General features: G+C 48.1%; 4 protein-coding genes, 1 long non-coding RNA gene and 1 pseudogene across 6 annotated transcripts in view; 4 read left to right on the top strand and 2 right to left on the bottom strand.

The window, feature by feature from the left end:
- The window catches only part of LOC121142875, a 13459-nt gene extending 11671 nt beyond the window's left edge, over positions 1-1788 (bottom strand). Inside the window, exon 1 of the long non-coding RNA XR_005879989.1 lies at positions 1660-1788. This is a non-coding gene — a long non-coding RNA (uncharacterized LOC121142875). The remainder of the gene's footprint in view (positions 1-1659) is intronic.
- The window catches only part of Aqp2 (aquaporin 2), a 4949-nt gene extending 2627 nt beyond the window's left edge, over positions 1-2322 (top strand). Inside the window, exons 2-4 of the mRNA XM_005067226.4 lie at positions 241-405; positions 863-943; positions 1603-2322. Coding sequence (XP_005067283.1) covers positions 241-405; positions 863-943; positions 1603-1812 — 456 coding nt within the window. The 3' untranslated portion in view covers positions 1813-2322. The remainder of the gene's footprint in view (positions 1-240; positions 406-862; positions 944-1602) is intronic.
- A 6747-nt stretch (positions 2323-9069) lies between these two features.
- Positions 9070-12572, top strand: Aqp5 (aquaporin 5). Its single transcript, XM_005067227.4, has 4 exons — positions 9070-9553; positions 10554-10718; positions 11140-11223; positions 11911-12572. The coding sequence occupies exons 1-4, from the start codon at positions 9191-9193 to the stop codon at positions 12094-12096; spliced, it is 798 nt and encodes a 265-aa protein (XP_005067284.1). The 5' UTR covers positions 9070-9190; the 3' UTR covers positions 12097-12572.
- A 6290-nt stretch (positions 12573-18862) lies between these two features.
- On the top strand, positions 18863-21208 carry Aqp6 (aquaporin 6). Its single transcript, XM_005067228.3, has 4 exons — positions 18863-19255; positions 19935-20093; positions 20329-20409; positions 21011-21208. The coding sequence occupies exons 1-4, from the start codon at positions 18863-18865 to the stop codon at positions 21206-21208; spliced, it is 831 nt and encodes a 276-aa protein (XP_005067285.1).
- A 15249-nt stretch (positions 21209-36457) lies between these two features.
- On the bottom strand, positions 36458-68523 carry Racgap1 (Rac GTPase activating protein 1). Of its 2 annotated transcripts, none has more exons than XM_040753833.1 (17): positions 68371-68523; positions 58449-58536; positions 56515-56720; positions 55006-55142; positions 53469-53538; positions 51199-51252; positions 48736-48816; positions 48105-48222; positions 47202-47332; positions 46296-46460; positions 42743-42838; positions 42463-42661; positions 40149-40254; positions 39855-39987; positions 39463-39586; positions 38470-38575; positions 36458-37438 (listed from the first exon to the last, which is right to left on the bottom strand). In XM_040753833.1, exons 2-17 carry the CDS (start codon positions 58531-58533, stop codon positions 37363-37365), a joined length of 1887 nt encoding a protein of 628 aa, XP_040609767.1. In that variant the 5' UTR covers positions 58534-58536; positions 68371-68523; the 3' UTR covers positions 36458-37362. The 2 variants fall into 2 exon arrangements, with proteins under 2 accessions (XP_040609767.1, XP_040609768.1); XM_040753834.1 differs by having other exon boundaries at positions 58449-58533; positions 68371-68493.
- On the top strand, positions 52047-52413 carry LOC106020868 (annotated as a pseudogene).
- Positions 68524-69527: the final 1004 nt, after the last annotated feature.

Raw genomic sequence — 69527 nt, 5'->3', positions numbered from 1 at the left:
CTGTGTGACCGAGATAAAGTTCTGTTCCCAGTCCTAACACTTCCTGCTGCAATCAGAGACCTCAGCCTACTCACCTGTTAGGTTCTGGGATCCACTCCCACCCTCAGGCTGCCGGGGCCCATGCCCTGCCTTGGGGAAAGGGCAGTTTTCTGGCTCTCAGCCTAGATGCCCCCCGAGGAGCCCTAAGCAAGGGGACAGGCAATGTGACCGACCTCCACTCACCCCCTCTCTTCCCCCCAGCTCCACAACAACGCAACAGCGGGCCAGGCTGTGACTGTGGAGCTCTTCCTGACCCTGCAGCTGGTGCTCTGCATCTTTGCCTCCACTGATGAACGCCGCAGTGACAACCTGGGCAGCCCTGCTCTCTCCATCGGTTTCTCTGTTACCCTAGGCCACCTCCTTGGGGTAAGTCATGGCCACAGGTTCCAGCCACCCAAAGGAAACAAAACACACATGTCCCCGGAAGAAACATCCACATGGGACACTGTAGGGATAGACACATACAACTCCCCAAGGACGGTCACACAGTATGCCCAAGGAAGACACAATATGAAACTCACACACACCCCTAGAGGGCAGATAGCCACCCGTAGGTTTCTTGGTTTTTGTTTGATTGATTTTGGTTTTTGGGATTTGTTTTTGTTTGTTTGTTTTTGAGATTGGGTCTCACTATGTAGCCTTGGCTGACCTGAAACTTGGTATCCTTATATTCATGAAGATCTTGTCTGCCTCTGCCTCCCAAGTGCTGGGACAAAAGGTTCACTTTCAGCTGAGTCCAAGCTTCTCAACCACTGGGAGTGTGGTGAGGATGCCCCAGCCCTGCTCTCACTCCCTGCCTCTCCACCCCCACTTCCTACTACAGATCTACTTCACCGGCTGCTCCATGAATCCCGCACGTTCCCTGGCTCCAGCAGTCATCACTGGCAAGTTTGATGACCATTGGGTAATGGCCAAACCTGTCTTCCCCATTCCTAGACATCATCCCAGAGAGACATTAGGGAGCTACAATGTATCTGTGTGTAGTGTGTGGGGGGATCGAGGGGTGAACTTCTCAACCCCTCTCCACTTGTCCTGAGGTTCTGGGAAACCTTTGTTCCACCCTCCAGAGCCTCCAACGATTCTGTCTTCCTCTGTCCCTTGCTATAAATCAAGGTAACAGTCAGTGTTTTACAGGCTTTCTTGGGGAAATTAAGCGAGCATATCTCCATAACACAGTGTGTGGCATTCAGAACTCAATAAATGATATTCAGGCTTAATAGTTAGTAGTGCTCGGTATGTGCTAGGCTCCATTTTCAGAGCTTTGCAAACCGTGCCGCCCATTTAATCGCCCCATGTCTAGGAAGTGAGCATTTTTGTAAGAAAAAGAAACAGGCTCTGTGCAAGTGAGTTGCCCAAGTTCACACAAGTGGTGGAGTCCGGACTCACAGACAGGCAGGCAGCCCTCTCCCCGTCCCCCCCCACGCTAACAAGCCGCCCTTGGCAGCTCATGCTGACCATGGCACCTGAGGGTCGGTTCCTACACAGCCGAGACAGCAGCATGTCCAGGGGGTTCCGCGGGCTGGGTGAGCCAGTGCCAGAACCTCTCCTCCCCCCACCCTCCAGGTCTTCTGGATCGGACCCCTGGTGGGCGCTATCATCGGCTCCCTCCTCTACAACTACCTGCTGTTCCCTTCAGCAAAGAGCCTGCAGGAGCGTCTGGCGGTGCTCAAGGGCCTGGAGCCCGACACCGACTGGGAGGAGCGCGAGGTCCGGCGGCGGCAGTCGGTGGAGCTCCACTCCCCGCAGAGCCTGCCGCGCGGGAGCAAGGCCTGAGAGCCCCGCACCGCCCCGCCCCGCCCCTCAGCTCTCCACCACAGCGCAGCCCGCCGACGGCTCGCCCTCTCCCTCCCCTTGGCCCGTTGTCCGCCCCCAGCGCAGAGTGGCTGCTCCAGCGCCCGCGAGCTCCGTGAACCTCAAGAAGGGCCTCGCCCGGGAGCCTGGCAGCACCCCAGGCCACAGCAACCATCCGGTTCGCCCTTTGCGGGGAACCAGGAACTTGGGGACCAAGCCGGTGGAGAGGGAAAGCAGGCCGGCGGCGGGAGGATGGAGAGCTCTGGAGAGCCCGCACCTGGTGCAGGGGGTGACGCATAGAGACCACCTTGGGGATGGGGTGGGTCTGTGGTTGGTATCTGGTTTTGTTTGGGTGTAAATCGTCCATTTCTGCATGCTTCTCTCCTCACGTGCAGGGTCTGCGTGTGCCTGAGTGTGACCCTGAATGTCCATGATGATACAGGGCCCAGGGACGCCTCCTCCTACACCTGCAATAAATCTACTTCCTCTGCTGTGAATGAATCCTCCTAGCAAGCCAGGCCGGGGAAGGGGGGGGGCTGGTTTCCAACCTCTTCCTCGACTCTCTGGGAAGTCCTGGACCAAAGACTTGCCAGGACTCATTGCTTGAAGGAACGTGTCAGCTAGAGAACAAGTCCCCTAGACATGACCTCTGAAGAAGGGAGGACTGTGTATCCAAGGACTTTTTTTTCTGCCCCGAGGGAGGGCTCTTCAGCGGGGAGAGGGGAGGCAAGCATATGAGTTTGTGCATGACTCCCTTCCCCAGGGAGCTCACATACACCCAAAGATTAGTCTTCCACTTGGGCAAAGAAAACAAAAGCTCTCTGTAGGGCCCCAGCTTTTGTCCTGGGAGAGGGGGGATTTGCAATTAGACACTGTTTGAAAGGAGATACTCGGTTTCGCAAGTGAGCCCCAGAGCCCAGCACACGGCACATGCCTATGGCTGGCAAGGTGCTCAGGCATGCAACCACAGGCTCCAAGCAACACCCCTCCATCACTTGCTGCCCCTCCTCCCCAGGAATCTCTGTTTCCTCTTTCCTTCCTCCCTGCCCTGGGATCCACCCTCTTCCAGCTCCCACTGCCTGACTGTGTGGGGACCTTGCAGTCTGCTGTTGCTCAGAATCAGAGAAAGGAAGTGACTTGACCACGCAGGAGGCGAGGCAGAATCTGTAAATGCTCAGTGCAGGGCAACGGTTCTCAAGTGAGATTAAACTGGGATTAAGTGAGACCATGACTATAAAGACTCTGTGGGAACTGTGGTTCTTTTCACCATCACACACATTTCCATTATTGCTGCCTTCTCCAGTAGGGGAAGGCAGACTTGCAACTGGTAGTTAAAGCAAACGAGAACCCTGGGGCCCCAAGGTCCAGGCAGAAGGAGCTGGGTTTGGCGCTGCCCCCTCCTGGTCCAGGCTCTAAACCTTTCCTTATTGGCTGCTAGCTGGCAGCCCTCCCTCAGCACCTTCTCTGTCTCTGCAGCCACTAACTAGTCTGAGGCTCACACCTTGAGCCCCTTCTCCAGCTTTCTGTCACCCCCGCACTCTCTAGGCTTCTGACTGCATCTGTCCCCCAACACCAGCCTCCCACTCTGTGACCAGATCTCTGTAACTGTGACCTTCCTGTCTCCCTGACCAAATTTCTCATTGGAGGCAAGAAGAGGCACGTTGGACATACCCACTGTGGAGAGGACCTCCCGTACTCCATCAGCTGGTGACAGTGGCTTGACCTTATGGCATCAGTGACCTCTGGGGCTGCCCCTCCGTCACTTCTCTGAAAGTTCAAAGCATCAAGGCATTACATCCCCACTCGACTTTACCCCCCCCAACAAACCCCTCTTGAAGGTCAAGAATGTCTCTGAACCACTTCCTGAGTCACAACCTCCCCAACACTGTGGCCAGAGGTCCAAGCAGGACTCTAAATGATGGGAGAATGGAGGAATAGGGGTGATGAGTTTCTCTGTGCCCCAGCACCAGGGCTGGCCACTTCCTATGTATTAACTCATCTGATGGAAACCTCCGGTCGGGTTCAGGAAAGGTCATAGCCCCCAGCCATGTAAGGCTTTACTATTTCCAAACAAATTCCTTAACGTTCCAACTTTATGAGATAGGCAGAACAGAAGCTTCTTTTCCCATTTGATCCTGAAACTGAGGCCCGAAGACACACAGCTAAAACACAGCAGAGTCAAGACTTGAACCCAGGCTGTCTTACACAAAGTCACATATCTTTCCACTGACACAAGCACTAGGTCCTTCCTGAGAGCCCCTAACAGAAACCAGAACACTCAGCTGGGCTGGTTCAGCCCAGTCCAAGTCCCTGTCATGTAGTGGACAGAGAGCCTTGAAGAGGGTGGTGACGGGTCAAGAGGAAATGGCACAAGGACTCATGGGTGGTTCCTGCCCTTGAAGATCACCCAGTGAAGACGGTGGAGATCAGACACACCCAAACTAGACAGACACGGGGCAGCATGGAGGCAGGTGGACAGACTTCCGGGTCCCCAAGCTAGGGACACACACAGCTCTGGGCTGGCAGGAGGAAGTGGCTGACTGCCTGTCCCGGTGGCATCCTTCCCCGTTCCCCACTTGTGCAGAATGACTTCATCCCTCCCAAAGTTGCTTTGATGCTTGTGTCTTTAAGCTGTGGCCCTGTATGTATCCCATGCCTCTCAGACACATTGTAACCAGTTCAGAGGGATTCTCTTACCATCTTTCCCTGTTGGTCTTATCTAACACAGTGTTCTGCATAGTAAACACTCAATAAATGCTCGTTTGTCAATGAATGCTTTCTCTATTCTACAGTTTAAAAGTGGTCAGTATAACCCTCTCCGGGGAGTAGATGAGAGGTGGGGGGGAAAGTGGGAGGAGCGGAGGAAGGGGCAACTGGGACTGGAATGTAAAAATGAAGTTAAAAAGAAAAGAAAGTGGTCAGTAGAGTCCCCATGCCAGAGACAGTGCTAACGCCAGCCCTCTCCTTCCAGAGGTCCCTGTACTGGGAGAGATGGGAGAAGAGCCTTTCTCTGAGATGCTAGCTAGCTCCTTTGCCACAGTGGGGAGACAACCCGAAAGTTCCCGGGGAACTTCCTTTGGAGCAGGAAGATCAGGACCTTCAGTGCATAGGACAAAGACAATTCCTTTTTTTTTTTTTTTGAGACAGGGTTTCTTTGTGTAACACGCTGGCTGTCCTGGAACTCACTCTATAGACCAGGCTGACCTCGAACTCACAAAGATCCACCAGCCTCTGCCACCCGAGTGCTGGGATTAAAGGTATGCACCACCACAGCCAGGCACAAAGACAATTATTATCATTATTACTTTTATTTTCTCTTTTGTGTCATGAATTTGCCTGCATATATGTCTGTGCACCATGTGTGTGCCTGGTGCCCATGAATGCTAGAATAGGACAGCCCTCAGACTGGGTTACAGATCATTGAAAGCCACCGTGTGAGCGCTGGGAATGGAACCCAGGTCCTCTGGAAGAGCAGCCAGTGCTCTTAACCATGGAGCCATCGCTCCAGCCCCCAATTCTAAAATCTAGGGCCTATGACAGAAGTGGCAGGGACAGGATCACAGTCCCATTGTCACCCATAAGTGCCTAAGTTCCCTTAATCTTTAGTTCAAACCAGATCTTTGGCACTGACACAGAAAAGAACACCAGGAGAAGTCAGTATGAAGCAGAGATGGAGTTCATTAAAAGATGCTTTTATTAAAAGAAAAATAAGAACTACCTGAGTGTATGGGTATTGGCTTCTCGGAGAGTCCCAATGAAATGTCTAAGTCTTAGCCATATATAATATATTGGCGGCTCTCAAAGGGTTGCTAACTATTTTTCTTCAATAAATGAGATTTCAGGGTAGCTCTGGAAGTGCTCTAGAAGAGCCTTGGATAGGATTGCAATCCAATAAAACAAAACCAGAAGCCACTAGGGTTGCACAACGGGGTTAGAATGTATGATTTTACTGTAAAGGGGGTGTCTGGTAAGATTTCTAGAAAATTACAGGTTTACCACTGGGGAAGAAGAAGCCTTAAGCAAATGTTAATTGCGTTGGAATTATTGACTCTGAGCTAGTCTGAGTCTCCTGTCTGTAACAGATTATAAAGTAGCTCCAGAGGTGTCTTGGGTGGGATTACAACGAGATAAGGAAACACGGAGAGATGACGATTTCACAAGTTGGTTAGAATGTCTTTTTATTGTACACTGGGGCCTTTCCTGGGTGACTGGAAAACTGAGGGTCTATGGTTGGGAAAGGAGAAAGGCCTTAAACAAATGTTGCCAATTGTTTTGGAATTCTTGGTTCTCAGTTAGTAAGAGTCTCCACCCAGACTCTGGGGTGACAGGCTCCTTTCTCTTCCCACATTCCCATATTTTTGCCAGTGAGTCTCTCCCATCATTTCTCCAGTAAGAGACCTGGTGACCCTGATGGGTAGAGAAAGGCCTTAGACATAAGCCTTGGAAACAGAACCAGCTGCCCCCTGGGAGGAGCTTGACAGACGGGGGGCCTCCTTTGGTCACACCAATGCCATTCCTTGTGACCAAGTCTGTGTAGCAAGCTGTGGTCTCCATCCTAGGCCACTGTGGCAGCCTGAGCAAGTGATTTCTGAGATCTGGTCCCCTCATCAGGTTGCTTGGAATAAAATCACATTTTAATCCATAAAATGGCAAGAACTATTCTTTTGTTTGTTTTTGAGATATGGTCTCACTATGTAGTCTCTGACTGACCTAGAACTCACTCCATAGACCAGGCTGGACTTGAACTCATAGAAATCTTCCTGCCTCTGCCTCCCAAAGACTGGAATGAAAGGAGTGAGCTACCTACCATGCCTGACCCAAACTAGCCTGTTTCCTTTCCAGCACTGGGAATTGAACATATACTGGGCAAGGGCTCTACCACTGAGCTGTATTCCCAGAAAGAACAAGTTCTTGGCCTTTCCAATTTCCTTTGTTAGCTGGGAAAGAGAAGGCTCAAATTCTCAGGCAGGAACTTCCTGTGATGGGTCAATCTCCCGGGAGCACTTGAGTCCTGCTCACTCTGGGAAGACAGATTGTCAGACCTATGGATTCAGGAAGACGGTGGGTGCCTGGGCAGAGAAGATGAAGGGCAGGGGGAAGGGTGTGTGTGTGCCAAGGGAAGGCAAAATAAGTGCTGCAAAAAGGAAGGTGGGTGTCTGGCCTCAAGGTCTCTGAGGTGATCATAACCATTCTCCAGTCTGAACGTCAAACCCTGAAGAAAATGCTGATTGTAGCTGCCGCGCCATGCCCTGCTGGGGACATAGCCTCACAGCCCCACAGAGAAAAGAACAGTCCACCTGACAGCAGCCGATGGGGAGGAGTCACTCAGCAGGAAATGCCAGGCAGAAAGGGGAACAATAGTGGGGTTTCTTTGGACCCTGTTTTCTTTGGCCTCTTAGCTGCCACCTGGCCTGGAGTCCCTCCTCCAGGTTCTTGCGTTTCTGTAGGCGCCTCCTCTCATGCCCTGCTGGACACACTGTCTTATCCTCTGTGGCACCTAGCACTGAATTGCCCTAGGAGGCTTTTAAAATGGATCACAGTATGAGAAGAGCCTTGCTCCATGGCTGGCACAGTGCAAAGTGCTCAGGCTTGAATGTGGGGGGCAGAGGGGGGCAGCTTCTCTACCGGGACCCTGTGCCCTGCCCCCAAGTCCTGGGAAAGCCCTCCAGCTTCTCTCCACACATATGAAACCTGGGGATGGCTGAGAACAGCAGCGGAGGTCTGGAAGCAGAGGGAGGAGACAAGGACAAGGGGAGTCGGGAACTAGAAAAATGCGTTGCCCACTCTGAGAGTGGAAGTGAGAGCCAGAAAGACAAACTGTATGAGAGTCAGGTAGACAAATGGGATAGAGACAGGCAGAAACAAAGACCCACGGACTAAAAGAGACTGAAAAACGGTGACATAGAGAATAGCTAGAAATAGCAATAGGCAGGTTGACTGTAAAAGAAAAAAGCAGAAACCGAGAGTCAGAGAGACGACAGCAGAAGGATGAAGACTTAGAAGACAAAAAGTGTTAGAGAAAAAGAAACAACAGTCAAGAGTCTAGTGGAGAGGGGGACAGAGACGAACGAACGAACACACACACAGAGAGAGAGAGAGAGAGAGAGAGAGAGAGAGAGAGAGAGAGAGAGAGAGAGCAAGAGAGAGAGAGAGCAAGAGAGACACAGAGAGAGAGAGCAAGAGAGACACAGAGAGAGAGAGAGAGAGAGAGAGAGAGAGAGAGAGAGAGAGAGAGAGAGAGAGAGAGAGAGAGAGAGAGAGAGAGAGAGAGAAACTGAGCCGGCCACCGTGGATGAAAGACCTACAGGGATAAGAAACAAACAGCCACTTGGAGAGCAACCAAAACTAAATGAGGGTTTAAATGTGCCTTCAGAGGCGTCAGAAGCTGGTTGAGGAGGAAGAGAGAAGTAAGCGGAGGTCTAAAGTGAGGGACTTCTGGGTCGGTAACAGGAGAGGCCAAGACCTTCACTCTAATCCCAGTCTCAGGGCGTCTTTCCTAAACCCAAATCAGTCACCACCCCAGGGCCCCCAAGGGCTACACGGAGAATGTCTCCTAAAACCGACACTGCCTCACGTGGCGTCGAGGATTGCCAAGCGCAGGGCAGGCTGGCACTGCGTTCCCTATCCAACGCCCCCGCTCATGCCGGGCTGGACCGGGGAGAGGCCCACGATCGCCGGACCGCCCCCGCCACGGGCGGATAGGGAGCTAAGAGGCGCTGTCCTCAGAGAATCGCATCACTCTGGCCCGGCCGTGGGTGAAGCCGGGTCAGGATGCTCCGGTCGTGCGAGGAAAAGCAGCAGCTGGACCAAAAGCCCGAGGAGCAGGAGCAGAAAAGGAGAAGACTGTCAGCCGTCCCGGGACTCAGGTGAAGGCCGGCCAGAGGGACTTGCAGAGCTCTGAGCGACCGGAGGCAGCAGCCCAGCCAGGGAGCCCGGGAACGCACGTCGGCCAGGAGGGCGCGGGAGCCGCGCGGAGCGTACGATGCGCGCCACCCAGACCTCGGGGCCGGTCTACACGGCCGCGTGGGTCACGTGGCCCGGGCGGGTCCGCCGCTGTGCGGGTGGGGGGTCGGGGGCGCGCGGGGCCGGGGGCGGCGAGCGCGTGCCCGCCAGGCTCGCTCCCTGCGCGCTGCGCTGGCCCCTGGGCACGGGAGCCGCCCCCGGCCCCCCCGCGCTCTGCCCGCCGCGGGGTGCGCGCCCTCTATATAGCGCACCCCTGCCGGGACCGCGCCAGGCCGCCTGCCACGGAGTGGGCGCCGCACCGCGCGCAGAGCCCCGCAGCCAGCCGCCCGCAGCTGCCAGCGCCGCCCCGACGGCCTCCGTGCGTCGCTGCGGTTGCCACCGGGGCCCCAAGGCCACCATGAAGAAGGAAGTGTGCTCAGTGGCCTTCTTCAAGGCTGTGTTCGCGGAGTTCCTGGCCACCCTCATCTTCGTCTTCTTTGGCCTGGGCTCGGCACTCAAGTGGCCCTCGGCGCTGCCCTCCATTCTGCAGATCTCCATCGCCTTTGGCCTGGCCATAGGTACCCTGGCTCAAGCTCTGGGACCTGTGAGCGGTGGCCACATCAATCCAGCCATAACTCTGGCCCTCTTAGTAGGCAACCAGATTTCCCTGCTCCGGGCTGTCTTCTACGTGGCAGCCCAGCTGGTGGGCGCCATTGCTGGGGCAGGCCTTCTCTACTGGTTGGCGCCAACCAATGCTCGGGGCAACCTGGCCGTCAATGCGGTGAGTGCCCAGCAGACTGTGAGGGGGTGGACAGAGACCCTGGGAACAGTTAAGACCAGACGCCCCATGCTCCTCCTCCTTCTTCAGAATGGGTACAACCAAAAAGCAGGTGGACAACTTTTCCAGGAAAAGCAGGCCCCCCAACCTCGCGGCCAACCCGTGTGCTCCTGTCCCAGCTTCTCCTCACTCTACTTCACCTGCCCCCTCCTCTTGTACTGCTCCACCTGGCCTTGCTCGCCGTGGGTGCCGAAACAGCCTTGGGCTTCTAGGCTCACCTATGAGTTCTTTCTTGCCATCCCCTTGTTCGTGTACTTCTAAGTAGCCTATCAAAGAGCCATGGATCATAACCATGGTCTGTGGTAACCCTGATCTCCCTGAGCTTCCGATTTATTAGCCGGTCATAGCACAGCAAGTGTCGTAGGGGTTGCACTTAGAAGCTATGATGTGACACCCCCCAAGTACCAGCTCCCGCTTTGTAAGCCCTGCTTCTGTCCCCTGCTGCCTCCCCATTTTTTCAGCCCTAGATTCAGCCCCCTGTCCCATGTGAACTGGGTTCACTAATCAAACACAGAGGAGGATTTTCGCGGCCATTGTCAAGCCGTGAGTCAGCCACACTGGAGAGACGGGTTTGAGGTTGGCACCAGCCGCGGGTCAGGCACGGATAGGAGGCCAGGGGCTGTTTGCAGTAGGCAAACTGGGCAGCTGCCCACAGGAGGGAGGGTAAATGCCAGCTTGTGGGGGCTGGGGATTGGGCAGAGCCGTTGACACGATGGCACCCAGGAAAAGCTGACACCCTACCCTCTGGCTACAGGCCTGAGCTTCAAGCCTGTGCACTCTGAAGTACATACAGTTTCTCCCACGAATGGCTGCCGGGTTCATGCACAGGGCTTGGCTTCCAGGAGCTCAGGCTGTAGGTGTCCTTGAAGGCCAGACCCTTACTCCTCTAGCCCAGTCACAGAACCTGCAGGCAGCGGGGTCCTAATCCAGCTTTCCCTTGTAGCTCAGCAACAGCACAACACCGGGCAAGGCCACGGTGGTGGAGATAATCTTGACCTTCCAGCTGGCGCTCTGCATCTTCTCCTCCACTGACTCCCGCCGCACCAGCCCCGTGGGCTCCCCAGCTCTGTCCATCGGCCTGTCCGTCACACTGGGCCATCTGGTGGGGGTGAGTGGTGCTGACACAAGCTGGGTGTCCTGGAGAGAAGTCGCTCAGGATAAATAGTAGAGCCTTAGAACAGCGTCTCCCGAGAAGGCTAAGGCCTGGCAGAGGATACGGCCTGGTCTTGGGGTTTCTGGGCCCCCTTCCCCCAGAGAAGCCTCTCCGGGCTGAGAAACAATGTGAATAAGTAGGAGGGAGGGTGAGCTGAGAGAACCAAGCCCAAGTCGAGATGAGGAGGCAGAGGGCATGGTTGGGAGTGCGTGGTTTGATGGACAGCTGGGCTGCGTGGACAGAGTTGCAGCCTAGGAACTGGGAAGCCTGACTTCGAGATGTGGGTGGTCCCTGCACTGTGTGCCCCTGAGAGCATCAGGATTCTGTGGCAGGGGAAGGGAAGGTGCCCTCCTCACTGTGACCCCCATCTACCCAGATCTACTTCACCGGCTGCTCCATGAACCCAGCCCGCTCTTTCGGCCCAGCGGTGGTCATGGATCGGTTCAGCCCCTCTCACTGGGTGAGTATGGACCTCCCCTGGCTGCCTAAGTCCAGTCACTCCTGGACTTCTGGATGTTGTGGGCCCAGAACTTGGGGGTTGGAAGGGGCAGGGAACACAGAAGGGACTGAAGTGCGGCCAGGAGGGAGGGGTGAATCAACACTCCTCTACAAGTGAGCGGCGGGCATGTGTGTTGATCTCCTCTGAGGGTTTGGTCTGTCCCTCTGAGCATCTGTCCTCTGATGCTGAGTTTATCATCCCAGTGGGGATGTTGGAAGTGTGTCCTTCTGGGACTGTCCCTCTGGACAGTGTGTTGTGTCGACATGTCAGCCAGGCTTGGAGTGCCAAAAAGGGCGGCAGAGCCTTGCTGGGGCTTCAGCAGGGCAGCGCTGGCTCAGCTCTCTCAGCTCTACACTGTGGGAGACCTGGGGGTGGCTCTGTTCGTCTCCTCAGAAGGTTCCCTTGCCTCTCTTTAGAGTGGGATGAGGAAGCTGTCTGTTCTGGGCTCTGCCGACCTCCGTGAAGGGTCTGTGTGTCTGTGATCCATGACTTTGTTATTAAGAACTGACGGACAGTGTCGGTCCCCAAGATGGGAGGACACCTTTCCCTCTGGAGACCTACAAGTCTTCAGGTCCACTTCCTTTGAGGGTCCATGCATCTGTGTTCTGGTGAGGGGCCCAGCTTCTGACTTTAACCCTGTCTCCACAGGTCTTCTGGGTGGGGCCGATTGTGGGGGCCATCTTGGCTGCCCTGCTCTACTTCTACCTGCTCTTCCCCTCCTCCCTGAGCCTGAGCGACCGAGTGGCTGTGGTCAAAGGCACATATGAGCCGGAGGAGGACTGGGAAGAGCATCGGGAGGAGCGGAAGAAGTCCATAGAGCTGACGGCGCACTGAGCAGCACCAGGCAGGGGCCGGTCCCTCAGTCCCCGAAAACCAAGCCTCAGGGCATCTTTCCCAACAGCCCTCTTGGTGGGGAAGAGTCGCTGGACCCATGCTGAAGATAGAGATGGAAGCAGAAGCCCACAATGGACACTCGGGTGGGGGCCAGGGGCTGGAGTGTGACGGGGACAGGGTCTCTTCTGGAACAGGCAGACCTCAGAGATTGTGAGGGCAGTGCCAAGCTCTCAGGCTGCCCAGGACCACACCAGAAAAGGGGGGCAGCAGCCTGCTTATCTCATCCAACCCAACCTCTCGCATGCGCAAGCCAGCCCTCAAGTGGGCATGGGCAGAGCGGACACTGCCCCAGAGCAGAGGGACAGATGGCTCGTTGAATGTCATCTTATTTATTTTTGGTCAAGGATGGGGGTGGGGGCTGCTGGTATTTGGGTTGGGCGCTTTTGTTTCCCAATAAACCATCAATCTTCACACTCTGCCGTCGTCCAGAAACTCTTGGGACAACACCCAGTCATGTCTCCCCTTTGTGATGCCACACCCTCACACATGTCATTCCGAGGGTACAAAACCACGAGACAAGTCCTCCAGAAAGAAAAGGAAACTGAGGCAAAGGGAGGCGGAGAGGACCAGGGACCTGGAGGGTGGCGAAACCAAATGGAGAAACAGAAAAATACAGAAACAGCACAAGAGACCAAGAGAGGGCCAAGAAGAAGGTTCCTAGCCAAGTCACATGTCCCTTCCACCGTCCCTTAGCTATGTTAAGTCCCTGCTACTTGAGGAGGGCCTGGGTGTGCCAGGCAGGGTGGGGGAGTGAACCGCCAACAGCCCCTTGAGATTCCAAAGGGGTGAGCGGCTCTCAGCCCTTCCTTCTCTGGACTCTGGTGTTCCTGAAGGGCGGTGTGCCGGGAGCCCGTGCTCAGAGGCCAGCAGCCCCTCACACACAGCAGCCTCTCTCCACCAGGCTGCTTCTCGGGTCTCCTCTCTCTGCCTTTGCCCTTTGCAGTGTGGGGAAGGGGTCCTGTCACACCTTCCTCCCCTCCTTTCCTTGCCTGCCTGTCCACTGGCACTGACACTTGGGAAACTCCTGAGCCTCCATTGTTAACCTGTAAACCGTATCAAAACACTTCCTCACAGTGCAGCGAGGAACCAGATGAGGTGAGGGTGAGGAGTGTTTGGTGCAGACCGATCACCTCTCTGTGAGGAGTGGGGTAAAGTGTGAGCAGCCAGGGGTGGTGGTGCACACCTTTAATCCCAGCACCCAAGAGGCAGAGATAGGTGGATGTCTGTGAGTTCAAGGCCAGCCTGGTCTACAAAGCTACACAGAGAAACACCATCTAGAAAGATTAAAAAAAGACACATGAGCACCCAACACAAAGTCATAGTTATTCTGGTTGCCTACAATCAAATCTTTTTTTTTTTTTGTTTTTGTTTTGTTTTTTTTTTCGAGACAGTCTCTTGTGTAACCCTGGGCTATCCTGGAACTCACTCTGTAGATCAGGCTAGCCTTGAACTCAGGGACCCACCCACCCGCTTCTGCCCACCAGGTACTGGGCTTGGGCCCCCATTCAAATCTTGCTGTAACTGGAATGATGAACCCGTAAGATGGGATATATTTACTGGCCCAATGTATTGCCGTGAGGAGAAAATGAGACCATGACTGGCGACTAGACACTAGTCAGGATGGGAGAGCAGGGACTTCTGCTCTCCCAACACTGCCTGGGTCAGCTGCTCCTCAGCAGAGCCTCTCCCCTGCCCTCACCTTTGCTTCAGCAGGGCGGCGGGGGGGGGGGGGCTTGCAGGAACGGGAAGGAGAAGCTGCAGACCCAGACTGAGAGGCCAGCCCACCCAGCCCACCCCGAAAACAGCCTAGGGTCTGAAAAGCAGTGAAGACCGCTGGACCCAAACTTGCCTGACCACAGGCTTCCATGGAACTCCAAGCAAGGGGGGCAGAACTACCCCCCAAACACCCCATTTTGCCTTCCCTTTCCCACTTCCTGCAAGAGAGGGTACTGACTGCAAGTGCCAGCTTCGGCCAGCAGGGGGCAAACTCGTCCACCAAATGGATACTCACCACTTCTTTTCTGGGCTGGACTCTGGAGCCTGCTCAAGAGCACAGGCTTAGGTTCCTGAGGTCACCAGGGAGCAGTCCCTCAGCAGCCCACTCACCTCACTAACCAGGAGGAGGTGCAGAGGGCAACAGAGCCTCAGTTCAGCTTTCAGACAACTGATTTGCATCCCCCTCTCTAATGGACCCAAAGGGGCATGTGACAGGGTGAACAGGGAGCCTACAAGAGACAGGCCCTCAGCATGGGTGGGGCATGTAGTCAAAGGGAGTTACCACTCTGCAGAGTCCTGCGTTGGGCTTTGGGCCGGCAGGTTGCTGTGGTCAGGCTGTTTGACCAGCAGGGGGCACTGTGTGCCTGCGTGTGGTGATCTTCCATGAACTGACAAAGAGCCATGTTCAGCTCGAGCACACACACACACACATACACACACACACACACCCTGCACATCTCTGGGGCTCCTAGCTGTGGCACTGACCTTCAGCTCGGCTTAGGGAGGCTATGTCTTCCCTGTGTGTTTCCTTCTCTCGGCATGGGCACGCTCACTCCAGGGGTACAGAGCCAGTCATGGTGCCCCCCACCCCCACCCTGGCCACGACTCAATCTCAAAACGCCAGGCCTTCTCCTCGTACTGTGCAGCACCCCTGCGTGAGGCACGCGCAGGCCCCGTCAGCTCTCTGACACCCTTCCGTGACTGAGGAGCCCATGTTCTCTGGTTGAAGGCTCTGCCTCCTCGGCAGTCCATTCCTCCCACCGGAAGCTGCCGGTTTCCATCAGGGGTGTGCAGACAAGGTGCTGTGACAGCTGGACGAGGACCAGAGCTGAAAGCGGACAGTGCAGGGGTGCAGGGCAGAAGGTGGTGTTCAGGTGGATGGGCGGGGGACGGGGAGAGGGATCAGATCGCAGCTCCTCTCAGATCAGCCCCCTGCTCTGACAGAAATGAGCTAGAACATCTATGCGACCTGGCAGCCTGCCAGTGTTTCATCAGAGTCAGGGAGGGGACACGGACGCTGTCTTGAACCCCTTCTTTTGGGGGCTTTAGTTCTCTCTTGCTGGCCTTGCCTCTCCGGGCCTCAGAAGGCCTCAGTGGGACCACGTGTCCAGGCATCCAGGTATGGGCCTTCGACAAAAGGCTTCTGAGCATGAGTGAGCTCAGAGATTGGCACTAGAATCCTGGACTGTCTGGGCCCAGGAAGGTGCTGGCTGGGGCAGGAAAAACAGGAACTGGGCAATGCCTGCCTGCCTGTCTACCCGCAGGGGATGAACGACCTTGTCCCAGGCCAACGAGGACTCAAGGAGTCTGTCCTGTGTGATCCTGGGAAAGAAGCTGCCACTGCACTTACTGCCCTTTTACCTTCCGCAACCAGAGCAGGGCTGCAGGTGGCCCTTGGCCCCGACCTTCTCTGTGTGGCTAATCTGCACTGCTGTGCTCCAGTGAGTGAGCACCTTCCCAGGGGTCTGTGGAAACCTTTCCCAGCACATGGGGTCGTAAGAACAACACCCATTTCAAAGCAAGGCTCTGAGATCACAGAAGTCAAGCAGTTGGTCAGGGCACAGTCCACGAGGCAATATTCAACACGCTTCTTTTTGTCTTTAAAAGCTTTCCATACGGGCATCACTGCTGTTAGTACACATCCAAACCCAGCCTAGGTCAGAAATGGGCACCGGTGAATGGCCATCCTTCCACCTAGGAAAGGCCTTTGAGGTACGCGGAGGTAGCCCTTAGTTGCTCAGGCCCACCTTCTCTGTGTAGCTCGCTCTGATTATGCTGGGGCAGAACACCAGGAAAGGCCTCACAGGGGAAATGCATTTGAGAACTGTCTTGAAGGAGAGACAGGAGAAATGCCTCTACGATGTGGAGAGGGCTCAGAGGGGACATTGGGAGTGTTTGGCCCAGCTGCAGTACAGAGGGCAGGCGGGGGCGGGGAAGCAATCTCCCCCTGCATGTCGGACGCTGAGGTAAAAGGGAGCTATGGAAGGTTTGAAGGACAGTGGGGTGGTGTGACCAGCGCAGCGTTTCGTGAGATCTCTGGCGTAAGTGAAAGGCCACCTCTTGTTTAGCGCATGAGCGACTAGACAGGTTGTGGGCCACTGTTGAGCTCTCGGCCGGGAGGAAAGGGATGGGGGTCGGGAGAAGGCTGGCTGGTGGCCCGGCTTTCTAGGTAGGATGGAAGGTACAATTGCAGGAAGTCAGAGGGAACAAGGAGTCTGTGCAGATTGGGGAGGTTTGAAGAATGGAGGAGATGGACAGGAGGGGGGCCTCAGTGAATAGAGAGACCATCCCTAGGACCCACAGGAGAGACCTGGCTCCTGGAAGTCGTCCTCTGAACACTGTGTGTGCATATACTCAGAGACACATAATAAAATGAAAATGTAAAAAATAATTTTTGAGAACAGGAGAGAGCATTAATCCCAGCCCTCAAAAGGCAGAGGCAGGAGGATCTCTGTGAGTTCGAGGCCAGCCTGGTCTGCAGAGTGAGTTCCAGGACAGCCTCCAAAACAATACAGAGAAACCCTGTTCTTGAAAAAAGGACCAGGTTCAGCATGGGGGTCAAGGGCGTCCAACACAAGTGAGGTTGAACTGACTCCAAGCTGTCCTATCCCACCACTCCTGATTACCAGGCATCATGTCAACAAGAAGCTGGGGAGGGGGCATGGGAGTCGCAGACACCAGACGGAGACCTGCCATTACAGCTGTGCCAGCACGGCGTCCAGCCCACCAGCCGGGCCTGGCTGCTCAGGCAGGCAGAAGGGTGGGTGAGGATGAGAACAGAGCCGTGGAGAGAGAGCTTGGGGACTAGGAGTGGGGCACTGGCAAGAGCACGCTGTGCCCAGGGAGAAACCGAGGGTTCCTGAGGAGAGGAGGGGAGAGCCAGGACAGCTGAAGGAACAGAAGGGGGGGCAGGGGTTTGCCTGGGACTGAGATGGGGGAGGGTAGCGCCTGTGGCCCAGAACTGGATGTCTCCTTTGAGGACGTCAGAGGATGCAGTCCTATGAGGGGGCAGGAGGGCAGCCATGGGAACAGCAGACCACAATGAAGCCGTCATGACAGTCACCTGCTCTCTTTACGGAGTGTCTAGGGTAGCCAGTCTCTGTGCAAGACACTATATGTAGGGACAAACAAAATGCGATCCCTTCCCTAAGGGCTATCACCTTGTTGGGGAGACGCTTTAGCACCGTAGCAATACAGTGTGCTGGCTTGTGTATGAAAATGCCTGGGTATGATGACAACACACAAAGGTGGCCTTACCCAGGACAGAAGCAGGGGACACTGGAAGTTGACCTCGGGGATGGGTTAGGGTTACCCAGGCGAAGACAGTGATGAGGGGACAGTCTTGGAGATGGGCAGGATGCTCCCCCCCAGGATGTCAGAGGCCAAGGAAGAAGGATGAGGGAGGCTGGAAGAGTGGGGTCCCAAGGGACCTTGTCACTTGGGCTTGGAGCTCCAAAGAAGGCGACAGAGGCCCATGAGAGACTTCAGCAGGGCGGCAGGCGGCTGATGGCTGCACTTTGGAAACACCATTTGGACTGCAGTGTGGAGAACTGACTGGGACATGGACCGACTAAGGGCTTCAGGGCGGCAGCAGGAGGGCACAGGCCAGACGCAGGCAGGTTCAGTGTCAGCAGGCTACACACTTTATAGGGAAAGGTCAAGGACACTTCCTAGGTGCCACCAAGCCGACTGCAGCAAAGCAAAGCAAAGTGGGAGGAGGGAAGGATGCATTTTGAGACAGACCGTTTGCAGAGCCAGGGTGTCTGTGGGCGGCCGTGGGTCAGAGCAGGGCAGGGCAAGGTATTGTCTGGACAGTTCCACAGAGGGAGCCTTTGCTTGAGAAAATGCCTTTTTATGCTGCTGAGGAACAAAATCTAGGTATGGGTGACACTTCAGGACCAGCATAGTCACAAAAGTAGGCATCATCTGACCTGATAAATCACAGGGTTCTGGGGGCTCTAAGAGGTAGACAGGCAGACGTAAGCTGTGAAGGTGGTGACAAGACAGAGCGGTAAGGAAGTGAGGGAAAGGCGGAGGAAATTCCCACCAGTAGACGGTAGACGGTTCAGGGCCACAGGCCGCATTTGCACAGTTTGAGTGACTCCATATTCCCTTTGGTACACCCAGGGCCGTATCCTCAGAAAAACTGACTGCATCTGTAACAGGGGAGTGGCGTTTTGGGTGGGGATGGTGGAAAGAACTTAATTTCACACCTATGTTTATGGGGTACAGAATACACCCCACCTCTTCAGAGGAAAGAGACTGGATAATTAGGACACAGGAAACCCTGAAGCAGGCCTTGGACTTGGGGTTCTCAGTGACCCTGCTGTCTCTGAGCTGATTCTGGGGACCCCATGTCCATCCCGAGTCTCCATGTCTCAAGCTGGACTTCTCTTGGCAGCCAGTGTTTGGCTGTCCGGGAGGTTCCAGCTCAGCGCCCAGAGTCACTCCCTTACTGGCCAGCCCCTCCCCCGGTCAGGTGAACCCCAGGGGGAGCAAGCATGTGGGCACTACCCTGGTACCTCCCGCCCCCAGACACGCGTAATGTCGTCAGCAGGCCCCCATCAGCCCGGGCAGCTCGCTCCTGAGGACAGCAGTGTGCTGGAGGCAGAGTGTAGCTGGGCTGGGGAGGCCACCACAGAAAGGCAGGGGATAAGAGGGAGTCAGGGAAGAGCAGGGGCAGCAGACCTGAAGGACAAGGTGACCAGACATGGAGCCAGGGCTGTGTTGTAGAGCTTACCTACTGGCTGGCAGGCTCTGGACCGCCGTCAGCAAGGCGCTGTTTGCGGAGTTCCTGGCCACAGGGCTATACGTGTTTTTTGGGGTGGGCTCCGTCCTGCCCTGGCCTGTGGCACTCCCTTCTGTGCTGCAGATTGCCATCACCTTCAACCTGGCCACGGCCACAGCTGTGCAGATCTCCTGGAAGACCAGCGGGGCCCATGCCAACCCTGCTGTGACACTGGCCTACCTCGTGGGATCCCATATCTCTCTGCCTCGGGCTATGGCCTATATAGCCGCCCAGCTGGCAGGGGCCACCGTGGGGGCCGCTCTTCTTTATGGGGTAACTCCTGGAGGTGTCCGAGAAACCCTTGGCGTCAACGTGGTAGGTGCAAAACGGCCCGGGCTTGTGGCAGTGATGGGGCATGGGAGAAAATCAAGTGGTCAGGGTGGGAGGCCAGACAGGCGCAGAGGCGGGCAGGGGAAATAATGCAACCGTGCACTCCTTAGCTGCTCCGCGCAGGTCCCTGGGTTCCAGAGGAACGGACTTGGCATTCATCCAGCAGGACAGGAACAGAAATGGGGTGCGATCGCACACAGGGGAGGGGAGGGGGCCGGAAGGACCAGGCAGCTAAGGTCCAGCACAGCTGGCGGGGCCGGGATTGAGGGAGAGGGAGAGACCCTGCCCACGCTTCTTTAGCTTCTTTAACTCGCAGTGCTTGGCTTGTGTCCTCTGCCCTGCCATTCCCCCAGCTCCCTGAGGCCTGCTTGCTTCCCCTCCCAGCCTTCATTCCATCTGCTTCTGCCACAGGCCTCCTCCATTCTATCCTCGAGCCTTCTCGCTGCTTACCTCCCTGTCACCCCTGACCCACAGGCCTCTCTCTATGGCAGTGGGAGAGGTGCCTTCCACAGCAAGCAGGCATCCAGACATGATGTGAGCCAGTCGCACAGACCTCAGGTTCTGATACTGTGTCACCCTCACAGTTGAGAAGACTAGGCCTAGGGGATCTCACTGCCCCACGGTCAGAGCCCGTGCCCACTCTGGCGTACTCCTCTCTGCCAAGGTCCACAACAGCACTTCCACCGGCCAGGCAGTGGCCGTGGAGTTGATCCTGACGCTGCAGCTGGTGCTCTGTGTCTTCGCTTCCACGGACAGTCGGCAGACGTTGGGCTCCCCAGCTGCCATGATTGGGACCTCTGTGGCGCTGGGCCACCTCATTGGGGTAAGGGACAAAGAAGGACACAGTGCTTGTGCACATACTGGAACCCTCCCTGGAGAAGCCAAAGGACCCTGGAGGCCAGGAAGTGTCTCTCCCTGAGCCCCTCCTGTCTTGTGGCCTGAGATAAGTGCCCTGTAATATGGAGCTAGTGGGGGTGGGGGCTGAGCCAGGGCAGATGGGAATGTCCTCCCTCAGGCTGCCTCAAACCTCCTCATATTTGGCCCTGTGTCCTCCCCAGATTTACTTCACTGGCTGTTCCATGAACCCAGCTCGCTCCTTCGGTCCTGCCGTCATTGTTGGGAAGTTCGCGGTCCACTGGGTGAGCCCCTACACTGGTAGGCTTGGGGGTGTGGGACACTAAGCAGGAGGAAGAGCTAGTAGGTTTTACCATTAGGAAACCCACATGGAATGTAATCAATGAGCTCTCGTCACCAGGTCATTTAGACCACCCAGAAGTGCAGACTCCCTGCCTTCAGGGAGCCGAGGTGAGCGTCCTGGCTTGTCTTTCAGCTCTGAAAGCCTGTGGTATCCAGGGACTCACAAGAAATGGGCCAGGGCAGAAGCTGCAGCCTTGGCCCAGGCTTTATGTTCTGGCTGTTTCCTTCTTCACTTTCTCCAGCTGGACCAATTTTCAAACTTGAATAAAGAAAAAGACAAACAGAAATAGACCACACAGAAGCAGAGACAGAAACAGCAATAGTCAGGGCTAAAACAGGAGAGGTGAGAGGAAGAGGCAGCCATGGGCGAGGACGGAAGCCCCAGCTTTAGCTTTGGCTGCACCCCCCAGGGGAGGCAGAGCCCCTCACCCCTGGGCTCCCAGTTCTCAGGTTACTGCCCTGTAGGCCCTGGAGAGTCCCTGGGGCTGGGGTTGGCAGCAAGGGAAGCAGACTGAGAGCTCACGCCCACTTCTGTCTCCTCAGATCTTCTGGGTGGGGCCCCTCACAGGGGCTGTCCTGGCTTCCCTGATCTACAACTTTATCCTGTTCCCCGACACCAAGACTGTAGCCCAGCGTCTGGCCATCCTCGTGGGCACCACAAAGGTGGAGAAAGTGGTACATGTGGAGCCCCAGACGAAGGAACCCCACATGAACTCAGAGGACACGGAAGTTAGCGTGTGACCCTGCGTGGCCCCACACCCCTCTCTTCCGGGGCAGCCTGCAGGTGGGCAGCTTGCCTTGTGTGACCTGTCTTGAGGTGTCCCCGGTGTTGGGTACCAATCCTATCCCTGAGGAACAGTTGCTTCTTTTCCTTTCCTTATTTTCTCTCCTGAGAGCCACCACCCAGGCTGACGTCACATTCAACCTTCCCGCTTCTGCCTATGGAACAGCTGTGACTTAGGTGCACCGCCATGACTGCCTTCTACATTGACAGACAGACAGAATCTGGGAGTGAATCCATCCAGTTAATTCTCCAAGGCCTTCCTTGCTTTCCCTTTTTCTCTCTTTGCAGAGATTTTACAGACAGAGTAATGTTTTCATGCGCACTCTGCTTTTGTTGATCCTCTTCCTGGACCCCTCCCCCAGCCTCTTGGACAGTTGCTGTTCCCTTCCCCCCCCCAAGCCCTCCACTTCCCATTTCACGTCACCTGTACTCTTCCCCTGCTCCCCGGACCCCTACTCACCCCCGGACACCTTCTCTCCCTCTCATGATCCTGTTTCTAGTTTCATGACCCTTTTCCATTTCTTTATGACAAGAGTAAAGGGGGCAGAAGCCATGCAGCAGGACCCCACTGGGTGTCCTGGGCCTCTGGATCTGTCTTTGGGAGAGGGGAATTGGGACCTAGATAGCCATTCTGCTTGGACTCTGATGAGGGAGCTTCAGGAAGCCCCAAACTTTTCCACTGAGCATAGCCTGAACTCCTCCCCGGGTTTCTTTGCTCTAGGTGTGGTTTGGGGATCCATCAGATTGGGGTTTTCTGAAGACAGAAATCGCTCTCCCAAAAAGACTTCATTCCTACTTCCCAAATGCTCAGGAAGGTCCCTAACCTGGTACAAGCTGACACAGAGGAGCCTTCTCCTGGGTTAGCAAAGGAGCAGCATTAGGGAGCTCTGGACCAGATGGTCTCCCCCAGGGTCCCTCAGTTTAACATAGGAAAACCAAACCTCTCCTTGCTGCACTCTGTCTATAACCTGGGCCAGAAGCCTCTCCAGCCTGACTGTCAGCATTACAGGCCCCAAAGAAGCTGTTAAGTAAGTCCTTTTAAATGAGACCACAGGATGACCCAGAAAATCGAGATTAGAGGTTTAGTGCCTCTAGAAGACCCTGGGAATTGAATTGATTTTGCTAGATGTTAAAGGCTACTGTACATCTACTCTGCCTGTAATAGGAGGCTGTGGGGTGGTGGGACCCTGTCTGGATTTCAGCTTATCTACTGTAAAATGGGCACACTCCTCCCACGGAGAGTACTGTGTCAACAATGAGTTAGAAGATGCTTGGGGGAGTTAAACGCTGGTAGAACAACTCCAATAAATGATGATTATTGTTGCAGTTGCTGTAATTATTGGGTTTGAATACAATTGCTGTTGGTAATGGGAAGGAAGAGGGAAGGGGGATGATGGAGAGGGAGGGAGGGAGAGAAAGCAGGTTCTGCTGTCCTTCACTGGGTCAGCTTACAGGGCCCTGTCTTCTTCTCTCTGAGGTCTACTGACCTGGGAACTTTGTGGGAGGGGGGCTAGGGAGGGACCCTGGAATGAAGAGTCAGCCAATTCAAGTCGGTTCTCATCTCTATGGCACCCATCACCATGGTACCCTGAGATGCAGCAGCCAAATCCACTTGAGAGAGAGAGAGAGAGAGAGAGAGAGAGAGAGAGAGAGAGAGAGAGAGAGAGAGAGAGAGAGAACGAGATAAGTGATAAGCACTTGTCTCCCAATGGGCCAGGTGAACGAGGGGCTGCCAAAGCCTTTCAAGGGCAGGGCGCTGGACAGACCTGACTGCTGCAGTGCTGGCGTCCATGGCCCTGCATCTGCCTTCTGCATTGTATGGTATCATCGGTGCATCGTGCGGTATCCACAGCTCTCCAAGCTGAGCCCTCCTCAGCCATCTTCACAATCTCAAAGTCCCAGGACTTCCTGCACCCTTTTACAAGCAGGGACAGCCGTGTGTGTGTGTGTGTGTGTGTGTGTGTGTGTGTGTGTGTGTGTGTGTGTGTGTGATCATGTGTATACAAGTGTGTGAACAGGACATGACTGACTTGTCAAAGGCCACTTGACTCTACTGTAAAGATCCCTAAGGTCTCTCTAGCTCCCAGCTTAGAATTTTCTAAAGTAGAGCTCCCTGGGGTCTCCAACAAGCTACAGCCAGCAGAGGAAAGGAGAGGGGCTCAGAGAGGCTGTGGCAGGGAGCCCCTGCACTAGGCTTTTAAGCCTCTTGACAAATTATCTCTTTGCCCCCAGAGCCAAGCACACACTGGGTGCTCAATAAAAGTTTGATGACTGACTGACTGACTGAGGCTGGGCAGCTGAGGAAGGAGAGGAGGCAGCAATTGATCAAGAAGAGGAAAATTCAGAACTTGAAGCCCCAAATGAGCCAAGATGACAACAGCTGAGAAGCCTTTGCTTCCACGCAGGGGCTGGGAAGAGGGGTGGTAGCCAGGGTTCGTGTCTCCACCCACCACTCTGGAGCAGCATTGGCAATCCTAGAATTTAGGCGTGGGAGGCACGGAGGTCCGTGTCCTCACAGATAAGCACTAGGGGAACCAGGAATGTTAAACACAGGCTTGTTCCTTCAAAGGGATGCATAACCTGCTATCCATCCAGAAGGACAGGAGTGGACGTAACCTTAGCACTGTCTGTGTGGCCTGCTAGACCACACCAGATCTGCTCCCCTCTAAGACTCTTATCGTGAACCTGTCAACCTATAGAACCCATCTTTATAGAAAGTGTCACATGTCCTTTACAAAGAGTTTCAGTGTAGTCATGTCTTAAACTTCATTGTGCACTTGGGATTGAGTTAATTATCACCAGGAGAGTTTTCACCAAAGTGTGCTATGCTTAAATATGCCTAAAATAAACTAGTTGGCGTCAGACTCCCAAAGTTCGAACCAACACTGACTACTTTGTCATGTTTACCCAAACTGCCTTCTTGCCTCCCTCAGATCATTTCTCTGCTGGTCATGGTGGTCCAAGAGATTCCCAAATGTAGCAAGGAGTGGCTAGACAGAAAGTTGGGAACCATTTTCACTGATAGTCCTTTAGCGGCCTTTCTGTAGAGAAGGACTAGAGCGAGAGATAGCCTTCCGCAGAAATGAGGAATCAGTAATTAGGTTAAAGCTGAAGAGCATCGAAGGTTGGACTGAATAAATAAGCAAAGGTTAGCCTCTCCTCTGGAGACAGTACTGGGACAGCAGGCCATCTGTTTAGATGAGGAAAGAGTTGGCCTTGGGCGCTCCAGTTCCCAGCAGTTCCAGTTGGAGAAGCAGGCTTCACCGTCACAGTCCTTGGGGCTGCTTGGGGACAAGGGGTCTGGGGAGGACAGAGACCCACCAGGCAGGCCCTCAGTATGCACCCCCTGGCTCTCATTTGCCAGGGGAAGTTTTTAATTAATGGTGTGTAATCTGATCTGGCCCTTCTTCCTGCTGAGTACTGCTTTCAATCAGTAGAGCCATCTGCAGTGGCAATTCATAATTCTCTCCAAGGGGAGGGGGGCTCAGGATGGGTGCCTTGGTGATTAATACAATTAGCCTTTTATGTTGATGATTGTCTTAGCGGGAGCAGATGATGTGAGCCCAGAGCCTAGGCAGTTATTTCCGATTGGCTGGCAGGAAGCCCCTTGCCTCCCCCACCTCCACCCCCACCCCCACCCCAACTGTTGGTCTTTAACTTGCCACCTCCAGGTATAAAGAGGGCGGGACTCATCTGACACCATACTGTGCAACCAGCAAAGCCCAGGTCTAAGGGAGAGTGGGGAACAAACCAGAGACTTACTTTTTACAAAACTCACTTTGGCTTAAGGGGTTCTTGTACCAAGGCTGGAAAAAAAAAAGGGCTGGAGGGTAGCCCAGCCAGCTGGGTGCTTGCCTAGCGTGCACAGGGCCCTGGGTTTGACCTCCAGCAACACATAAATGTGTCAGGGTGGCAGATATCTGCATCCTAGCACTCAGGAGGTGGCACAGGAGGCTAAGAAGGTTGATTTAAGATGGTCTTGCCCTGTAACCCAAGCGACCTTGAACTTGAAACGAGAGTGCTGCCTCAGTTTCCCAAGGGACTGTAGGCTTTTGAGCTCTGGCTTGTGAACTCATTTCTTCATCTGGAAAACTCAGCAGTGGAGAGGCCGTCGGGATGGTATATGAGACGTGGTTGGGCTTCCACATCTGACACAGCCAGAAGCCATTTCACCCATGTAAGCAAGGCTGCTTCCTGTGTGGTTCCTGGCGAAGCCAGGGCTGTGACTAAGGAAGGTCTTGCCTCCTTTCCATATCCTGAGCCTGGTTTCTCTCTCTCTCTCTCTCTCTCTCTCTCTCTCTCTCTCTCTCTCTCTCTCTCTCTCTCTCTCTCTCTCTCTCTGTGTTTCTAGAAGTGGACTCCAAAGGAATGGTGAAAAGTCACACACACAAGAAGAGAAAATACTAACGGACTTCTCAGAGCAGGAAGGTAGAACACTGGAGTGATCACAGCTGGGAAAAGCGGGCTTGGAGGAGCTTTGAGACTGAAGGAGGCTGAAGGGAATAAGTGAAAAGGAGTGTGTTGAGGATTTGGAACTTCCTATGAAAGTAAACAGCAGGAGTCAAATGTGGTCGTGCATACCTGTAGTGCCCGTACTCCAGAGGCAGGAAGATATGCATGAGCTCAGGGCCAGCCTGAGCTACTCTAGCTGTGTCTCAGCTACACACACACACACTCTCTCTCTCTCTCTCTCTCTCTCTCTCTCTCTCTCTCTCTCTCTCTCTCTCTCTCTCTCTCTCTCTCTCTCTCTCTCTCTCTCTCTCTCTCTCTCTCTCTCTCTCTCTCTCTCTCATAGAAGAGAGCTGGACGCACTGCTCCTGGACTGCGTGGTGACCCAGAGAAACCGGAGGTAAACCGGGAAGCACTGAGCACTAGGGACAAGGCTGGCTCTCCCTTGTGAAGGCTAGCTAGTCATGGATGCCAAGTCAGCACAGCCCTGCTGACTCCTGCACGTGAACCAGCAAGGCCCGGGACAGACTTAAACACTGAGAGCGCCTAGAGCTGACATCTAGACTCCAGGGGAAGTGAGGACTGTGACACACTGAGAGCACCCCTACCCCCAAGACCCCAGGGCCTAATCCTCTGCACCCACAGGGTTCCTTGAGCTGGTTTGCAATCCTAGTTCCTCATAGCCTGTGGTAGCCTGAGCCAGCTTCTAAATAGCCTACATCTGGCTGCAGATACAACCCAACCTCTGGACCCACATCAACTAGGGTTCCACTCAACTTGAGGCCTCAGAAGAGAGTCAAGTCCCTCAATCCTGGGATTTCTGCCCTGCATCCCCAAGGGCAACTAAACACAGTCCTTTTGGACGTGACTGTTTCTTCTAGCTCTAAGCGCTGTCAGTGTTTAAATCTGTCCCGGGCCTTGCTGGTTCTCGTGCAGGCCTGGGATTCCAAATGGCAGGTAGTAATGAGACAGAGAGAGGCAGAGGGAGAGAGGCAGAGGCACAGCACAGAACCACAGCCTAGCCATCTATAATGATGCCAAATGACTACAAGTTGACCAGTGTGCTTGCCAGTGACCTTGAACTCCTGATGGGAGACTTGATAGATTTTTTTGTTTTAACCCACAGCATAGGGCCGGGCTGCAGCAGTGTCAGAGAGAAAGGCAGGAGGAAGTTAAGAGCTAATCAAGACAGAGCATCTAGCCACGCTGTGGCCACTCTGGGCAGCTATGGCAGGGGGTCGGCACAGCCAAGATTTGCAATCACTTCTCAGGGAGAGCCACGCACGGCAAAGTCACGTTCAGCAACGCTGAGGGGGTCAGCACTATTAGTGAAGGTGGTTTACAGGAGTCTGATGGCACTAATTAATAGACTGCAGTGGACAGAAAAAAAAGAGATATGAAAAATGGGATTTCAGAGCTCTGATTAAGGCCGATGAAGATGAAGCAATGAAGCAATTTTTTTTTTTTGGTTTTTACGAGACAGGGTTTCTCTGTATTGTTTTGGAGGCTATCGGTCCAGCCCAGCCTCGAACTCACAGAGATCCGCCTGCCTCTGTCTCCCGAGTGCTAGGATTAAAGGCGTGCGCCACCACTGCCCAGCTGAAGCAATTCTTAAAAGAAGGAGGTGGCCAGAGTCCCCTGACTTCTACCCTAATCCGCAGACATGGACTAGGCCCCAGACAGGCCAGAGCTCAGACCAGGGCAATGATCCTCATGTCTCAGTCGAGAGCCACAGGCTGAATGTGCTTCTCCACCTGGGAACCTGGACAGCCTCCCAATGTCTCCCCGATGACTGCAGAGGCTGTCTGTCAGCTTCTGGCTCTCCTCCTCCGCTCCCACACACTCCACCCCTAATACCCGGCCACTGAACACCACCTTTCTTCAAGATTATTTGAGCACCCATCACAGGAAGGCCCTTTAAAACAAAATTATATTTTTAGACTACTAATTTCAGGACAAGTTGCCCTGACTTTAGTGTCTTGTCCCCTGCTAGAGGCTTCTTTTTTTTCTTCATTGGTTTCCCAAGTCACAGCTTTCCCTCTTCCTCTCGGTCTCATTTTGTGATGGTATGTAACTATGTAGCCCAAGGCAGTTCTCAAACTTGTAAAAACATCCTCCTGTCTGGGCCTCCAAAGTGATGACATTATAGGCACTGAGTCATCATGGTCTAGTTCAGTGGGAGATCTTCCTTGGGTATTCTGGACTTGGTGAGCAAACTGGACAGAGACCGTAAAACCCTCATGCCCTGCTCCCCTTACTCCCTATAGACTACCTGTATTAACATAACTGACCTCCATCACTGATCTCTGTCCTACAGTGTTTCTCCCTGGAGTCTTCACTCAGGGGTGATAACTGGGACAGATGTTGACCCTGTGTTACAGTTGCCTGTCTGCTTTTATTGTGCTGGGTGATTGTGTAGAATCTTATGTCTCAGCTTTCCTGGAGCAGCTACGCTCAGACGAGGGGTACCCTGGAGCATTGCTTGTTAGTTGGTGTTAAGGATTAAACCCCTGGTTCAATCTCCAATGTCTCCATCCTTAGCATGCACTGTCTTACTGTGGGTTTTTTGTTTGTTTGTTTGTTTGTTTTTTTGGTTTTTTCGAGACAGGGTTTCTCTGTGGCTTTGGAGGCTGTCCTGGAACTCTCTTGGTAGTCCAGGCTGGTCTCGAATTTACAGAGACCTGCCTGCCTCTGCCTCCCGAGTGCTGGGATTAAAGGCATGCGCCACCAATGCCCAGCCCCGTTTTACTGTCTTAGTTACTTTCCTATTGCTATGAAGATACACCAAGACCAAAACAACTTACAAAAGAAAGCATTTAATTTGTGGGTTCATAGTCCAGAGGGTTAGAGTCCCTGACCATCATGAAGGGGAGCATGGCAGCAAGTAGGCAGACACAGTGCTGGAGTGGGAGCTGAGAGCTGCCACGATGAGACACAGCCAGGAGGCAAAGGGAGAGGGAGGTCACTGGGATGCAGCCCCTCACACGCCATCCCTACTCTCCACACCCATGGCACACCTCCTCCAACAAGGCCACGCTCCTAACCCTTTGCAAACAGTCCCACAACTGGGAACCAAACATTTAAACACACAAGCCTATGGGGGCCATCGTCATCCAAGCCACCACACACTGGAACTGTTTCAGTGTGTCTCTGACCATGGCCAGGTGGTGGGTTACCAACTAACAGAGCACCTTACACTTCCAATCAAAATAAACAGGGAATGTAGGAGTATGTGCCATTATCTGATGAGCCAACAAGAAGAAAAAAAAAAAAAAACAAGTATACATTGTAAAAGTCCATTGATTATAAGATGCCCAGAGTCTCCCAAGGTATATTTTTGAAGCACATTTTATAACCAATGAAATGATCATTTCTCCTTCAAATCTTGACTGTTTAAATCAGGATTTAATACGAGGGAAAGGCCAGAGTAGGAAGCATACTGACAGGCCTCGAGTCTTCCTCTCAGAGGGATGGCTACCTACCACTGCCTCCTATTCCCTCACTGCCCGTCTATTGCTATGCCAGTGTGGAGGTTTGAAAGAGAATGGCCTCCAAAGACAGTGGCACTATTAGGAAGTGTGGCCTTGCTGGAGAAAGTGTGTCACTGTGGGGGCAGGCTGTGAGGTCCTCTATGCTCAAGCTGCTCCCAGTGAGACAGACCACTTCCTGTTGCCTGTAAGCTATAGGACTCTCAGCTACTTTTCCAGCACCACATCCGCCTACTTGCTGCCACGTCACACCATGATGAGAATGGACTGAACCTCTGAACTGTAAGTGAGCCACCCCAAGTAAATGCTTCCTTTATAGGGTTGCCGTGGTCATCGTGTCTCTTCACAGCAATAGAAACCCTAAGACAGTCGGCTTTCAGGTTATCCAGCCACGCCTCGGAATCCTTTTCACAGTGTCAAGACAAAACAAACCACGGCAAGCCGGACCCACAATTCTTTTTCATAGCAGCATATTTCCATTTTATTGTCTGTAAACTTTTCTTCCATGAGCAAGAATCCAGGGCACCCAAGTAGGCAGACAAGGATAGGGAGAGGTGCCTTCCACACCTGAACTCTGAGCAGACAGTCACATCATTGCCACTGTGGTAGACAGGACCTGAAGTCTGGGGGGGGATGTCCTAGGGGAAAGGCAGAGGACAGTAAAAGAGAGGAGGCACCCCTGGATGGAGCAGCCCAAGCCGTGCAGTAAATCAGCCGATACACGGCAGCCAAAAGAGCCAGGGAAGTTCCACCCATGTCCTCCCTGTCCTCCCATTCCATTGATGGCCCATGGCGGTGGAGCTGTGGATCTATCCAGGGCTGTGTTGGAGCAAGCTCAGTGGCAGCCCATCAGTCACCCACCCACCTAACTCCTGTCTTGCTCTGTAGGCGGCTGTGTGCAGTCTTGGGGATGAAGGAAGGGAGATCTTGCTCTCTAGGTCTGGGGAGGAGAGTGAGGACAGAAGAGCAAGATTTGAGGGAGGTGGTAAAGCAGTCCCTGCTTCCCCCATCTTACATGGGGGCTTGTCTAGAGCAGTCTCCAAGTCCTTTCCATTAGTGCTCTGCACCTCTGCCAGGGAGCTGCCGATGTCCTTTCTCAAGGCATTCAGTGTGTTCTCATCACCAGAGCCACCCCTTGTCTGAAACAGCAAGAGGTGAACTCTTCCAAGAGGCCCAATTTGCCATGGCTGTTCAAACCCAACATCAGCCGAACGGTGTGCGTGTATACTTCTTGTGCATGTGACAGGAACCTCTTGAACACATTGGCTTCATTGTAGCCACTCTGTCCATGTCACCCTTCTGTCAACACTCCATAAGGTCAGTGCTGGAGCCCACTGGAGCTCTCTGGAGCCAACACGCTGCCTGAAGCACAGCAGGCCATGACCAGATTCACACCAGCTCCACCATCTCAATTGTCCCATTCAAGTTCTAGACACGTATCCGCGTGACCTTCCTCATCTTCTGCCAGTTTTCACTCTTTGGCATGTGCCAGGCCTCGTCCTTCCTCCTCCGCTCCTGCAGACACTTCCTAGCCCTTTTCCTTCCACATACCCATTGGTGCCTGTGCCAGAGTGCTTTAGATTTTCCCCAGAACTGGGAGGCGGTGCAGGTAAGGGGTCTGCAGCTGCTGCGGGCCAGAGAGCTCAGGCAGTTCAGTCTACTGCATGGCACAGCTCAGCTCCGGCACTTCCAGGACCACGATTTTGAGACGATAATAGCCTAGCACTCTAACGCCATTATCCAGCCACTTCCCACCCCGCCAGGTTATCTTTCCCAGAGCCTCCAAGCAGTATCATGAGAAGATGCAGAGATTAGTCATTTCCTCTAACCCAGCTAAGACAGCTCTCTTAAGCTGCCTGACCGCGGGAGGTTCCTGTTAAAGCACAGCAGCTGGAGAGGACTTAGCCCTTTAATGCCAGCAGCTGTATCTCCAATGTGGCTGCTCTGCTGAGGGGCTGGATGCCATCCAGGAGCATCAGGCGTTTAGCCCTAGTCGGCTCACATTAGCCCAGGAGGGGAGAGCAGCCAGCTCCCTAGGAGGAAAGGGGGCGCTCCACTTAAGCGCCTCCACCCCAGGCTTCGTTTTCCAAAGAGGGAGAGAAATCCCAGCCCCTTTACATCTCTCGGAGCTACTGTAGCCTGGGCAGAGTGTGTCATCTCACAGGCAGGGTGTGTCCTCTGTGGTAGGAACAAACCCACCTGAGGACAAAGTCACTTGTTAGTTTTGACAACAGAAAGACCTTGGACCATTAACCACCAGACTCCTTGAGCTTGAAGCTCATTTCCCCCTCTAAGGTCTAAGGAATTCTTCTGAAGCCAGGCAGGCACACATGTGGGCACAACAGACTGATGACTTTGTGGAGAGCACTGGGCCTCAGGGTTGATGAGAGGAACGCTGAGCAACCCTCAGAAAGTCCTGGCACAGCACAGGCTGCTGAAGAGAGCACTCCAAGACGTTTTACTCAAAGCCAGATGGTAAACATGAGTTGGAGTGAGAGCTAATGCCACTCAGAGGGAAAGCCAAAGAGCTAATCCACTGGCTGATAGCCTGGCTCAGACTTGTCTGTCTTTGGCTTTCAGCTTCATAGCAGAGGCCGCACATGGGTGGTCTGAGAACAGACCACCACCAGGACTAACCCCATGTGCTCACATCTGTTCATTCTCCCCGTCCCATACAGAAAACAGCCAGGACCACCAAGATCAAGTCCTCCAATCTGCTGTGCAATACCCCAACCAGTAGGAAATCTGTCCCAATCCTCTGTCCCTGCAGGGTGGGCTGCCCTCAAACTTACTGAGCTATATCCACATACAGCTTTCACTGTATCCTGACTCTAGGCTGGGTGTGACTTACAAAGCTGAGCATGGCAGCATCACTTTGGCTCAGAGGTGAGACCTCGTCTCAAATAAGTTCTTATAATGATGGGAAGGGAAAATTCTGAAATATAAATGGTCACTGACCACTTCTTACTACAGCTTTTTGTCTGTTTAATGTACGTGGGTGCTTTGTCTGAAAGTATGTCTGTGTACACATGTCCCTGTTGCCCTCAGAGGCCCCCGAAACTGGAGTTAACGATAGCTCTAAGTCATTGTGTAGATCCTGGGAATGGAAGCCAAGTCCCTTGGAAGACCGGCCAGTTCTGTTAACCCTGAGCCACGTCCCTAGCCCTTCACTAAATTCTGTTAACCCTGAGCCACCTCCCTAGCCTTCACTACAGCTCTATTTGCTCGGATTTTTTTTTTTTGGTTTGGTTTTGTTTTTGGCAATTTTGAGGATTGAACCACTGAGTCTTCACACAGGCTGGTCAAGCCCTCTTTTTTTTTTTTTTTCTTTTCTTTTTTTTTTTTCGAGACAGGGTTTCTTGGAAGCTGTCCTGGAACTTGCTTTGTAGACCAGGCTGGCCTCAAACTCAGAGATCCACCTGTCTCTGTCTCCCGAGTGCTGGGATTAAAGGCGTGCGCCACCAACGCCCGGGCAAGCCCTGTTTCTTAATTTTAAATTTCGAGACATGGTCTCATTAAGTTGCCCAGGCTGGCCCAGAACTCACAATCTCAGGCAAGCCTTGAAATGGCCAAAAAATGTGCACTAAGCCCAAAGCTTTATTTGACCATGTGGGGATACAGATAATATTGGGCCTAAGCAAAGGCAATTTAAACTATTATGTATTAAATACCATTAGCAGGACTCTACTAATAAGAAGTTAGCAATAGCATCTACAATTGCTGACACTAGGCTAAGAGCTGGAATCCCTAAATTCTAATCCCAGATAAACTACAGTTTGTAGACATTTGAGCCAAATCATCTTACTGGATTTACCAACTGGGACATACCACCCATCCTTCTGCTCTCACGGGGTGTGGTGAGGTCAAGTAAGTAATAGTACAGGAATGGGATTAATCACTATATTAAGTGTCCTAGAGGCTTGGAGAGATGGCTCAGCAGTTAAGAGCATTTGCTGCTATTGCAGAAGATAAGGTAGCATTCCCAGTTTCCACAAGTGACGAACAACCACCTGCAGTCCCATTTGCAGGGAATCTGACATCCTCTCCTGGCCTCAGGAGGCAGCTGCATGCACACAGTGTGTACCTAGTGTGTGCACATACATGCTGGCCAACATTCAAAACACAAAATAAATAAATCTTTAATAAGTATTTTTAAGTCCTAGAGATTTTATGGAGAATATGTTCATAATTTCAGTGATGAGCAGGAATATCTGACAACTGCCTTATCCAAAGCCTACACACCCATTTGTGTCTGAGCCAGGGTGGTCAACTGTGTGGGGTATGGCAGTGTATGATGAAAACAAAATGAGGGCTAGGGATTTGGTTCAGTCGGGAGAGTGGCTGCCTACAGCACGTGCGCACAGGAAAGCCCAGGTTTGCGCCCTAGCACCACATAACCTGCTGTGGTAGAAAGTGCATAGCTGCAATCCCAGCACTCTGGATGTGGAAGCAGGACTACTGCAAGGTCAAGGTCATCCTTCTACACTGCAAGTTTTGAAACCAGTGTGAGCTACCCGAGACCCCATCTCACAACCAAAAATGAACAAAAGACAAACAAACAGGTCCCCACTTCCAACTATGAGTCCCCAAAGTGGCCTTCTTTCCCATCCTATGTGACCACAGAGGACAAAGCTCTCACACACTACAAGGTTATTCCTGGTGATGTTGGCTGTCTTCCACCTGACTTCATGAATAGAAACCATCAACAAATATGGTTCTGAGAGTCAAGGTCTAATGGACTACATAAGCTAGGTAGCTCCTGGCTTGGTGCCTTCCACTGTTTACAAAATATACCAGTTACAGGGAGCATATTTTAAAAATTTACCAAGTTCTTAGGTTAAGTGGTCACTCTCTAAACTCTGTGTACACTAGAAGCATAATGCTAATAGGCCCAGTTCTACAGGCTTGAGTTTTCTCTGTACCCTGATGGCTAAAGTCATATCATCACCAAGACCATATTAAAGTACAATGGCTGAGAACCTACTATGTGAGTTGAGCTGACTGTAATCACACTCCTCAAACCTAGACCTCCATAATACCTCTTTCCCATTCATGTTGAAAGCCCTAGGAAAAAAAATAACTCACCATTAAGAATACCAGTTTTCCAAACACAACTGTACATTCCAAATGTACATTGTATACGTATAATAATATATGCAGCCGGGTGGTGGTGGCGTATACCTTTAGTCCTAACACTCAGGAGGCAGAGGCAGGCGGATCTCTTTGAGTTGGAGACCAGCCTGGTCCAGGACAGGACCCAAAGCTGCACAGAGAAACCCTGCCTTTAAAAAATTTATAAATAAATAAAAATAATGTATGCAGCTACACACAGATACTAGAGTACAACAGTCCACATTGGGCACACTGCATGTATAGAATAATATATGAGGCTATGCACATATGCATGGGTAAAACAGCCCACACTGGGCACATTGTATATGTAGAATAATGTACACAAGTTGTTACACCTGCCTGTCACCTGTGGCTGCCTAATAATTTAAGCAAGAAGAAATGAAGAAGCCCTTCCTTGCATTGGCACATTTTTACTTCACATCAAAAATTACTTTCTTCTCTGGCAAAGCAGCTGCACATCCTAATGGTAATAAAACTCAATGCTTTCTATTTCTACTTTCTTTTCTCCCTTTTCAGGTAGTATCACTATGCAGCTGTCTGGTCTGGAAATCGGGTCCACCTGCCTCTGCCTTCTGACTACTGAAATTAAATTCAGCCTTTTCGTTGGTTGGGTCCCTCTACATAGCCTTGGCTATCTTGTAATTCCCTATGTAGACCAGGATGGCCTTGAACTCACAAGAGATCTACCTGCCACTGCCTCACAAGTGCTGGGATTAGAGGCGTTTGCCACCATCAAGACCAGATACAAAATCATCTTAAGGAAAAATAAGTTAAACACCCAGCAATAAACACAAATGGTTGCTGTTGAATCAAACCAGGTAATGCTTGCCTAGTTAAGTAAATATCACTAGGGAATTGTGCATAAATTGAGATTTAAGATTTAAAGATTTCTGTTAGCCTTGGTATAGTGGCTCATGTCTATAGTTACAGAACTTGGAATTCCAGGACAATAGGACAGCCATTAGGGCAGCCTAGTCTATACAGCAAGTTCCAGGGATATATAGTGTAACACTACCTCCGAAATAAATAAAAACAAAGTTTCTCAGTTTTTAGCATCAAAGATAAATGACATCAAAGTTGAGGTAATTCTAGGCCAGCCTGGGCCACAGTGAGACATGGTCTAAAACAAGGCGGATGAAGAAGCAGTGTGAGAAAGCGTTAGAAGCAGAAGATAAGGATCAAAGCCCTGGATCCCTTTAATTAAAAAGGCCCTTGATAGTCAAGCTGTCAGATGTGAAGTACTGCTGAAGCTGAAAGTAGGTACATTCCCTTTGCTAGAATCAGAATTACTTTCATGGTTAAGGTCTCTTGGCTTAGCTCAAAACCTGAGCAACTGGCTGCCAACAACTGACACACAAAACCATTTCCTTTTTCATCAACGGGCCATCAATTCCTGCACAGGGTAGTCTTGCCTTCACTAACACCACACAATCCATTTACTTCCTCTACATTAGTGACTTCAAGTGTACCTTGGAGGGATGCTACAGAACAGCAAATGTGGAGCCAGGCCAATCTGAAGCTTGCAAAGACACAAGATGAGGTACCATCTAGGACGAAGTTTTAAAAAAAAAAGCCTAGCAGGCATGTGTGAGGAGGGAGCCTGGAGATGGGACCCATCTTCTGTCAATTTGCTGAGGCAGATGGGCCCTGCTGTGAGAGCTGCCCCCTCCTGGGAAAAAGCCAATAGGCTGCCTCCTCTCTCCACTGTTACATATTAAGCCTGCAACTGTTTGCGTTCAATCTTAGATACATTCTGTTCACCAGCCTCAGAGTTCTAAGTGCAGGTGCCCTCAGTTAATCATCCCAGCTCACTCCAGAGTCACTTCCAGCAGCGAAGGATGTTCCAGGCAGCCAGCCAGCCACAATTTTTTTCTTTAACTCTGCACCATTCTGATCCCTAAAGACTAGTTTAAAATTTTTATTTTTTGTCTAAAATGCTTTCTTCAAACAAGAAGATAACAAATCTAGGATTCAGTTTAGAAAAAGACTTAATAAAAAAGGGAGAAAAAAGTCCTCAGGTAGACATAAGGTTCAGGTGGAAGTAGAGGTGACAACAAACAACACTTGAAGGGAAGACATTTTCTGAAAGGTGCTGAAGGTTACATTACCATCCTGGATAAGAAAACCAACATCACATTCGTTTTGAAAAAACTATTTATTTTTTTCCATATCATATTCCAAATACGTGTCTTACAAATAAGAGTATGAGTCAGAAAACATCCTAGGGAAGGAAGCCATTTAGATCCTAGGAAAATGCTAATCAAAAAGCCAACATTCACCTACATGCGTCTGCGTCACGGGAAAAGTTCACCAACCAAAGTGCAAAGACAGAAACAACTAGCTGCTCTGCCACGTGAGAACGGTGAGCGTCTTCTGAATTGCTAGCTGACTTGCACACTGACTTTTTAAAACAGAACAAGAGGGTCACTCACCAGAATGAATTTAGCTTTAGATCAATCTGGCTTTTACCCCAATCAACTCCAAAAACCTGTCCAGAAGCCAACTACAAACTATGAGGTGTAGCATCGCAGACTGCGGCCCTTTCTACAACACAGACCTGTGAACCCAAATGAAATCAAAGCACACTCAATCTAGCCCACTGAGGGCTCCATGCCACAGCTTGGTTTCTAAAGGAGCATGGGGGCTGGGTTCTGAGAAGGGGCCTCTTCCTGAACCCTCTGTCCATTTGTTCTGTCCTACAACTTCTTGTCCTGAGACAACTCAGTTTTCCATAATTGTCTAAGTGACACCAAAGGAAAGTCATCTTATGAGCAGTATCTATCTGGCTTTTAAGCCAAAGGGATCCCCGCAAAGAGTCACAACCAATGCCTACTGCCCTTCCACCCTAGTAAAGATGCCAACAACTAAAGAGTGCTGCTAAGTCAGCAGAGGCGAGAAGGGCTACATAATAATAAACTCATGCACATGAAACTTTATTTAAAGCCTGGAAAAGGCTAAAAGTACTAATTGCACAGGAGGCTGCAGAACAAACAGCTGTGTCCTGTGGGTAGTAAATGCTGGGACACTGGGCAGAAATGGCTTTACTTGAGGTATGGAGCAGGAAAAAATTTGCTTTGTTGACCTAAGTTGGTGGCCGACTTGCTTTTGTTCCCGAATCTAAAACACAAATTAGAGAGAATGAATCAGAAGTATTCTACAGAGCTGGTAAGAAGGTGCCATGAGGAAAGGCATGCTCTGTTTAAACATGGAGACTTGAGTTCCATTCCTGGAGCCCACATAAAGGTAGAAGGGAGGAACCAACTCCACAGAGCTGCCCCCGACATAGGTGCCATGGTATACACACCCATACACACATCATGCACATGCTCACAAATACACATTTTTTAAAAAGTATTCTAGCTGGGCGTTGGTGGCGCACGCCTTTAATCCCAGCACTTGGGAGGCAGAGGCAGGTGGATCTCTGTGTGTTCGAGGACAGCCTGGTCTACAAGACCTAGTTCCAGGACAGCCTCCAAAGCCACAGAGAAACCCTTTCTTGAAATACAAAAAAAAAAAAAAAGTATTCTATAAAAATATTGGATAAACAATTATAATGAATTATAATGTTACTTGATATAAAGAACTAAATACAGGAAACTTCTAGAGAGCTATTTAAAGGTGCTATTGATCACCTAATATGACGGATCACAGTGGAGAGCTTCATTCAGACTCTACAGGAAGTTTCCTTTAACGTCTAATTACTTCAAGTTCAATTATTTTCTTTTTGGTTTTTACGAGACAGGGTTTCTCTGTATTGTTTTCGAGGCTGTCGGTCCAGCCAGGCCTCGAACTCACAGAGATCCTCCTGCCTCTGCCTCCCGAGTGCTGGGATTAAAGGTGTGTGCCACCACCGCCCAGCTTTCATTTATTTTTTTTAGATAAGGCCTTACTATATAGTCCTGGCTGGCCTTGTACTCATGGCAATTCTCCTGTGTCAGCCTCCTAAATGCTAGGATTGTTGAGACTGCAGGCACATACATCACTGTGTCTAGCTTCAATAAACTATTGCTCCAAAACCTGAAGGCCTGAGTTCAATTCCCAAGAACCACACAGTATGAGAGTTGACTCCTACAGGGTATGTTCTGACCTTAGTATGCTGCTGTGATTCACATATGATCCCACACACACACTCACACACTTCCGCATACCTGGGAGTGCTCTTGGAGAGGTTGTACAATCTCTGTGACAGGGAACTTGATACAGGAGTCTTGACAAGTTGGAATTCAGGAGTGGTCACAGGCCCCAGGAAGCTCACTTCAAGTAAAATTCAGACACGTTTTTTTAAGCGAGTGACATTTTAAGTGTCAAGATGGATGTTTATGCTGACTACCTTCTGAAGGTTCACAGATCATTCTAGCCCTTGTTCTGTAACTCACTCCTGAATCTTCTGAACTACGCAGGCCAACTACTCAATGAATGGCTGACATTCACTCTCTGGTTCACACCATTCTCAAGCACCAAACTTCAGACATCTAACACCTGAATATTTGACTTTCACATATATTAGAACAAGACAATTTTCTTAAAAAGAAACTTTTCATATGTCTATGTGGTGGGAATAAAATGATTCTACTCACATAAAATTGCTAGGGGCAGCATAAATGGCAAACGTCATAAAGGAATCTAATGGGAAGCCAGTGAGATGGCTCATGGGCAACGGCAACAGGTTCCATCCCTGGGACTCACGTGGTGGCAGGAGAGAACCACTCCCTTCAAGTTGTCCTCTCACCTCCACAAATGTACCCACAGACATAAAATTAACAATTTTCAAAACTAAAACTGAGCAGTAAAACACACTAGCAAACCTAAGATGGGAATTAACCCTTAGGGTGTATTCATGATGCTAGGTGCAGTGATATTTCTAACTATAAAAAACTGCTAGAATCTTCAAGATGAACAAAATGTTTGTGGGGGCTGCTTAGAGGAGTTGGGAAAGGGGTCTCCTGTAAACCAGAATGGTCCTGAACTCAGTATGTAGTGGAGACGTTAAACTCTGATCCTCTTGCCTTCACTTCCCTAGTGTTAGGACTGCAAGTGCTCATTACCACACCCAGTCCAGTATATTCCAAACAGTTGGAGCAAACTCAGGTAAATAAGCACATGGTCAAGCCCCCAAAAAGCAAGCACAGTGCAGAACTGACCTTTAATGTCTGGCGTCCGTGGTGTTGAGTTTCCATTGCCACGCTGGATGTCAATGTTCTCTTGTTCCACCATCATGAACTGATTCCAGTACTCCAGGGGCAGAGACAGCAGGCGCTCCACCACCTAAGGCACCAAAGTCAAGGCTTACTTCATGTATTCCTTCTTGTTATGCTTCCCAGGCAGTCTCAGCCTGCAGTTCAGACTAGCCTAGAACTTGAAATGTAGACCAGGCTGACCTCAAACCTGTGGCAATCCTCCTGGCACAACCTGCCCATGCATGTACTCAGCATGCAAGGGTTATTTTCTGTCATTATGCCATGTTAGCACATTGTAAAATCTGGTATTTTACGTATTTCTGCATATGTGCCTGCTTAAGCACTTGCACCCCTACCTTGAGTTGACGCTTGATGTCCTGGAACATTGTCACTGGGTCTGGATTAGGCACAGTATGGGCAACTATTGTAGGGCCAAAGATTTTAGCTAGGTTGGCAATATCCATCTTAGTGCTCGGGCTCTGAGCCACTCTAAACAAAAGAGTATATCAAGTTAAAAAAACATATTCCCTTAAATATAACCCAAAATATACATCTGTAAGGGAACATTCACAGGCCACACTTCCCAGTACCCATGCTACCTTCTCCATGGGAAGCCCCCTAGCTCCCAAGACAAGTCCTGCTGTGCTGACCTTTGCAAGTGGATCATGAGGAAGGCTAATGTGTCCCTGTTGGCCTGGGGCAGCTCACTGACAGCCTGGTACATGGCGGCTGTGCTGTTGTCTTCATCTGTTATCTCTGTAACGAGAAAAAAACACTAAGAAACCCAGACTCTTCCTCTTCACAGAAGCTTCTAAGTTATCGACCACAAAGGCTCATCTGTACACGGATGGAGCTTCTGAAACTTCTGATGAGGTTCATGACAGCCTCAGACTCTAGTCTCATTAACAAGCAGGACACTGGCCAACAGTTCAATATGAGAAGTCAGAACTCCCTAAAAATCACCGCTGCTGTTAGAGAAAGCAGCTGGCAACCCATGTGCTGGGAAGGCATACAACCGCAGTGCTAACTGTCAACAAGGAGGAACTCATTCATTCGACATTTAAGGACCTACTATATACCAGGTGCTATTTCAAATGTGAGGCTAAAGTAAGCCAAAAAATGGCATTGTCTCATGGAATGAACACTATTGGAAGAGCTGGTCAAAAAGCAAACAACAAGCCATGTGTCAGGCAGTGATACATGAGATAAAGAAAATGGGGCAAGCCGGATACTGAAAGCAATGGGAGCTGCCACCTCACATGAGGTGGTCAGAAAGGCAGCTTTTGTTTAGTTTTTGAAAATGGGTCTCAGGTAGCCTAGTCTAGTCTCAAACTCACCACGCAGCCAAAGCTGGTCTCAATACTGCCTCACCTCCCACATGCTAGGGCCTAGGAAAAGTGTTTCTGAGGACAAAATATATGAAGAGAAACTGGGAGGGGGGAGTAAACGAGCAAACTACAAAGCGATCTAGGGAGAAAAAGTTGGAGCTAAGACTGCAACAAGTAGGAAGGACTTGAGGTGGGCATATGCTAAGAAATCCAAGACTTAGGGCTGGAGAGATGACTCTTGCAGAGGACCTGGGTTCAATTCCCAGTTCCCACATGGTGACTTACAACTGTTTTGTCACTCCAGTTCCAAGGAATCCAACACACTCTTCAGGCCAATGTAGGCATTGTGTGCATGTGATACAAACATACCAGACACACATGCAGGCAAAACACACACACACACACACACACACACACACACACACACACACACACACACACACACACACACACGCTAAAATAAAAAGAAATCCAAAAGCCGGGCGTTGGTGGGGTACGCCTTTAATCCCAGCACTCGGGAGGCAGAGGCAGGCAGATCTCTGTGAGTTCGAGATCAGCCTGGTCTACAAGAGCTAGTTCCAGGACAGGTTCCAAAGCTACCAAGAAACCTGTCTCTAAAAACCAAAAAAAAAAAAAAAAAAAGAAGAAAAAAAAAAGAAATTCAAGACTTCAGAGTTCAAAAAGAGGAAGAAAGGTATAAAGCAAAATGCCGTTGGAGACATAACCAAGAGCCAAGTCACAGAGGGTCTTTTCAGCCATGTTAAGGATGAACTCAGTCTAAAACTGATGGGAAAGCTTGGCGGGGGTGGTGCACGCCTTTAATCCTAGCGCTTGGGAGGCAGAGGCAGGTGGATCTTTGACTCCGAGGCCAGCCTGGTCTACAGAGTGAGTTCCAGGGCTACACAGTTTCTCAAAAAAACAAAAAGCTAAGGTAAAATAAAAATGGATAGATGACAAAAGGGACATCAACGAATTTGGAGTGTAAAAGGACCACTCCAACTCCTGCAGAGATTACCATGTGAAAGGACCATGCCAGCTCCTTATACAGATTGTCTTGTAGAGGGCATAAGACACAGGACAATCTGTCAGCCAGTTCTTAGCATATTCCAGGGACAGTTAATACCATGACTTGTGATATATTTACAAGTCTACTGACAAGATTTGCGGTGGAAAAGAAAGGAATCAAAGATGGTTCTGATCTCAAAAGAACAACCTAAAACTTGACCAAAAAGCAAAGCGCAACAACAAACCCTATTAAATCCTGTTCCTTTTACATGTATGGGTGCTTTGCCCACATTAAGTCTGAGCTACATTGCATGCAGTACCCAAAGAGGCCAGAAGAGGGCATCAGATTCCCTGAACTGGAGTTGCAGGTGGCACGATCCAACCATCATTCAGATGAATGCTGGGAATCAAACCCAGGTTTTCCAGAAGTCAGAGCTCAGCCACTCAGCCATCTCTTAGACCCTCTATATAGCTAAAGAAGAAAAAGGCATGATGAGGTATATAGTTAAAACCCACCAACTATGAGTACCTACTACATTTCAGGAACTACACTGGGCAGCAGGAAAGTAGTAAAATGTGTGAGCAAAGTTCAGTCCTAGAATCATAGTCAAGTACCAAACTCTGCCCTTACCTGCGGCCTCCATAAAGGTTTTGCTTAGCCAAAAGGTCAGAAGGGGTTCTTTGAGGCTTCGAAGAAAGTCTTTCAGGAGGCTACAGATGGCATGGATGTCATCCACTCTGCTGAGGAGGGGTACAGTTTTCACTTTGAGGAATCTTTCTTTCAACTCTTTTACTGTCCGGTCACAGCCTGAGATCCTGTATAAGCCTGCCTATTATAAAGACAACACTTAGTCAGGAACTCCCAAACTAACATAAAGGACAAGCTCCCCCTGTCTGGAGTGCACTCTCACCTCAGTCAGGCCTCGCTGCTCTATCTCATTCACACAGCTGACAACAATAGCAGGAATCATTGGAGAAGTCTGGGACACGAAATCTGCCAACATTCCCTGGAAAAAAGGTCTTTATTTCTTACATCACTGAGATCAAGAGAGAGAGCTGCTATTAAACACAAAGACATTATATCAGCTTTTAAATTTATATTCTCAAAGTACATGTTAAAATAGTCTTAGGGCTGTCTTAGTGAGGGTTCTATTGCTGTGAAGAGACACCATGACCACAGCAACTCTTTTTTTTTTTTTTTTTTTTTTTTTGGTTTTTCGAGACAGGGTTTCTCTGTGGCTTTGGAGGCTGTCCTGGAACTCGCTCTGTAGACCAGACTGGCCTCGAACTCACAGAGACCCGCCTGTCTCTGCCTCCCGAGTGCTGGGATTAAAGGCGTGCGCCACCAACGCCCGGCTCACAGCAACTCTTATAAAGGAAAACATTTAACTGATGTGGTAGCTTACAATTTCAGAAGTTCAGTCTATTATCATCGTGGTGAGGAGCATGGTGACGTGCAGGCAGACATGGTGGCAGCAGGAAGTAGTCTCTCTTACTGGACAAGGCTTGAGCATATATGAGGCCTCAAAGCCCGACTCCACAGTACCATACAAACTTCCTCCAACAAAACCACACCTACTCCAACAAGGCCACACCTCCTAATAGTGCCACTCACTTTAGGGGCCATTTTCTTTCAAACCACCACAGGCGCTGAGATAGCATGAAACTTCTCACAGAGGACCCGAGTTCACTCCCCAGTACCCCCACACCAAGTGGCACACAACCACCTATAACTCCAGCTCCAGGAGAATCTGACATCTCTGGCCTCCAGAGGTACCTGAACTCATTTGCACATACCCCACCCCATACAGTTTAAATAATAATAATAAATTTTTTAAAAAGTCTTGTAGGGGCACCAGGCATTGGTGGCACACGCCTTTAGTCCCAGCACTCGGGAGGCAGAGGCAGGCAGATCTCTGTGAGTTCCAGGCCAGCCTGGTCTAAAGAGAGAGTGCCAGGAAGACTCCAAAGCAACACAGCGAAACCCTGTCTCGAAAAACAAAACAAAAAAGTCTTGTAGGAATGGAGTATGGCTTGGCTAGTAGAATGCATGCCTAGCATACATGAGGCCTTGGTTTTGGCCCCTACCAATTCATACACTGGATATGGTGGTTCATGCCTGTTATCCCAGCTCTGGAGACAGGAGCAGGAGGACTATAGTTTCAAAGTTATCTTAGATTACATAGTAAGTTTGAGGCTATCCTCGGCTGCAAGAGATCCTATCCTGTCTCAAAACAAAAGCCTTGGTCTTGGTCACTTTTCCTACCTTCATGCTGCTACTGATTTATACAAACCACACCTTTTCATGAGCAAGTAATGATGCCACCAACTATAAGTACTTCCTTTTCTTTTACTCAAAGACAAGAGAAAGCAATGAAGAGATTACAGCTATGGGCTGGGTGTGATGGCACAGACTGTAATCCAGGAGAAGCAGGTGGATCTCAGACTTCAAGGACAATATGGTCTATAGAGAGAATTCCAGAACACCCAGGTTTACAGAAAATCCTGTCTATAAAAACCAAAAGTGCACTGATGTAAATTCTTCCAATACCTTTTAGATCTATGCTATGTGTATGAATATTTTGCCTGGATGCATGTATGTGCGTCATGTGCATGCAGGGCCCTCAGAAGCAGAAGGAATTAGATTCCCCTGGAACTAGAATTACAGACAATTCTGAGCTGCCATGTATCCAACCTGAGTCCTCTAGAAGAGCAACCTGTGGTCTTAACTGCTGAACCACCTCTAGTCCCCTGATTAAGAACAAAATTTGCTCATTTAAAAAAAGAAGAAGGAAGCCGGGCGTTGGTGGTGCACGCCTTTAATCCCAGCACTCGGGAGGCAGAGGCAGGCAGATCTCTGTGAGTTCGAGGCCAGCCTGGTCTACAGAGCGAGTTCCAGGATAGCCTCCAAAGCCACAGAGAAACCCTGCCTCAAAAAACAAAACAAACAAAAAAAAAAAAAAGAAGAAGAAGAAGAAGGAAAACTTGGGTTTTGGCCTTATACATTCATAATAAGGTGACAGAACCATGTTTAGTCACAGAAACCTGCATCTGTTAGCAACTGAGCAAGGGAGGCAAACATGTATTATTTAGATGAACCATTGTAGTACCCCTTTCTTTTATTTTCAGCTAAAACTTTACAGGGCAAACTGAGCATGTCCAGAGGCATTTCCATCATTTTAATACCAAAACAGAAAATCATTTTATTGTTTTTAATTCTGTGTATGTATGTGTATATTGTGTGCAAGTACAAACACAAAAGCCAGAGTACTAGAGTCTCTGAAACTGGGGTACAGGCAGTTATGAGCCACTAAACATGGGCCCTCCACAAGAGCAGCAAATGCTCTTTTTTGTTGTTGTTTTGGTTTTTTGAGACAGGGTTTCTCTGTAGCTTTGGAGGCTGTCCTGGAACTTGTCCTGTAGACCAGGCCAGCCTCAAACTCATAAAAATCCACCTGCCTCTGCCTCCAGAGTGCTGGGATTAAAGGCGTGCACCACCAACACCTCACCAGCAGCAAACACTCTTAACCATACTTAAATCTTTTCCATAAGTGCATCATGACTTTGAATGAAGCACACCCCCAAAAAATGTATCTTCTATTATTTTTTTCCTTGAACAGAGTATGGTCGGGAATACATCCCTTAATTCAGGGTGCTTATGGAATGAGCTGACCCCCAAGGTGGTCATGTATAGACTCCCTAAATCTCCATTTTTCTTTGTTCAGAGAAAACTTGATCCCAGTATTCAGCTTGTCTACTATAGATAATAAATCTTTGATCACTCATATCTTTTCTGGGCCTACTTTAGTTTTGTACTCAACAAAATGCAAACCTAGCCGGGAGTTGGTGGAGCACGCCTTTAATCCCAGCACTCCAGAGGCAGAGGCAGGCGGACCTCTGTGAGTTCAAGGCTAGCCTGGTCTACACAGCGAGTTCCAGGACAGGCTCCAAAACAATATAGAGAAACTCTGTCTTGAAAAAACAAAAACAAAAACAAACAAACAAAAAAAAAATGGCTGTGAGTTTACGATTGTAAAGTGGTAAGAACCAGGGGTTAGCTGTAAGAAAGGGAAGAGGAAGAAGGAGGGAGAAGGAAGAGAAGGGAGGAAAGGAGGAGGGAGAACGGAGAGGGACTTTATGTAGAAAGGTTATTAAACAGAGAAACCCAAACAAGATTCTACCACAGGTCAACATTTTCATTTTTCATGAAGGGAAATTTTATTTAATATCAATAATTGTTTTGTTGTTTTTGTTTTGTTTTTTGAGACAAGGTTTCTCTGCGGCTTTGGAGGCTGTCCTGGAACTAGCTTTTGTAGACCAAGCTGGTCTCGAACTCAGAGATCCGCCTGCCTCTGCCTCCTGAGCTCTGCCCAGCTCAATATCAGTAATTTTAAAATAAAAACTGACTATGCCTTTGAAAGACTAAAGAAGAAACAAGTGACAGGTGGCTCCCATGAGTCTTACCTCTCCAATCTTAACTGGAGTTCCCACCAGGGGAGAAATGCAGGGAAGGGGACATCTATCCCGACATTCTGGGTGAGAGACCAAACGGCAGTCTCGACACTTCAGAGACAGCTTCCCAAATTTGATTCGCTTTCCACAGGGAACACAAGATTCAGGCTTAATAACCTAAAGATAAAATAGGGCAGAAGCAGTAGAATGATATGAATTAACAAAGTTATTGTCAACCATATGTAGTAAGCATACAGTACGTACAAAGCAACTTTTTAGGTCATTACACATTTTAATGCAATTCCCACAAAAAATTCTGAAAAATAGGTCTTGTTTGCTTCATTATAAGAACAGCAGCGGTCTATTGGACATGGTGGCTCATGCCTTTAATTCCAGTACGTAGGAGACAAAGGCAGGAGGATCTCTGTGAGTTCAAGGCTAGCCTGGTCTACAGAGCAAGTTCCAAGACAATCAAGGCTATACAGAGAAACCCTGTCTTGAAAGCAAACAAACAAATAAGCTCAATAAAAAGAAACAATTCCCAGCCGGGCGTTAGTGGCGCACGCCTTTAATCCCAGCACTCGGGAGGCAGAGGCAGGCGGATCTCTGTAAGTTCGAGACCAGCCTAGACTACCAAGCGAGTTCCAGGACAGCCTCCAAAGCCACAGAGAAACCCTGTCTCGAAAAACAAAAAAAAGAAAAAAGAAAAAAAAGAAAAAAAGAAACAATTCCCTCTGCTCCCTCCAAATACAAAGATAAATAAATAGGAGTGGCAGTGAGGCCCTGTACATCCAGCATTTGGGAGGTTAAGGCAGGAGGCACAACAGAGCTAGAAGCCAACCTGGGCTACAAAGAATGAATTTATTTCCAAAAAACAAACTAATTAGCTCAAAGGAAATGCAGCCATCCCAGATTTACCGTCTTTGAGACAAAGTCATGTAGGCGCATGCCTCCATTATTGTGAGGTGTGCCTGAACTGTCTGTCTCGGTTCTTGTCTCCAGAGGCCTGCTGTTCAGCGCGGAGTCACTGTTCACAGGTTGTAAAGGACCTAGAAAACAATCAAACTTAAACTTCTGTCCCAAAAGTCTTCATCCTTCTGAATTTTAAGAAACTGTGTGGGAAAAGCACCAATTCTCCACTAGTGGTACACCCAGACTGACTAGCCACCCAGAAGCAAGCACACACGCCAGAGAAACAGTAAGCAAGTAGTAAGAACTTCTCCACTATGGCTCAACTGTCTCAAGAGGCTTCTAAGAAACCCACTCTCAATGTCAACCAGTATTATTTATTTATTCATACTTGGTTTTGGTAGCCAAGGCTGGCTTCAAACTATTTGATCTTCCTGTCTCAGAACCTGAGTGGATCCTTTCAGACATGAGACACCACACCTGGCTTTTCTTTCTTTCTTTCTTTCTTTCCTCCTTTTTAATTTTTTTTGAGATTTTATTAATTATGTGTATGAGTGTTTCCTTGAATGAACCTGTGAATCACATGCTTGTAGTGCCCAAGGAGGCCAGAAAGAGATGTCAGATTCCCTGTCTGGAGTTACAGATAGTTTGAGCCACCATTTGTACACTAGGAACCAAGTCTGCATCCTTTCCAAGAGTAGCTAATACTAAGCCATCTCACCAGTCCCTCTTTCTGTTTTTTGGTCTCACCATGTATCCACTGGTTGACCTTGAACTCACTATGAAGTCTAGGCTGCCCTCCAATTCAATCTACCTGCCTGTCTCTGCTTCCAAGAGATTAAATTACAACACGAGCCTCCACAGCCAGCTTTCTAGAGACAATGATGAAATTTAGCCATAAATTCACCAGACCTGATTTCCCCCGACTCCTGGTCCAAGCTGGCAATGTCTCAATAGTAGATACAGCTTCAATGGGTCCACCATCACTCGGAACAGTCACTGTAGTTTTTGCAACTATTGATTCATTTGCCTGAATGAAGTCATAATAAAAGAAAGATAAACAGGCTGTTTCTCTACAGGTATTTTCCAGTAACTAAAAATCCCCAAATTCTGTGTTAACACTTATATTCCAATCCTAACCCTTAAGTCAAAAATCTCACACACTGCAGGAAGATATATACAGCAAAATACAATCAAACCTAGAGCTGACAGTTCTGATTTTTTTTTTTTTCTTATTTACTTTGGAACAGGATGTCGATATTTAGCTCTGGCTGTCCTGGAACTATGTTAGACCAGACTGGCCCCAGATTCACAGATATTCACCTGTCTCTGCCTCCAGAGTGCTAAGATTAAAGGTGTGTACCAATGATAGTTCTTAATCAAAGCCCACTTGCATGGACAATAGAGGTTCTTACTACATAGAAAAACACTCAAACGTCTCTTAAAATAATACTGTAATAATACTGACTGTCACCTTATTGTTCAGAGCCACTAACCCCCAGTGCATTTGGGACCCCAGTTCTCTGGCTCTGACCCCTCTCACCTGGTCTACTGTAGAGCCAATGGAACAGGTTTTCTTTACAGGACCAGGAGGACCATCGATGAACTGTCGGCTGTTGGAGCGCTAGAAAGGGAGTAAACAACAAAACTTTGTAGTGTCAAATAGAACTGAAGCCCAGAAAACACAGTAATCCTATCAACAACTACTTGCAAGTCCTAAGAACCAGGGATACAATAAACAACAATCTGTTCTTTCTCATGGCCCATTTGTTAAACAAACACAAAAATGCTTTCAGTGCTATAGACAAACAGAGACAAGCTTTGAAGACAGCATTAGAAAAGAAGAACTATAATCCTATCTAAGGACATGAAGTCTTTGGAAACACATCAAATACCCTAAGCACATCAGCCCAGACAGATATCCATATCCCATTATATACACACTGCATCTGAAGCTTGTATTAGAGCATAAAAGTCCTGCATAAAAATTCACATGACAACTCAAACCAAACTCAAATATGTTCTTTCCTACTATATGGAGATATAGCCCAAATCCATGAAATAAAGTAGACTCTTGTCCTGAGTCACTACATTGAGCAATTTCACTATGGCCCCTCCAGGACTGGTGAGATAGCATAATGGATAAAGGAGTTACTGTGCAAGTCTGATGATCTGAATTCAATTCCCAGAGCCTACAGTGCCTGGGAAAGAACCAATTCATATGCACTGAGGTATGCATGTGCCTATACTCACTCATACTCACACACACACTAAAAAAATTTTTTCGAGACAGGGTTTTTCTGTGGCTTTGGAGACTGTCCTGGAACTCACTCTGTAGACCAGGCTGGCCTCGAACTCACCGAGATCCACCTGCCTCTGCCTCTTTCAGCAAATCCTACCGGCGTGCGTCACCACAACCGGCACACACTAAAATTTTTAAATTAAAAAAGCATTGCCCACTGGTCCGATAGCCTCCAAAACAATACAGAGAAACCCTCTCATAAAACAAAAACAAAAAGTATTGCCCAGCCGGGCGTTGGTGGCTCACTCCTTTAATCCCAGCACTTGGGAGGCAGATCTCTGTGAGTTCGAGGCCAGCCTGGTCTACAGAGCGAGTTCCAGGACAGCCTCCAAAGCAATGCAGAGAAATCCAGTCTCAAAAAAGAAAAACAACAAAAAAAGTATTGCCCAAGTAACATTAATCCATTTGTGCTTTGTGCTTGTTTTGAAACAGGGTTTCTCTATGTAGCCCTGGCTGTCCTGAAACTCTCTCTGTAGACCAGGCTGGTCTCTAATTCAGAGATCCACTACTTCTGCCTTCCAAGTGCTGGATTTAAAAGAGTGTGTCACTACAGTTGACCTACATTTTGTGTGTGTGTGTGTTTTTTTTAACAGTGTCTAGAGATGTGTCAGAAATCTAGTTTTGTATCCAAATTTCCCAAAAAGAAAAATATTACTAATGAGTCTTTTGTTTGGTATGGTTTTTCTTTTAATACTTATTTTTATATTATGTGTATAAGTAGCCTGCATATATATGTCAACACCACATGTATGTCTGATCTCAAGGAGGCTATAGGAATGCACACCTTTAATCCCAGCACTTGGGAGGCAGAAGCAGGTGGATCTCTGTGAGCTCAAGACCAGCCTGGTCTACAAAAGCTAGTTCCAGGTCAGCCTCCAAAGCCACAGAGAAATCCTGTCTTGGGGAAAAAAAAGACATTGGATCTCCTGAAACTGGAGAACTGGAGTGACATACTTTTGAGTCACCATGTGGGAACACCATTCAGGTCCTCTACAAAAGCATCAAGCGCTCTTAACTACAAATTACCTCTTCAGCCCTGCTTTTGTTTTGTTTGTTTACATAGGACATCACAATGCAGTTCAACCTGGTCTCAAACTTGTTAAGTAGCCCAGGCTAGCCTCAAATTCAAGATCTTTCTGACTCAACCTCCTCAGTGTTAGGATCACACCTGAGGGACATGATGCCAGGAAAGAAAAAAAAAAATTGGTTTTTGGAGACAAGGTTTCTTTGTATAGCCCTGGCTCTCCTAGAACTTACTCTGTAGACCAGACTGGTCTAGAACTCAAAGAGATCCACCTGCCTTTGCCTCCCAAGTGCAGGGATTAAAGACATGAAACATCTAAGTCTAGCCAGGTGTTGATGGCACAAGCTTTTAATCCCAGCACTCGGGAGGCAGAGGCAGGTGAATCTCTGTGAGTTCCAGGCCAGCCTGGCCTACAGAGTGAGTGCCAAGATAGGCTCTAAAGCTACACAGAGGAAATCCTGTCTCAAAAAAACCAAAAAAAAAAAAAAAAGGAGCTGAGGCAGGAGTGTCACAAATTTAAGGCTTTCCTACACAGTAAGTTAAGGACATCTTGGGAACTTAGTGAATGTGTTTAAGGGGTGACAAGTGACAACTGACTAGTAAGAGAGCATTTGCCTAGTGTGCATGGGACCAAGGGTTCAAGCCCCACCCAGGGAGGGGCAAGGAGAACATATACATACCCTCTTTTCTCGTTTCTTCATTTTGAAATTCTTCACCAGAGAAGAATCCCAGTCCTGTTGGCAATTAGACCATGTTAATCTCTTTCTTTGGTTAGACCACTCATAAATCCTGTGTAAATAAACTTAAAGCACACAAGTCAGACTACCTAACTTAAAACCTCAGGAGAGGAACATTAAGATGGCCTTTGGAGTTTGCTCCAAAGCTCCAGTTAGCAGGCTCCCTTCAAATATTGAAGCAACAGTAACAGCATCAGGAACCAATGCCACAGAGACAGGAAAAGGTTAGAGATTCAACCTCTGTCGTGATTGTTTCAGGTGCCTGGTCCTTTACTCCTCATTATTTTTCTAATTAGTTTTAGGACTTAGAGAATATAAGACACTGTACTGACCATGTTAGATGCGACTCTTGCCCTGTGATTGCTACTGTCTAATTGGATATTCCATCCAACAGTCCCATTTAAGAAGTTAGTTTACCTTTCCTAACCTTCAATATCTCTCTCTCCTCCTTGATCCTAAAAGGTTGTTTAACTTTGAATTCTATACTTTTTACTACAGGCTAGTTTCACTTCCATTATTGTAACCAGTGGCATTCACTTTAGTATCTACCTGTGCTTCCTTCCCTTACTCCTGGTTACCCCTAGAAAAACAGTACCCAGAAACAGCACATACAACAAACAGTAGTCAAATAATCTAGCTACTGGCTGATCAGTTCCAATTATAACAGCTATCACAGTACAGGTTTTCCTCAAAACACACCTGATATGTTTGATTATATACCCCAGACCTACTCTATATAATTCTTTATTTCAAAAGAATCTTTTAGTCCTCTTTCAGGTCTTGGCTCCAAGATGGCCAAAAAAAAAAGACGGAACAACGGGCATGCCAAAAAAGGCCGCGGCCATGTGCAGCCCATTCGCTGCATGAACTGCGCCCAGTGCGTGCCCAAGGACAAGGCCATTAAGAAGTTCGTCATTCGGAACATAGTGGAGGCCGCTGCTGTCAGGGACATATCCAAAGCAAGCGTCTTCGACACATATGTGCTTATGTGCTTCCAAAGCTCTATGTCAAACTGCATTACTGTGTGAGCTGTGCTATTCACAGCAAAGTAGTCAGGAATCGATCTCGTGAAGCCGGGAAGGACCGGACAACCCCACCAGGGTTTAGACCCGCTAGTGCTGCACCACGACCTCCACCAAAGCCCATGTAAAGAGATGGCTTCATGGAAGACAAACACCTTGGAAAAATAAAACAGTACTTTACGTAGCAAAAAAAAATCTTTTAAATGGACACTGACTGGGAACAAAAACACTCTTAGGAATGTACTTGCTACTTGCTTTGCCATCAAAAACCAAACACTAACGACTTCCTGTGCTTTGGTTTGTTTGCTGGGTTTCAATCTCCCACAGAAATGATAAACTGCCAGTAGTCTACAGTCTCCTAAACATTAAAGACTAAAATATCAGTAGGAATATGAAACATTTATACAGAAATTTCACCAGTTCTGCTATCAACAAAAGCAAGGTAGCAAGTTTAGACATAGTAACTATTGCTTAATCAAAGAATAATAGGCTGCCCAGCCATTTAAATTCCAACCTTCTGGCTCAAGTCCAAAGACTTCTGTTTCCTTTTTTGGTTTGTTTTGTTTTTTGAAACAGGGTTTTTCTGTGTAGCTTTGCAGACCAGGCTGGCCTCCAACTCACAGAAATCCAACTGCCTCTGCCTCCTGAGGGCTGCGGTTAAAGGTATGAGCTACCACTGCCCAGCTCAGTGTCCTTCTAATAAATATGAAGGATGGGTAAACTTTCCTCAAGAACCAAACTAATTTGGAAATAAAGTATAAATCTATTCACTTCAGTAGCAGCAAATAAACCTTTCCTGGGTCTACATAGCAAACTCCAGGACAGTTACAACTACATAGTGGGACTATCTCAAGAAGTAAAAATAAAACACTTTGCCTGGTCAATCTTGCTCATTTTCACCCCTTGCTAGGGCTTTAACAAGTTAAAACACAATTACTACAGCTACCTCCCAGAGACCCATCAGAAAAACTCAGCTTCACAGAAAACTGAGTTGTACATCTGACTTCCAGAAAATAAATATTTAAGTCAGTGCCTTATACTTGTGTGGGTTTACATTTAAGTTACAAGCTCAGAACCTGTAACAAATCAACAATGAAAGCATCATAAAGGATTGTCAAGGACAGGAGCAGGGATGCTCCTACAGGGCAGGTGAACAAAAATAGATAACTCCAGAGAGCAAATGTTTATTACCAGTGATTCATCAGTCTTGTCAAAGCTGATATCTGATAAAATGGAACCAGATTCATCAATGGTTGACAGTCTGGATTAAAAACAACAACACAGTGTTAGTCACAGGACACCATAAAACATAAGAGCCATCGGTACCCCGCAAAATCCCAATGGTCACAAGCTGAAGCCCTGGCTGCAGTGAGCTGTTCTCCAGTTTTCAGGGAGCACTGTGAGTGTGGGAGCAAGTGAGCATTACAGCCACAGCTGTGAGCATTTCTTGCTGAGTGTGTACTACAAGGAAGCAAACTGAGGTTCAATTCAATTCAGTTCAATTCTGATGCTTCCTGCACTGGGCTTTTGGTTTGATATTTTTGTCTGAGCCAAGGCCTCTAGTCCACACTGCCCATGAACTTCCTATGTAACTGGAAATGATCTTCAACTTCTGACTCTCCTACCCCTACTTCCCAAACATGGGATTACAGATGTGTACCACCACGCCCAGTTTACAAAGCACTGGAAACTGAACCATACGAGGCAAGTACACTACTATCAGAGCTACATCCCCAGCCCCCAGCACTGACTTTTTAAGACATTGAGCCTAAACTGAATATAGTGGTCCATGCAGATAGCACTTGAGATGCAGCACAAGCCCAGGGATTCAAGGCCAGTCTGAAATATATAAGACCCTGGCTCAAAAACTAGGAGGGATTGGGGGGGTGAGAGATGGCTCAGTGATTAAGAGCTCACACTACCTACATCAGGCAGGTGATAGTCTTTTACAGCTCTCATTCCAGGGAATCCACTCTCCTCTTGTGGTTCTCATGGGCACCCCCTGCACACATGGCTTACCCTCATGCACACATACTCATAATTTTTTAATCATTAAAAAAATCAAGTTCATATATCTTCTTGGTTATAAAAATCCCACATGAGCTGGGCATAGTGACATCACAGCCTTAACCCCAGCATTCAGGAGGAAGAGAAAAGTAGATCTCTATGAATTCAAGGGCAGCCTGACATAAACAATGAATTTAAGCCACCCAGGGCTATACCCTAAGACCCTATTTCACCAAACTAAACAATATTCCCCACAGACCAATCAACCAACAAGAAACAAATAACCCTAAGAATGTAAGCCTTTTCCTACTTATTGTACTGGGAGTATTACATTCAAAGCCTAGCTGAGACTATTTTAGCGACACTATGGAACCAAAATGATTGTCTGGTCTTAGTTCCCAGCAGCCGCAGAGCTCTCTGGAGAATAAACACTGAGTACTGATGAACTGCTACTTTCACCTCTGGTTTCTTCACAATGTACAGGATTAGTTATTGATGTGCAATTCAACACCAGCATCAAAATTGCACCCATGGTCAAACAACACCCTATAGAAAGCTTAAAAAAATAATGAAAGTAAATGTGGACAGGCTCTGTGCCCCTCCCTCCCACCACCCACCCCTAAGGCTTTTCAGCTTTGTTCAGCACACGTAAGAGGTCAGATAATGGGACTTCTGACAGCTGTGCTGCTTATGATCAGATGACAACAGATGTGGTTCCCACCTATTGTTCCCAGGGTTGCCACTGGATGCTTGGCCTCGGTTGAGAAAAGCTAGAGCTGATTTTTGTTCCTCGCTTAGCTGAATGCTGCCAGATGTGTCACACATGAGTATATCTCGAATCAGCTGAATCTGTTGTTCCTACATACCAAAGCAGAGTAAAACATCGTAAACTAGCCAGGGAAGAAAGCTTCACCTCACATTTATAGGATAGACATAAGACATTAAAATACAACATTATGCAAATGGGCCTTCAGGAAGGCATTACAACAATAGAATATTAATTCACATCAAGCCCAGGCTGTGGCTGGTTTCTGACGAGTAAAATCAACTCCATTTAGAATAGGGGGCTCTTCTATGAGATTTTTAGATCAAACTGTTAATCCAAGAGGAGAGTGATATAGAATGAGAGTTCCAAAATAGATTCACATAGCAAAAATAGTTCATGTGTTGTTTTTAATCAGAACAATAATTGGCTTCTTTTATGGATCAAAGCAGTCACGTGTTTTTCTAAATGATAGAACAAAATATATTAAAACAGATACAAAGCTGCAATGCAGACCCTTTGTGCTTACTAAGGCATGGAACACTGAGTTAAGATCGATTTGTCCCTTCAAGTAAAGCTCTCCTTTGCACCAAGACACATCCTGTCATATCAAAATAACAACATTGCCGTATGCCAGTCACATTGTTCAACTCACTAAATACATCTAGTCCTTTACCGTGAGTTAGAGAGCACTAATGAAGTATTAGAGCTGCCTTGCCTGTATTGATGACAGTGGGCCAGTGTAACCAAGTCAAAAGGAGAACAACATTCTTGGCATTTATACTAAACAACACAGGCTGAGCATGACAGCATCTACCTCTAAACCCAGAGTTTAGGGAGCAGAGGCCCTGAGTTTCAGGCCATCAAGGATTATCCAGTAGAACCCTGTCTCAAAAGATACCCACCCCATGGAATAGCAAATCAATTGTGACAGATTAGTAGTCTAGAGTTTCATTATCATTCTCATTTTAATTCTTTTTTTTTTTTTTTGGGTTTTACGAGACAGGGCTTCTCTGTGTTGTTGGTCCAGCCTGGCCTCGAACTCACAGAGATCTGCCTGCCTCTGCCTCCCGAGTGCTGGGATTAAAGGCGTGCGCCACCACCGCCCGGCACGCCTCATTTTAATTCTTAAAAAGAAATTTTGGAGTGCTGGAACCCAGGACCTTGTGTATGCCAGGCAAGCATTTTACCAACTGCACACTACATCCTTGACCATTTTGTTTTCACTCTCATTTGAAATCTGTCTAGTAGAAAACACTTTCAAGTCTAAAGGAGAAAATAAATATTCATTTCAAACTAAAAAAACAGAGGTCACAGGCTACAGTTTCATCTCCAATCACATGCAAGATGACAAACGATTTTCAGTTGTTTATGCAGAGGGGAAACCATGCATATCTGGTAAATAGAAAAATTATTAAATGAAGTCTCCCCAGTCCATCACAGTCTAACATACAAAGCAATACACACCAGTTTTGCACATTCAGCCTCAGCTCGCTGTCTCCGTTTGATCTCTACATCTACTTGATTACGCGCATGCTTCAGCTTAACGTCCAGAGCACTACGCCCGGTCTCTGCTTTCAACAACAGATCTTTGAATTTCTCCAGCTCCTGGTTGGTTCTTTGACACTTCTTCCGGAAATCCTCGAAGTCCTTCACAACCTGGATGAATTCAACTGAGGACAGGTAAAAACTTCAACAATCCAAGCAGCAAAAACATAACTGTTCAAATAAACAGGTCTATAGTTAGCTTCATCTCAAATATAAAGTCTTGCTAGACTATGATCAAACTGAACTGAAAATGACCAGGACAAACCCTGTTTGGTCACTTTGGACTAGAGTTTAGTGGGAAGCAACTCCTGATTCAATAGGCTACACACTTTGGCTTAACCAGGGCATCTGCTATGGAGTATGAAGCTCATTAGTCACCTGTCTCCAGATGTCACCAATGCTAAAAGCTCCTGAACAGAAGGCAATCAAAAAGGGATACCTTTGGGGCAGCTGTCAAACACCAGGACAGTCATATAAAACAAAAAATCGGCCTCCTTTACAGTCATACATTGCTGAACCAGAGTTAAACAGCAAATTCAGGTATAACTGCTACAATGCTCTAGTAGATGTAGATTAATATTACAGAAACCTAAGACCTGTAATTCCATTCAGTGATAATTATACAAATATTGATCAGCAAGTAAAGAGCCAATTGCTTTTGCTGTTTAACAATGCCCTAAAGGGAAATAAATACTCCACTGTAAAAGCAGAAATGGTCACACTAGTTCTCAGAAAGTCCCTGGGAGCAGAATGGGGGACTCTGTTTAAATGTCTGCAGAGACAACAGAATCACCAAGTAGCATGAAGCACCTCAAAGCAAGTCACCCCAGCAGCACCCATGTCCACCCTTGCTTCTGCTGAAGACTGCTCTACAGTGAGCACAGTGCCTTTAATTCCTGAGCCAGCCTCACCCTATCTCCAAGCATCACGCTCCATCAACAGCATATAGGAAGATTCCAAACAAACCCTGTTTACAGATGAAACTAAGCCATACTCACATAAAACCAGCAGATTTTTAGGTAGTGAGGGCATTTTTCTTATACAAATTTAAATCATGTACAGAAATATACAACATAAGCAATTATAATCTTGACTAAACTTCCAACTTAACATATCAATTCATTCAAAAGAAACCTAGTCAGTTGGGTGTGGTAGCACACATCTTTAGTCTGAGCACTTGGGAACTAAGGGTAGAGGCAGGCAGGCAGATCTCTGTAAATTCAAGGCCTGCCTGGTCTACATGGTGATTTCCAAGACCACCAGAACTTGGACAAGCTGTGGCAGGAAGATCAGAGCTTTAGGCAAGCCTGAGCTACTTAGTGAGCTAGAGGCCAGCTTATCTGGGAGCATGGAGAACAGAGCTGCATGAGGTAGACAGTTCACACCAGTAACTGCAGCTCCAGAGGCTCAAATGCCCTCTTCTGGCCTTCATGGGCACCCACATACACAGAAAAAATTTTTTTTCTTTTTTTGTTTTACGAGACAGGGTTTCTCTGTATTGTTTTGGAGCCTGTCTTGGAACTTGCTTGGTAGACCAGGCTTGGTCTCGAATTCACAGAGATCCACCTGCCTCTGCCTCCCGAGTGCTGGGATTAAAGGCGTGCCCCACCACCGCCTGGCTCAGAAATTTTTTTTAAAGTAACAGAGAATAAATTTTAATGGTCCTTTGAGTGCTCAGGACACTTGGGCCAGCAGTAGCCATCACTGTTTTTTTAGGTAACCTGAAAGAACACCCACTTTCAGATCCAACACATTTCAGCATTATAAAGACCAAAAGCTGATATCTGATGGTTTCCTTTTATTCCACCCATCCCCACCCCCCAACCTCTGGAGACCAGTTCAGAATGACTTACTGCTCTCATTTCCTTCATTGATAATCTCCAACCGGCGCACAAGTTGCTCAAACAGAGTCCACAAATTCACCACTGTAGTATCCATCTTCTGCCAAGAAATCAAATATGCATTAGGGAAGCTGCCTTCTCCCCCTTACAAAACAGTCAGTAACAATCTAATAAATCCATCAATGGCCAACACCTGGACTCTCCTATTTACAGCCACCATTTCAAGAATCTCCTGTTTGTTTTGTTTTTCAAAACAGGGTTTCTCTGTGTAGTCCTGGCTGTCCTGGAACTCACTCTGTAGACCAGGTTGGCCTTGAACTCACAGAGATCCGCCTGCCTCTGCCTCCGGAGTGCTGGGATTAAAGGTGGGCATCTCTACCAGGCTCCGATTCCAAGAATCTTTTTTTTGTTTTTGTTTTTGTTTTTTTTTTCGAGACAGGGTTTCTCTGTATTGTTTTGGAGGCTGTCCTGGAACTCACTCTGTACACCAGGCTGGCCTCGAACTCACAGAGATCCACCTGCCTCTGACTCTGGAGTGCTGGGATTAAAGGCATGTGCCACCAATGCTGGGCTCCATTCCAAGAATCTTAAACCAACAATTTTGTGACCATAATCTATATAAATAAGTTAGTGTTTCTTTTTTTTTTCTCTTTCTCTGTTTCAAGAGATTCACCTGTGCTGGATTAAAGGCATGCACCACCACTAGTTGCTTGTTTTTGGTTTTTTGAGTTTGTTTGGTTTTTGGTTTCTTTTTGAGAGGAGGTCTTACTAGTAGCTAAAGCTGGCATTGAACTCACAATCTTCCTGCCTCAGCATTCCAAATGATGGAATTACAAGCATGTGCCAGACTGAACCGAAGTTGCAATGTTTAATACTCACTTATGAACTAGAAAACATTGGAAACGACTGACGACATACACCTTCTCTGTTTACTTCTATGCCAATCCCCACTCCTTCCAATGATGCCGGTGCTAATTGTCTTCAGTAGTAATGAGCATGTCAGTGAACTATAAATATGCACCCCCAACCACAAACAAAATGTGGTTCTTCAAATCTAACTTAACTTTTTTTGCTGCCTTAATCTTTCAGACTTTGAAAACCTACAAACTTGAAATGTTTATTTTTGATCTCACTTTTAGCTAATATCCTGTCACAACTGTCTCTTAAAAGCAGGACATGGTCAGCACATTTCCCACCAATGGCACAGGTGACATCACACAGTGATTAAGTAGGAAACTGCCAGCTCAGCAGCACAAGAATTACTTCTGTAGTGTGGCGTTCTCTGCTGGAATGCATGCAAGGACTGTGTCTAATAAATTTATACTAAGTACAGGCGAAGATTATGTTATACCACTCTGGCATCAGAGAGACAATGCACCACCTTCACAGTGACAAGGGCAAAGGAAAAACCATCCATTAGTGTGCTGTGTACAGGGAATTTCAGGCTTTGTGTTGCCTCCCAAAAACCTGCTAATATCATATTAAAAACCCAGGCCAGCCTTCCAGGCTGCTCTGTTCCAAATAGATTTCAGCAAAGAATGGACTAGGAAAATAAGTTCTTCATTTAGTCATCAAGAAAGACATTAACTAAACATGACAAAAAAAGGATTACTAAGAGAAGAAAATAGTTAATCTCACTTGAAAATAAAATATTCTTAGATGCCGAGCGTTGGTGGCACACGCCTTTAGTCCCAGCACTTGGGAGGCAGAGGCAAGCGGATCTCTGGGAGTTCGAGACCAGCCTGGTCTACAAGAGCTAGTTCCAGGACAGCCTCCAAAGCCACAGAGAAACCCTGTCTCGAAAAAAAAAAAAAATTCTTAGAAACACTTTAGAGGATTCTCATGTTCCTCTCACCCTAATGCTCTGCCCAGATAGTCACTCTATGTATCTAAATAAAAACTTCAGATCTCTATTTTGAGTTGTTAATGATTTTCCAAGTACTTGTAAGGTTGTACCATAAATTATGACATTAAGATACGGAAAAAACAAACAAACAAAACCCTACAAAAAAAAAAAACAAAGAATGTATGAGCATAAAAATATTTTCTGAACTAGGTGGTGGTGGCACCCACCTCCCAGCATTCGGGAGGCAGAGGCAGGCATTTCTCTATGACTTTGAGGCCAGCCTGGTCTACAAAGCTAAACAGAGAAATCCTGTCTCAAAAAACTAAAAAATAAAAAATAAAAACTTATTAAACAGTACAGAAATATTCATTTATAGTCATGAAACAACTGCTATAATAGCAATAAAATAAAAAGTTTATCAGTTCCAAGTCTGTCTGCAGTGTAACCATAACAGGACTGGAAACCATGCTCTTCAAATGGCGGTGTACTTGGTTCCAAGCAACTAACTGTGGCAAGCTGCTAAGCAACCAGACTAACTGACTTAATACAAACATCTTCCTCCAAGGTAGAACAAAGTAAGTGGCATTATGGCCAGCAGGAAAGCCTGTGGACATCACGAAGAGGTCCACACACAGGAGCTGCAGAGAAGAACACGTAGGATGGATTCAAAGGATGATGTCCTCTGGCTCCCAGTAAAATCAGAGGCCACTAGTCAGCAGCTGTGTCACGGATATTTATCTCTCATATCTCAGCATCGTAAGTATATCCTGAGATTCCAAACACAAAACCCTCTGCTAGGGAAGCTCAGGAGAGTAGCTAGAGAATAGTTAGGAGGTTCAAGACAGTAGCTAGGGGGTTCAGGTAAGTAGCTTCTCAGCAACTGTGATATTGAAAATGGGAGGAGGGGATTTCTTGTTTTTGAGACCTGAACTGTAACCCAGAGATCTGCCTGCCTCTGGAATTAAAGGTGTGCACCACCACACCAGGCAAAAACTGTATTTTCAAGCAGACATGGTGTTTGTGCTACAAGTTCAGCACTAGAGATAAAGGCAGGAAGGCCACAAGCTCCAGGTCAAGGGGCTACATGGGAAGGCCTTGTTCTAAAACACAATCACTAAAAATGCTGTCTTAAAGGACAGTAAGACCTGACCTGACCTGACCCTCTATGATTCGTCTGTGTCCTTCTGAAATATATGTTGAAACTGAATTCCCTATGCAGCAGGACTAGAATGTTAAGGAACTAGTGTGCCCTTGCAAAAGGGCCTGAAGGAACTAGGTGCCCCTATTGCTCTTCTGTTAGGTCACAAAAAGGCTTTATCAAGGAAACAAAGGACATTCTTATCAAGCAATCTCAGGACACTTTCACCTGGAACTTTCTAAACCCTAATAAAACACTGTTAAAGAGACAGCTCCACTTGTTGCACAAGTTGAGGACCTGGGTCTGGTCCTGGGCATCCATGTAAAAGTTGTGTACAGGCCACAAGGTGGCTCAGAGGACAAGGACCCTTCTGCACAAGCTTAACAACCCCACTCAATCCTGCTGACCAATGTGATGACATTAAACACATGCATGCTGTGGCACACAAGGCTCCCCCCCCCAGAATATAAAGAGAAACACATTCTGAGCTGAGCAGGTGACGTGCATTTAGAATCTTAGCATTGAGGAAGCTACAGGACCCTCAGAGCTCAGCCCTAGGTCTCACTGAGGACTTGTCCAAAAAACAAGACCCTGGGCCAGGTGTGATGACGCACAGCTTTAGTTTTATCACTTAGTCCCAGCACTAGGGAGGTAGAAGCAGAGGCAGAGGCAGTCAGATCTTGAGTTCAAGGCAGCCTGGGATACATATAAGACCCTCTCTCAAAAAAAAAAAAACAAAGCAAACACCAAGGTGGACAGCTCCTGAGGAACACCACTAGAGGTTGATCTGGTCCTTTTGTGCATACACACACAGACAATGTCTACTCCTCATAAATAACCCAGTTTCAGGTACTTTGTTACAGCAGCAGGAAGAAAACGAGTCCTATGTTTTCTCAAGTTTCTTTAGTTCATGATTACTTTGGTTTCTATGTATACTCCAAGGAGTAAGTAAGGGTTAGAAACTGGTTGGCTATGGTTTTAGTGTTTTGTTTTGAAGGAAGGGCTATTTGAGACTGCCCAGGCTGGCTGTGAACCCACTGCAATCCTACTTCAGCCTCCCAAGTGGTGATATCATAAGGCCTGAGTCACTCTGCCTAACTAAAGAAAGAGGCAGTCTCTTGAAAACAAACCCAATTCAAAAAAAAAAAAAAAAAAAAAGAAAGAAAGAAAGGAAAAAGATTTACAAGACATTGTAGCAGGTGTACACTCAAGACTCTCAGGCTGGTCTTCTCCATGTGTATTAGAAGATAGTGACTTAAAATCCTAATGCAACAACAGGGCAGTGGTGACCCACGCCTTTAATCCCAGATCTAGAGAGACAGAAGCAGGTGGATCTCTGTGAGTTTGAGACCAGCCTGGTCTGTAAGTTCCAGGACAGTCAAGGTTACACAGAGAAACCCTGTCTCCAAATATCAAAACAATAAAATCCTAAATGCTCTATTATAAGCAGAGGCCATTCTTAGCTCTGACAGTTCCTCATGGTTTTACCAACAGTCCAGGCATCCTTCCTAATCCCTCACATTCTCTGAATTTACCAAACCCCTCTGCTCCAGCCAGTTAGACAGCTCTAACTCAAGTGCCTAAATACTCTAAGTGCTGCCCCAACTGAGATATTATTCTCCTCTCCCCTTCACACGCAAACTATCCTGCTGATTCTCAGGTTTTGTTGTTGTTTTTCGAGATAGAGTCTCACTAAGTAGCCTATGCTAATTTGGAACTCACTCCATAGACCAGGCTGGCCTTGAAATCAAGAGCTGACTGCCTCTGCCTCCAGACTGGCCTCTGCCTGCCACCGGAGTGTTGGGATTAAAGGTGTGTGCCACCAGGCCTGGCTCTGATTCCCTATTTTCATTATCCCTCTAATCATTCACTTTCAATTTTTATAAATATCTTTGGTTTCTCCCTTTTTAGCAAAAATAACCAACTGTGAACTCTTCTCACATATAATCAATCATATGCAGTTGTCACTGCCCAGTCCATCTGACTTCCTGCCAACACCTTCAGCATTCCCCCCTTCCCCGCTACTCTATCAGTTGGTACTAAGACACACATGCCTTTCGATCTAATTTAAGCTTACTAAATTTTAGAGCAGAAATCTTATATTTGATACTCAGTATTAAAATACACCACACAGCTGGACAGTGGTGGCAAAGGCCTTTAATCCCAGCACTCAGGAAGCAGAGGTAGGTGGATCTCTGTGAATTTAAGGCCTGATCTATAGAATGAGTTCCAGGACAGCCAGGGATACACAAAGAGATCCTGTCTCAAAAAAAAAAATTATAGCTTATGAAAATATGAAGTGTATCTCTGTGTTGTTTGGGCTCTGAAAACTGTTAATTAGATTCTGGAAGAGTGGTTCACAACTCCAGTAATTTCCCCTAAGTAGTCTAGACTGTCTCCACATGAGGGTCCACTAAATTCAGGAGCACAGACTATTTTTTTAAATAGTGCTAAAAAATATTTAACATATGCCTTTGCTGTGAATTGAGTACTAAATTTGACATTTCACATTTTCTTCTTCCTATGAATCTAACTAAGCTGCCATTTTATAGACAACTTAGACCCACAAACCTGAAATGACCAAATGCTGAGCATGCAATGAAATGCAGGTGTTGAGTCAATGTCTTTTCTCTTTCCACCCTAACACACTGAAATGCTATAAAAGTATCGACCATATATATTTACTGCAGATTTTCTCAAACACCTGCAAATTATAGCAGTGACACAAAACAGAGCCATGTGCATGTGTGTGTAAACACAGACATGAGCTAGAATCCAATCCAAAAATGACAAGCTTCTGACTGGGTCAAACAAGATGTTCTCAATGAGACTGTTACTTCTGAAGTAAGTTGATTTTTCTCCCTCTAAAATAGGTTTGCTTAGGAGAATTAAAATCTGGTTCTAGCAAAAGTATACTCCTCTTTATATGCTGGGGGATCTTATATTCTAACATTCTACAGAAGTGATTCTCAGGAATTATTTATAGGTGACAAAAATATCTCTCTCTGCATTACTACTAACTCTCAATACCTCAGCCAAACTGTAAGCTAAAGCTTACTCGTCCTTCTCAGTGTCAACTGAGAATGGTTTTAATTTTCCTGCTGCGCCACGTTTCCGTCCTCAAGTCTATTTCCTCCCCCTTTATTATTTAGCTTCATGGCTAGGAGACGCAGTAACATGAAAGGAAACAGCAACAGTCCTGTTGTGGAGCTCAGCTCTAGGCTGTAAAGCAGCTGTCACTTCCCACGGCAGAGGCAACAGCTCCTGTGTGGAGCAAGGAAATCAGTTTACAGAGCACTTTCAACAAAAAGGTGCCCAGAACCCCAGCTGTTATTGATGGGGAGCCCCAGAAGTGGAGAGTCACTGTCTTATAGTCCCAATCCATGAGTATCCCTAAGGGAGCAATTTGGCAACACCAGGAGAAAAGAGTCTCAGCTTGCTGTTATTGCTTTGAGGCCCCAATTTAATTTCAATCACCCAGTGAAGAAACAGACAGTCTTTCAGAACAACAGACCATTACAGGTCTAACTGCAGGGTATCCTGGGGAAAGCATCTATACCTGTCCTACAAACAACATTATTAAGAAAACTATAGATCAGTTTTTTTTAGATGCATCAAAGGTGTTATATAGTGTTATATAGTATAAGACAAAGCAATAGCAGATTGCTTGGGTTTTGTTTTTGTTTTTTTTTTCCTTTTCAACAAAGTGTTTTAATGAAAAACATTATACACACTGCCGTTCTGGAGATTCCCAAGAAATTAACAATGTAGGTTTCCTGCTGCCAAGGAAAAGCACTCCCCAAAACAAGCTCAACACTAGATGCTCTCATTCAACAGCACTCGAGAACAATTCATTTCCCTAAATGTCCAGCTTCTGCTTCATATCAAAGGCTCCATCCAACTGGCAGAACAAATACTACCGTGAGACCAGCTGTTCCTCTGAGTGAATCAATTGTAGAAAGAGTAAACAGAACGTCTTGGGCTCAACTTGAGTGGAGACTAAAATGAGGGAAGAGAAAACTGAATCGTGATGTTTTAAGTTCAGCACACTGGCGTCCTGTTTCCTGCTAGGTCCTCCGAGTCTTCAATCCCCAAAGCCTTTTCCTAATGATCTTTATTTGTAACACTCAGGCAGACATAAAACCACTGTCTCATCAAGGTAATATATGTTGGTGGGGGAATGACACCTTCTAAACAGTGAAACAAAAATCTTACTACCCAAACTACACCCTTTGTCATACAATATCAAAACTAACTTCAAGACTCACAAAATTTCATGTTTTGATTATTAGCACTTTGTTTCAATTAAGCACTAAAAAGGATGGGCTATGTTTTGTCATTCTAAACCCTTTGGATTTAGAAAATGTATAGCTTTTCAGTTAGCCTCTGTCTGCAGTCTCTAGCATGATGTGCCCCGTCCATCATATCCCACACACACACACACCCAGCAATCTTCACTTACTTCTCAGTGAAGTTTCTGCCAAATACCCTATTTAAAATTGCAACTTTTCAGCCGGGTGTTGGTGGCGCACGCCTTTAGTCCCAGCATTCGGGAGGCAGAGGCAGGCGGATCACTGTGAGTTCGAGGCCAGCCTGGTCTACAGAGCGAGTTCCAGGACAGCCTCCAAAACAATACAGAGAAACCCTGTCTCGAAAAACCAAAAAAAAAAAATTTGCAACTTTTCAGAAATGCCAACTTTATTCTGCTCCAAATCATCTAATATATGTACGTAGTTTATTGTCTGGAAAGCAAAGACTTCTGTCTGTTTTGTTTGTTGAGGAGCCACTGAAGTCTAGACCACAGCTTGATACTTGGAAGGTGATTTGACACTCACTGAATGAGTGAACCTCCTTCCCCATGACCAGTATTCTCCTTCAGGTCTTTCTTTAAAAGGAGTCTTTGGAACAGGTTTTTAATTAATGCATCATGGTATAAAAGCCTTAAATGGGGACTGGAGAGATGGCCCAGGGGTTAAGAGCACTGGCTGCTCTTCCAGAGGACCTGGGTTCAATTCCCAGCACCCACACTGCAGCTCACAGCCGTCTGTAACCCCAGTTCCAGGGGATCATGCATCCTCACACAGACATATGCGCAGGAAAAACACCAATGCACATAAATAGATAAATAAATCTTAAAAAAAAAGAAAGAAAAAGCCTTACATGGCTCTTGACAAATATTGCAAAAATATTTTCTTTTCTTTTTTTTTTCTTTCTTTTTTTTTTTTTTTTTTTTTTTAACGAGACAGGGTTTCTCTGTATTGTTTTGGAGGCTGTCGGTCCAGCCCGGCCTCGAACTCACAGAGATCTGCCTGCCTCTGCCTCCCGAGTGTTGGGATTAAAGGCGTGCGCCACCACCGCCCGGCGCAAAAATATTTTCTTAAAAAAAAAAAAAGTAACAGCATGATGGCACATGCCTCTATCTATCGTCCAGCTACTCTGATGGCTGAGGCAGGAGAATCCTTCTTGGAAGCCAGCTGGGACAACACAGCTGAACTGTCAACTGAAATTCCCAGGGGGGAAAAGCCAATGTTAAGGATTCTATAAGGCTGAATAGAACCCCTGTTTTTGGGGAGCATTAGACGAGCATCTCAGGCCTGCAGCCCAATTACCTCATGTGATCTTTATTTCCACTGACTCACCAGTCACCTCCTTGTGACATCAGATGAAATTTGGGCATGAATGAAAACAGCCACTACCTTTGAGACCGGCATGGTGGCACATGCCTTTAATCCTGGCACTCAGGGGGCAGAGGCAGGCAGATCTCGAGGCCACCCTGGTCTACAGAGTGAGTTCCAGGACTACATAGAAAAAAAAAATCCAAAAGCTAAGATCATCACGAGGCAGCACTGAAATCTAACAGAGCAGAGGCCCCTGCTTTACTGCAACCCACTGGCTTGGTATGCACACCAACCTCATCAGTCAACACATTTCTGTTAAGTGTAACCAGAAGACAATCTCTCAGTACAGTTGTACTGGCTGATTCCATGCCTGCCTAGCATGTGCGAGCCCATGGCTTCCGTCCTCAGCACAGCAGATACTGGGAATGGTGGACCACACTTGTAATCTCCAAAGTTATCCTGTAATGCCGGTTATCCCAGCACTCCAGAGGTAGGAGGATCAGAAGTGTAAAGTTATCCTTGGCTACAAAGGGCCAGCCTGGGCTACACAAGACACCATCACACATATTCACACAGGGTACAGTTTACTTAGTAGCGATAGACCTTTCAATGATAAAGGGTGACCCCGATGACCCTCCTACACACTACTGAAAGTACTGCAGTCAGCCTCTCCTTCTGGAGCCAATTATAAGTAACCCTGGCCCGTGAACATGAGTCAAAGTTACTCAAATACCACGTTCTGATATAATCAGCCTCATCAAGTTTTTATAGTGAAGAACACAAATCAAGGAACGCTTAAAATCCTCTGTGAGCGTATCAATCAGGTTTCTGATGCTACCCTGTAAATTCCTACCCTTTAAGTCTTAGCTTTTCTGTTAGCGGAAGCTGTCAATACATGTTTAAACACACCAAAGAGTTTCAAACGCTAGTCACAAAATAGTACGTAGGTAAGTGACAGCGTTGGGCAATTACTATGAAGGGGTGGGGGGAGCTAACGACAACCCGAGACAGTCAAGGTTCCGAATTTGCAACATTCCAGTTCTCCACAATCACGGTTGCTCTAATTAACTTCGTGGGAGACAGCTCTGGGTCGCCCAGGCCCCTCAAACACCAGGGCTTTTCTTCCCTCGGATAACCCTGTTCCTCCGAAAAGGCAGGAGGGAGCTCCATCCCACCACTCCCAGGTCCCGCACTGAAACCAAGACCACCTCGGAGGAACCACACCCCCACCCCTCCGGCCACGCCTCAAACGGACGCCCCTGACTTGGCAAAACACCACGCCAGGGGCAGCCCCCGTCCCCGCCGTCTGCTCGCGGCCTCGGACCGGCTTACCGAGGCTCCCGGTCCCGCGCACACGCAACTCCGACCGGCCCGAGGCGCTCACTCTCCGGCCGCCGCGCCCCAGGAGGGCTGCTGTCGGCTCGCGGCGCTCCTCACTAACGGCAGTGTGGAACCGCGCCGCCAGATCCGGTTCAAAAATCGCGCACCAGCCAATCACAGAGCATCATCCTTACCACCACGCATGCGCAAAAAAAATGGAGGTGAGCATGCGCATTGTGTTCGGGCGACGCTGAAAGGGGCCATTTTGACTAAGGGCACAGTTCGGGTGGGGGCATTTTGGAGTGTTTTGCGGGGGTAGGGGTTGTTTTGCGGTCGGTGAAGGTTCTCCGCCCTCGGCTCCGGCTCCCTTTCCTGCAATTATTCTAATGACCTGTTGACTAATTGCTTATTATTCTTGCCTCTTTGTTTCCCCCGGGCAAGCAAATAGGGCTCTTGGAAAGTAATAACTGAATAGTTTCGGGTCTCACCGTAGAATAGGAAGAATTCTAGAAGGAGACAGAGTAGCAATCATTTTAACCACATTTTCTGAGCTATAATTATCCCTTCATTCATTCACGCATTCATTCAAACTTTTATTTGATGCACAGTAAGTATGCCAACTTAATAACAAGCACTCTGCTAGGAATCAGACAAATACAAATCATGTGGTCTTTCCTGTATGAATGGGGAAGACAGCTCAAAGAAACAAACAGAAATAAAAAGTGAAGTGTTATAATCGCGTTTAATAAATGCACTTAAAATCTGGCTTTGTGATGATACAGAGCTTTGGAACTTTTAAAGATCTGGACCAAATATCAGAAATGCACTTTACACTACAACTGAATATCAGTGAACTATTCATCCTTAATCTATTAGTGTACTCTCAATCTTTCTATTTTTCTTTTGTTATTGCTCTATCTTGGCATCCCTTCCTTGCTGAATTTACTACTAGCAATCTAACAAAATACTGACTAGATAGAGCCAGACACTGTAATGGTGCAAGCCTTTAATCCCAGCACTCCGGAGGCAGAGGCAGAGGCAGATCCAGGAGGATCTCTGTAATTCCAAGGTCGGCTTGGTTCTCACAGTGAGCTCCAGGCCAGCCCACATCTGACTTCTCTACAGTAACCACCCTGGTCTGCTTCGGTAGTCTACCTACCAAGAAAACT

This window comes from Mesocricetus auratus, unplaced genomic scaffold (genome assembly GCF_017639785.1).
Source record: "Mesocricetus auratus isolate SY011 unplaced genomic scaffold, BCM_Maur_2.0 Super-Scaffold_100010, whole genome shotgun sequence".
NCBI classification, from domain to species: Eukaryota; Metazoa; Chordata; class Mammalia; order Rodentia; family Cricetidae; genus Mesocricetus; species Mesocricetus auratus.
Note: the sequence above shows the minus strand (reverse complement) of the source record. Positions and strands in the feature narration are given on the sequence as shown.

Bases quoted from the DNA above. Each gene is read 5' to 3' on its own strand.
- Aqp5 (XM_005067227.4), top strand. From the start codon at position 9,191: ATGAAGAAGGAAGTGTGCTCAGTGGCCTTCTTCAAGGCTGTGTTCGCG. The intron at 9,554-10,553 runs GTGAGTGCCCAG...TTTCCCTTGTAG, and splicing joins GCAACCTGGCCGTCAATGCG to CTCAGCAACAGCACAACACC. The intron at 10,719-11,139 runs GTGAGTGGTGCT...CCATCTACCCAG, and splicing joins CACTGGGCCATCTGGTGGGG to ATCTACTTCACCGGCTGCTC.
- Racgap1 (XM_040753833.1), bottom strand. From the start codon at position 58,533: ATGGATACTACAGTGGTGAATTTGTGGACTCTGTTTGAGCAACTTGTG. The intron at 51,253-53,468 runs GTAATAAACATT...AATTGCCAACAG, and splicing joins ACAAGACTGATGAATCACTG to GACTGGGATTCTTCTCTGGT. The intron at 39,988-40,148 runs GTCAGCACAGCA...TCTTTTGTTTAG, and splicing joins CTCATGATCCACTTGCAAAG to AGTGGCTCAGAGCCCGAGCA.
- Aqp6 (XM_005067228.3), top strand. From the start codon at position 18,863: ATGGAGCCAGGGCTGTGTTGTAGAGCTTACCTACTGGCTGGCAGGCTC. The intron at 20,094-20,328 runs GTAAGGGACAAA...TGTCCTCCCCAG, and splicing joins CGCTGGGCCACCTCATTGGG to ATTTACTTCACTGGCTGTTC. The intron at 20,410-21,010 runs GTGAGCCCCTAC...CTGTCTCCTCAG, and splicing joins GGAAGTTCGCGGTCCACTGG to ATCTTCTGGGTGGGGCCCCT.